General features: G+C 38.0%; 2 protein-coding genes, 1 long non-coding RNA gene and 1 other non-coding gene across 8 annotated transcripts; 2 read left to right on the top strand and 2 right to left on the bottom strand.

Moving 5' to 3' along the window:
* Nucleotides 1-19970: 19970 nt before the first annotated feature.
* Nucleotides 19971-24927, bottom strand: LOC110779094 (uncharacterized). 4 transcript variants are annotated; one of them, XR_002531025.2, is made up of 7 exons: nucleotides 24538-24927; nucleotides 24131-24336; nucleotides 23770-24034; nucleotides 21791-22125; nucleotides 21082-21369; nucleotides 20589-20693; nucleotides 19971-20410 (listed from the first exon to the last, which is right to left on the bottom strand). It is a non-coding gene; the product is annotated as an uncharacterized lncRNA (long non-coding RNA). The 4 variants fall into 4 exon arrangements; XR_008920655.1 differs by having other exon boundaries at nucleotides 23770-24039; nucleotides 24131-24927; XR_008920654.1 differs by having other exon boundaries at nucleotides 20620-20693; nucleotides 24131-24927.
* Nucleotides 24928-25148: 221 nt separating this feature from the next.
* On the top strand, nucleotides 25149-26147 carry LOC110779093 (uncharacterized). The gene has a single exon (XM_021983624.2). The coding sequence runs from the start codon at nucleotides 25149-25151 to the stop codon at nucleotides 26145-26147; it is 999 nt and encodes a 332-aa protein (XP_021839316.2).
* Nucleotides 26148-26704: 557 nt separating this feature from the next.
* Nucleotides 26705-26777, bottom strand: TRNAE-CUC (transfer RNA glutamic acid (anticodon CUC)). Its single transcript has one exon. It is a non-coding gene; the product is annotated as a tRNA-Glu (tRNA).
* A 30380-nt stretch (nucleotides 26778-57157) lies between these two features.
* On the top strand, nucleotides 57158-63564 carry LOC110775266 (serine/threonine-protein kinase Nek5). Of its 2 annotated transcripts, XM_021979873.2 has the most exons (15): nucleotides 57158-57743; nucleotides 57838-57904; nucleotides 57993-58058; nucleotides 58139-58185; nucleotides 58296-58341; nucleotides 58444-58524; nucleotides 58627-58669; nucleotides 58783-58832; nucleotides 59163-59244; nucleotides 59322-59371; nucleotides 59484-59557; nucleotides 60064-60115; nucleotides 60210-60830; nucleotides 61308-61745; nucleotides 61836-63564. In XM_021979873.2, exons 1-15 carry the CDS (start codon nucleotides 57646-57648, stop codon nucleotides 63249-63251), a joined length of 3231 nt encoding a protein of 1076 aa, XP_021835565.2. In that variant the 5' UTR covers nucleotides 57158-57645; the 3' UTR covers nucleotides 63252-63564. The 2 variants fall into 2 exon arrangements, with proteins under 2 accessions (XP_021835565.2, XP_021835564.2); XM_021979872.2 differs by having other exon boundaries at nucleotides 57160-57743; nucleotides 61308-63564.
* Nucleotides 63565-72089: the final 8525 nt, after the last annotated feature.

Genomic DNA, 72089 nt, shown 5'->3' with positions numbered 1-72089 from the left:
AAAGGGGCTGTGCGCCGTGCGTGGGCCGCGAGGCTTGCGCATGGGCGTGCGGCTCGTGCGTGCGTAAGTGTTAGTGTTCCTGTACTAATCCTAAAGCTATCGGGATTCTACATATTGATTAAATCCTAATCCTAATAAGATTATATTTATTATTTAGAGTTCAAGTTGGATTCTAATTAATAAATCCAAATCCTAGTAGGATTATAATTCCTTTTCCATGCCTCTATAAATAGGAGCCTAGGGTCATAATTTATAGATACAATTGAAGTATTCAAAGGGTAAGTTTTTGAAAGAAAAATTCAGCCATACACTTGCACTAACCTAGCCGAAAATCCTAGCACCTTAAGGGCGATTCTAGTTGGTCAATCTTGAGGCGGATCCGGACGTACTGTGGACTATCTACGGAGGGACGACACTTGGAGTCCTAAAGAATTGTTCTTGTTCGGTTCGGGCGCAGTTAGGGAGGGCACGCAACAAAGTGTATGCATCTAAACTATGCTAAATGATTATGTGTAAATAATATGCTTTCCTGGCTTTATGGTTTTTCCGCATGATTTATGTTTTGTCATATGAATCATAACCTTACACAACCTCCTCCTGAATGTCTTCTATTTCTATTTGCAGAGGGGTCAAAACACTACCATTATGAGGAAGCAAATTCACATCATTATCAGGTTCAGTAATCGTAACATCAACACCATTAACAGTTCCAGTAATCGTATCATCAATAACATCAGCAGCATCATTAAATTGTTGTAGTATAGGAACTGAAATTGCACCAATGTCCAGATTAGAACAAGGATTAGAGCGAGGATTACCTGATCTCAATCTCGTCGCAGTACCATGAATTACCTCCAAGAACTCATTGAATGAGTGTCGCAATTCCGATCGAGCTTGCAAATGCTGCAACCCAGATTTTGGGGTAAACACCTCATTTTCAAGCTCAAAATCAATCGCCTCCACTCCTAAAACTTCATCGATTGATCGCATTTTCAACGCTTGAGAATCAGAGGAAGGCCCTCTTGCTTTTCCATTGCCATTACCTTGCGTTTTACCTTGAGTTTTCGAGCCATTTTTCCTTGCCATGGCTACGACGCAGGTTAAGCTAACTTGCACCGAGAGAAAACTTGGAGAGAAAGTCTCAAGGTATCCGAGAGAGATTGTGGCTTGATTATGTTGCATAATTAAGGATTTTATTTCACTTAAAATCTAACCAACATATTAAGAGCCTTAAGTTCCAAACTTAAAAATTGAGGTAAAAGGTGCCATGCCAAAATAAACACTTGCTTGGATATCCTTTACATCAATCTAGTAATAGTTTTCGCTCAGCGAGGTGTTACTTATTGGTCCTAAAGGGGCAAGGTACACAAATAATTGTGAGTACATGTTAGTTTTGGTGAAACTCAATGATATAAGTAAGGAGTCCTTTTATGTCGTGGCAAAATCGATAGGTTTACCTAATAAGTTCTTAGACGTACCTATCAACCAAGAGTAGTTTCTAGACTATTAGCAAAAGGCTTTTGCTTACCTAAAAGATTTTAGAATCGAGTCTAAATACATAATGTTCTTAATTCTTCAATGGATTTTAGGGTCTTGGAATCATTTTATTCACACCTGCCGGAACACATAACTTGAATAAAATGCTTAATAAACATTGAATTATGCATGTATGCTAGAATTTAAGTTTATTAAGAGAAACTGTGAATGGTTATTTATTTGTTTATTCTTTTCAATTGTAGTTTTAACTATGGAAAAGAAAAATCAAAATATCATCATTGGTTCTGAGCTTATGGTCAAGCTGAACCTAACAAATTTTCTTGAATGGGAAGCTAAGCTAGTTGAAATAGTTAGACTCAATGGACTTTAGTATGTACTGTTACATCCCATGCCAAGCTACTATGCCAGAGACATGACCCCTGAAAGATTTTTCGCCTGGGATGCGGATCTCAAAAAGGTTATGAGTCTCATGCTGAACAATATCCCTGATGAATGGGCTAGAAGGTTTGTAGCTTATGAACCTTTTACGCTCATCAAGAATCTGAGGGATATCTGAGCTATGAATTTGATGACCATCTGAAAGAATGTGGAATTCTATCAGAATTGACTCCTCCTGGAACACCACAATGGAACGATGTGTCGGAACGGAGGAACAGAACCTTGCTAGACATGGTTAGGTCAATGATGGGTCAGGCCGAACTTCCAATAGAATTTTGGGGACATGCACTAAATACAGCTGCACTCGCTATAAATAGAGCTCCGTCTAAAGATGTTGAAAAGACTCCATATGAGTTATGGTTTGGAAAGCCTCCAAATGTGTCTTTTCTTAAGATTTGGGGATGTGAAGTATACGTTAAACGATTAATTTCAGAAAAACTTCATCCAAAATCTGACAAATGTATCCTTGTGGGCTATCCAAAGGAAACAAAGGGGTATTACTTCTACAATACATCTGAGAACAAGGTGTTTGTTGCTCGAGATGGTATCTTTTTGGAAAAGAATCACATTTCCAAAATGACAAGTGGGAGAAAAGTAGACCTCGAAGAAATTCGAGTCGAACAACAAACTCTAGAGAATGCTCAAGATGACATTCAAGATGAAACTCAGAGATCTTTAGAAGTATCTGGTGAGGATCATGGTCAATCTAGAGATGTAACCCCGCGTAGATCGCAGAAATATAGATCTCAACAGGAAAGGTACTTAGGTATTTTGACGAACGAGAGCTATGACGTTTTATTACTTGAAAGTGATGAACCTGCGACTTACAAACAAGCTATGACGAGCCGTAGCTCCAAGCAATGGCAAGAAGCCATGCAATCTGAATTAGACTCCATGTTAGAAAACCAAGTATGGGATTTGGTCGATTTGCCAGATGGCTACCAAGCCATTGGAAGCAAATGGGTTTTCAAACTGAAAAAGGACAAGGATGGGAAACTTGAAGTTTTCAAAGTTAGATTGGTTGCAAAAGGTTACAGGCAAGTCCATGGTGTGGATTACGATGAAACCTTTTCACCAGTTGCAATGCTAAAGTCTATTCGGATAATGTTAGCAATCGCTGCATATTACGATTACGAAATATGGCAGATGGATGTCAAAACCGCTTTCTTAAACGGCGTTTTAACAGAAACTGTGTTTATGACACAGCTTGAAGGTTTTGAGGATCCAAAGAATGCTAAAAAGGTATGCAAGCTAAAGAAATCAATCTACGGATTAAAGCAGGCATCAAGGAGCTGGAATATACGTTTTGATGAAGCAGTCAGTGACTTTGGTTTCATCAAGAACGCAGACGAATCTTGTGTATACAAGAAGGTCAGTGGGAGAAAAATTTCTTTCCTAGTATTATATGTCGATGACATATTACTTATCGGAAATGACATCCCTATGTTGAACTCTGTCAAGATTTGGCTTGGGAAATGTTTTTCGATGAAGGATCTAGGAGAAGCACAGTACATATTGGGCATCAAGATTTACAGAGATAGATCTAAAAAGATGATTGGACTTAGTCAAAGCACTTATATCAATAAGGTGCTTGATAGGTTCAAGATGGCAGACTCCAAGCGAGGCTACCTACCCATGTCTCATGGAATGACTCTAAGCAAGACTCAGTGCCCAAAAACACTTGATGAGCGTAGACGAATGAATGGGATTTCATATGCATCATTGATTGGTTCAATTATGTATGCTATGATATGGACACGCCCGGATGTTGCGTAAGCACTCAGCGCTACGAGCAGATTCCAGTCAGACCCAGGAGAGGCACATTGGACTGCTGCCAAGAATATTTCTGAAGTACCTGAAAAGGCACAAAGATGACTTCCTGGTCTATGGTGGAGATGATGAATTAATTGTTAAAGGCTATATGGACGCAAGTTTCCAAACTGACAAAGATGATTTCAGATCACAGTCTGGGTTTGTCTTCTGCCTCAACGGAGGTGCAGTAAGCTGGAAAAGTGCTAAGCAAAGCACCATTGCGGATTCTACAACTGAAGCGGAGTACATTGCTGCACATGAAGCAGCAAAGGAAGCTATATGGCTAAGGAAGTTCATAGGAGAACTTGGTGTAGTCCCCTCCATTAAAGGACCAATAGCCCTGTATTGTGATAATAACGGAGCTATTGCACAGGCAAAGGAGCCTAGACACCACCAAAGAGTCAAGCATGTACTTCGTAGATTTCACCTTCTACGAGAGTTCGTTGAAAGAAAAGAAGTCGAGATAAGCAAGATTGGAACTTATGACAACATATCAGATCCATTGACTAAACCTCTGCCGCAGGCAAAGCACAACTCGGACATTGCAGCTATGGGAATCAAGCATATTGGAGAATGACTTTGATGTCCTTGTTTAATGTTTTAAAGTTTTAGAGTTTAATTCTTTGTAAAACATTATTGGTTAATCATTCACAATAAATGAATAGAATTCATTTTTCCATTTAATTTGTGGTTTATTAAATGATGAGTCCCTTCAATTTGACGATATATTCAAGATAGACTGTCAGGACCAGTCCTGTGACTAAGAAATGTCTATCAAGTGAACTTGAATGTCAAAGGTTGAAAATGGTCCCTGGTCGGAGTTTTCTGTAAAATTGGACGCATAGAAAACATTAGACGACTAGAATGCAAGATGACTAGTAGTTCTATTTCTTGAACTATGTGGACATGGCAATGTCATAATCATTTGCATAGATACTTACTTTGGTAAGACTAGTATCAGACAGACCTATGAAACTTTACTGTAAGAGATGAAAATATGTCATAAGTAAATTTCATTAAAATTATTAGACACTAAATCCTCAATACCTGAGTGATTTGAGATTACTTGTTTGAGATCTGGTTGCTTTGACGTTGACCAACCGTCGCACCGTAAAAGGAGGCTATAAAGGCAACGCTCAGGTAATCACCTGTCAAACGAAGTCTAATCTCAAGATCACAAGATTAGGATTGTCCTCCCATAAATCGGGATGAGATGCTTAAAAGTTGTAAAAGGCCACTCGGAGAGCTAGAAACTGTGAAATGCATGGCCGTGCTCGGATGAATCATAGGCTATGATTATCTTTTTATTAGATCAGTTGAAATCTGAAACCGAGAAACACCTCTGGACATAATAAGGATGACAACTCTTACCTTATGTTCAAGAGCAAGCATCAAGCGACAAAGGAATTAGGTAATGCACACTTGTCCCTAAGGACAAGTGGGAGACTGAAGGAAATAATGCCCTTGGTCCAAGTATGCATATAATATTAAGTCTAATAAATGCGGTTCAGTATTAATTAACAAGTTAATAATTCAGTGAGATCAAGTGAGCTGAATGCCTAGCTAGAGGCCGCTTCAGTTCAAGTGGAATTAATGATATTAATCCACAACTTACTCTTGACTGAACCCGTAGGGTCACACAAATAGTACGTAAACGGATCAAGTATTTAATGGCATTAAATACTCCATCTATGGATATTCGGAATCGACGGATCTTGGTTTCAGTGGGAGCTGAGGTCGTCAAAAGCAAGAAATGAATACTCCGGAAACGATGATATTGCCGGAAACGGAAATATGGATCGTATCGGAAATATAAATATTATCCAAGACGTAGATATTGCCGGAAACGGAAACATGGTACGTATCGGAAAATATTGATGGAAATGAAAATATTGTCGGAATCGGAAATATTGCCGGAAACGGAAATATTGTCTGAATCGGAAATATTATCGGAATCGGAAAATAATTCCGGAAACGGAAATATTAAATATTTGTTCGAAACAGAAATTAATTCCGGAATCGGAAATATTAAATATTGTTCGTATCGGAAATGAATTCCGGAATCGGGAAATTAATCGGAAGCGTATCGTACGAATTAGCATCGGACGAGGCCTGCCAGACGAAGGCCCAGCACGAAGTCGGGCCATCGCCCAGCAAACCAGCGCGCCACAACGCACCAGCCAAGGCTGCACCAGGCCCACCGCAAGGCAGGCCCAGCGCGCGCCAAGGCTGCGGCAGCGTGTGGGCCCCGTGGCAATGGGCTGCGAGCTCGTGGGCTGCTGTGCGTGCGTGTGTGTGTTTGTGTGCTATACGAATCCTAAAGCTATCAGGTTTCGATATATGATTAAATTCCTAATCCTAAAAGGATAAATTAATTAAATAAGAGTTCTATTAGGATTCTAGTTTAATTAATTGTTTGACGGAGCGGCTGGATCTGGGTTAGCCACCGCCACCAGCGAAGGGACGTGGGTCACCGACGCTGGTGGCTCGCGATTCTTTGAATGGTGGGTTAGGCACGATGGTGACACGACCTTGGGATCCGCGGCTGGGCTCGGTCGGTTGGTCGGGTCGAGTCCGGTCGCTGGGCCGAGTGCGACTTGGCCGGTGGTCATGGCCTGCTGGGTCCGGCCGCCGGTGGTTGTGGTGTTGGTTTCAATTTGGGGATTTTTCATTGTTAGGGTTTGTATTTGGGGTTTTTTGATTTTTAGGGTTTGTGGTGTTTGAATTTGTGAGATGTGAATTTGTGGTGGCCTTGAGAGATCCATAGATGTGATCCATTAGCTTTTAATTTTGGAAAAATAAAATTTAATGGAATAAAATAAATTGGATATATTTATAAAGGATAAATGGTTTTTTACCACCTAAAAAAATCGAAAAATTGTTTTTTACCACCTAAAAAACTAAAACTTGTATTTTACCACCTAAAAAAAATTTAAAAATTGTTTTTTACCACCTGAAAAATGGAAAAATAGATTAAAATGTTATGTAGGGGGTCACAATAACGGTAATACTTCTAATATGTTCTATTCTTCCACGATTTCATGTATTTAACTCTATTTTCTTCCCCCGTTTTCTTATTTTCCATTAATTTACATAATTTTTCACCACCATTAATTCACAAAATTAACAAAATTTAATGGAAGTAAAAAGTGAAGGGTGAAAGAGTTAAAGAAAATCACACAAGGAATGTATAAATTTGGAAGGAAATTGAATTAAGTAGCCATACATAAATGTTTCATCTATTTTTTCGTTTTTTAGGTGGTAAAAAACAAATTTTAATTATTTTTTAGGTGGTAAAATACAAGTTTTATTTTTTTAGGTGGTAAAAAACAATTTTACAATTTTTGTAGGTGGTAAAAAACAATTTGTCCATTTATAAAAGAAAATAAAAATAATTTGTGGAAAAATAAAATAAATAAAAGAGAAAAAAAATTGTAAAAGAAAAAATATATATCCATGATCCTCATATTTTAGTGGAACTGTTTGAATCACGTATCTCATATTACTGACTAATTAAATACATATTTTAATTCTAAATTTTTGGTTGTTCCTTAACAATGGTAAACTTCAGTTATGCTTTACGCACATGTATTTATAATGGTATATAATAGTTATGCATAAATCTATAAAAGTGATACCTCGTGAGGAACTGTCCTGCACTCATCTCAGCTTGATCATCCTGAGTACCAATCTCATTTTCTTGTGCTTCTCTCTGCTTATTTACTTTGCAAATTCCTTGCACAAACTTTCATTAGTTGTACCAAACAGTATATTATCAATGTAAATGTGTACAACTAGTAAGTCAGATCCTTTTGATTTCAAAAATAGAGTTTTATCAATTCTTCCTCGTTTAAAATCATTTTGTAAAAGAAACTTGGATAATCTCTCGTACCACGGTCTAGGAGCCTGCTTTAACCCATAAAGAGCTTTGTCAAGCTTATAGATGTGGTTCGGAGATTCGGGATTCTCAAAACCAGGGGGTTGTTCCACATAGAAGTTTTCTTCAAGAAAACCATTTAAGAAAGCACATTTGACGTCCATCTGATACAACTTAAATCCCATAAAGGCTGCAAAAGCGATTAGAATTCGAATAGCTTCTAATCTAGCAACAGGTGCAAAAGTTTCTTCAAAATCAATACCTTCCTGTTGATTGTAGCATTTGACTACTAACCTTGCCTCAGGATCAACAGTTTCTGGTTCCTCAGGATCAACAGTTTCTGGTTCCTCAGGATCAACAGTTTCTGGTTCCTCAGGAACTCTTGGATTTCTTTTTACAGGAACTTCTTGGTTAGTGGTAGTTTCTCGTGTTTGTGGATCTGCTATTTCATTTTGCTGTCTTCCAGGAAATATTTCCTCATCATTATCTGTAAAACGAATTAAACCAATTTCGAAATCTTCCTGTTCCTGAACTTCATCAAGATTGCCAGCTTCATCAAACATAATATATACAATTTTAACTCTTTCAAAAGAGTCTTTAAGAGAGGTGTTCCTGTCAGGCAACTGAAAGAACCTACCATGTATATCAGATTTAACATTATTGAGGTAGGCTATGTGTTCTTTGCTAAGTTCCATTGCCTTGTCACTTTGAGCCTTTATTACGCTAAGCTTTTTAAAATTGTCTAGAGTTTCTATCAATAATTCCACTAATTTATTTACAGACAAATATTGAAGAGTTGAGGAACTTACTTCACTTGATGGATCTTGGGTTGATTCATCAATCTTTGCCATAAGACTAAGGTTTGCTGTTTCTTCTGGTTGATCCTCATCTTCTTCCGAGTCAGTGGCTTCTTCCCAAGCTTCGATCATTGCCTTCTTGAAGTTGGGCTTGGCAAAGGTGGATTTTTTGAATCTTTCCTTGTATTGATCCTTTCCCTTGCCTTTCCCTTTTTCATTTTTCCACTGAGGGCAGTCTTTGATTTGATGGTCAGAATCACCGTACTTGAAACATCCTTGGTCAGACTTGGAACCGCTTGGTTTTCTCATTGAGTTCCTTCCTCTTAGATTTCCAGGTTTAGAGTTCCTGTAAAATCTTTTCATTCTTCTGACCAACGTAGCAACCTCTTCTTCACCGGGTTCTAAGTCCTCCTGTTCCTCAGCCTTGAGAGCAAGGCTTCGGTTCTCAGGAACAGCTGCTCCTAGATGTAATTCGTGAGTCATCAAGGATCCCGCCAATTGTTCAATGTTGAATTTCGTGAAGTCCTTTGTTTCAAATAACGCAGTGACCTTGGTTCTCCATCTATCATCCTGAGGCATGCTCCTTAGGATCTTCCTAACTTGTTCATCAGAGGGAATAATTCTTCCAAGAGAAACTAGCTCATTAGTAATGTTAGTGAAATGAGTAAACATTTCCTGTATTGTTTCTCTTGGTTGCATTTCGAAACGTTCATACTTAGACATTAATAAATCAATTTTTGAACGTTTGACCTCATTAGTTCCTTCATGAGTTATTTGAAGGAGATCCCAAATTTGCTTTGCGCTCTTGCACCCCATAACTATGTTATGTTCGTGAGGTCCAAGGCCGCAATGTAAGATTTTCACAGCCATTGCATTGATTTCAAATTTCTCAAAATCTTCCTTAGCAAATTCAGACATAGGTTTAGGAACTACCTCATTTTGAGCATTGGTCGTTGTTACCTCGAAATCGCCAGCTTCTATGACTCGCCAAACTTGATAATTCTCTGCCTTAATATAGATCTCCATCCTGTTCTTCTAGTAGGTGTAGAATTTTCCATTGAACATTGGAGGTGTTTGAGTGGAATAACCTTCCTCGAGTTTCTCGTAAGCGTTCATACTTTCTAGGAACTTTTTCTCAACAAGGTTTCCTGTATTTTTGTGAGATCCTGCTCTGATACCAACTGTTAGTTCAGTAGGAACACTTGACAAGAGGGGGGGGTGAATTGTTTCTTGGGAACTTGGGTAAGTTTCTTGCGGAATTTAAACAATAAAGAGATTGAGAACAATGAGCGAAGAAAGATATAAAACGGAGGAACCTTCTTGACCCTAATCAAGAAGAACCTCACTACTCTTTTGTATTAATGCAATAACTCTATTACAAATACACTCTTTAACTCGAGTTCCTCTCGAACACGAGTTCCCCACACCAATCCCCTTCGATTACTGTGCTACTCTTTCTCTCTCTGACTTAACTCTAAGTCGCTCCTTTTCTCTTTGACTTAACTCTAAGTCACTCTTTCTCTCTTTGACTTAACTCTAAGTCACTCAAGGATCACTCAATCCTTATACCCAAAATACAATATGATAGATAGATTCTAGTACGTAATAAAGCTTATAGTAATAAGGAACTCAAGGAACACTCTATTTTGTCAACTGATTCTTTTAAAACGTTTAAGCTCTTTAAGATAGATTTTGTAGAAATCAGTTGTGTTTGAAAAGCCAAAACTCTTCTCCTTTTATAGGAGAGTTTTACCTAAGGTTGGGTACCCATGTTCTCCTCAACTACCCACTAGCTGTTACTGCTCAGTAACATGGGCATAGTTGGAGAGAAACAAGGAGACCAAATCAAAACACTACTTGCACGTTTAAACAGAAATACGTGGGAGAGTTTTAAGGATCATGGAAAATCTTTTGCTTGAGAAACAAGGAGAATGAAAACAGAATCCTATGTTTACATTTATTAATTAAATTCATTTTATTTATTTACAAAGATTTTCCAACTTAAAACTCTTTTATAATTACAGTTAATATATTTCAATTTAAAACGTACCAAAATACTTAGGTTCCTTTCGTTCCAAATTACGTATAAACAATATTAAATACTTACATAAATCCTAAAAATAAACTCATATGTTGTAGTCTTCATGTTGCACCTTTAGAAGCTTCACTCAAAGTCTTCCCAATTTGTTCCTTCTCTGGAACATCGAGCATCCACATAATATATGAGGATCTCGCCTTAGGAACTCGCCTAAGGATCTCGCCTTTGTAAACTTGCTTAATGATTATTTCTTCAATGTAGTGTCTGACATGGATCAATTACTTGCTTATATTCCACGTTGCTTAGTTTATCCAACTCAGGATCTCCTTAACTTAGCATTATCCCTCTAAGGATCTCGGAACCTATTATGCAACATAACTTAACCAATTGTCAGGAGTTTGCTTTATTATCATCAAAACTTTAGGGTCAACAATATTCCCCCTTTTTGGTGATTACAACAAAAGCAAACTTTCACTAAATGTAACAATAATCAATTAGCATAAATATAAAGCAATAAATTAAATAAAGTATTTTTATAAAAATTAATCTAAACTTCCTAAATGAAATTAAGGAAAATTGAAATTAATTTTATTAAACGAAAATAAAATTAAAAACGAGAAATAAAATTTTATAAACTTACATCGAGAAAAGAGTAGTGAGACGGACTCAAGTGATCAATTTAAGTTAAGTTTGCATTCATTTCCCCCTGTTGGCATTAACAAAAAGTAGAAAAATACAGTACTAATATATACCGATTATAGCACCCTCCGATCAACGGTTGGCAAACTAAGTTAGCCTCAAAGTTAAGTTCCAACGTACTAAATTCGAATATAAAACATAATAATTAACAAGCCAAGTTTTTAGAGATACGATCTTTTAGGAGTTTCACAGAAATAAAAGAATAAAAATCGTTATGTTTCCCAACAGAGGGTTACATACCAAAAAGAATATAAAAAATAAGATAAAAAGTTCCAAAAAAAATCAAAAGCGTAATGTAACACAAATGGATAGGATCAGGAAAGATGGCTTGGGTATGTAGCAAGTTTAGGTTGTTCCATTTTCAACTGCATATAGATCCATATCCTTTCTCAATTTCTATTGCGTCCTTTCATTCTTCCACTTTCTCATCATCATTCTCATTATCATAAGTTATATCAACAAACTACAGAGAACTGTTCACCTTAGGAACCACCAAACCCTTTCATACTACTTTTTTTTTTTCTTCTTTTTTTTTTTTTTAATGAAATAAAACAACGTCTTCCCCTTAATATATACATCATAAGCCATTCTTGATGTTCTAGTATTTCAACGAATTCCTCAATATTTTTCACACCAAGTCTATAAACTGCAAACCCCTTCACCAAATTTGCATCCTCAACCGAAGGAACACGAGATGAGGTAAGTTCCCCCCTGAGAAAAAGCATTGCCCCTTTTTCTCGGGTTTTTGGGAACTTGGGGTCAACAATATTCCCCCTTTTTGGTGATGACAACAAAAGCAAACTTTCGGTTATCATCAAAACTTTAGGGTCAACACTTACCATCAGTGGCGAATCTAGAAATTTGAGAATGGGGGTACGAAATTAGACTAGAAAAAAAAACTCTACATTATGACGCAAATTCATTTCACTATCTTAATTTTAATCTTATATTCCGTAGTGTATACTCATTTTCTAACAACGATGTACATAATAAACTAAATCATAATAATAAGACTATTAATAATTTAATTGACGATTACGCCTTTTATAAACATTTAACTAATCCATACTTTTTTATTTAAGTTAAAACTATATATAGGAAGTATATGCTAAACATGCATACACTTATCAATCGAATTACTACTTTTATCGCATTCTACTTATGTTCATGCATCTAAATAAACTGATGTGTATAGTTCTTTTCTATAGAAAGATAATGGAAATGGACAAATCAAGAAAGAGGTCAATGGACCTTCGACCAATTTACAACACCACATATGGATACATGGTATGGCATATGGGGATACAAGGATACGAATTCTACAACTGATGTTCAAGCGCACTATTACTAGAATATTGTGGAAGTACGTTATTCTGATTTATAGATGTTATTGTCGTCTCTTGAGTTGATACTTATCAAGTGATCTAGATGAATAAGTCCAATACAAATAAATCATTTTAACCTAAAAAGACTCTAGAGAGAGATAAAAGTTAGAGAGATAAAATTCTCTGAAATTGTTCTTCAAGTTCATCCAGTTCATAGTTATTAGTTTTGTTTGTACCCTTATAACCTAAAATTAAAATACCCTCTGCGTAGAATAATCTCAACCAAAAACAAAAGAGTAACCATCAAAATTAATCACAAACACAGTCCCTATCCTCCTCTTCCTCCTTCCGCTTCCTATACAAAGTTACTTATCTTCCTTTTCTTTTCTTGCTATCTCAGTTCTGTCATGGCTACTAACAACAACACCACAACCTTCACCTACCCTCACCGCATAGGTATACTAGCTGTTGTTCCTCCACCAATTTCTGTTCCTGACCCGATTGATTGGGAGTATTGTGTGATTGGGCGGGTTTGGGATATGAGGGTTTATGAGATTGAATTAGTCCAACAGTTGGTAGATAGGTTCTGGCATCTTAGGCAACCTGTTCGGGTTCGTCCTTTTAATGATGACTTCCTATTCCAATGTTTCAATGAGCAGGATGCTTCTGATTTGGATATTAAAGGGTGGGTGCACTTTAAGGGAAGCTTGGTGGTGCTGCAACGCGTTCGAGGTTACTTCGTTGTGAAGGAATTGAACCTTAACCTTGCTGAATTATGGGTGGCAGTAGAGGGCCTTCCACTCCAACACTCGAATTCAGAGGTTGCAGCTGCTATTTTGGGCCACGTTGGTGACGTCACCGGGGTGGATGAATCTCCAACCCCAGGCTACCCGGTTACTTGTCCGCGGGTTAAGGTTCTTGTTAACCTGTTATTGCCTTTGATTCCAGGCTGTTATTTTCCCACGCACGATAATCATATCACGTGGATTCAATTTAAGTACGAGGGAATTTTCAGATTTTGCAAAAAGTGTGGTTTTGTCGGGCATGGCCCAACCACGTGCCGTATGCCTCCTTTGGCGGGGAGTGCATTATTGGAGCGTCGTTTTCGTAAATTTGAGGAACGTGGTCTTCGTGTTCTTTATGGCCCCACAGATGTCCCTCTTTATTCAAATGCGCTTCGGGGAATTTTTCCGACACCAGCGATTTGGACCACTTCTGTGTGGTATAATAATCATCCTGATGAAAATAATGGTGGTGGGGATATAGATGATGATTTCCCAGATGCAGGCAACCCACCGCCGCCTCAGCCACCACCTGGCCACTCGTTTCCAGGTCTGTTTCCGGCAGCCAATGCGGCTGGTTTCCGGGGACGGGCCAATGAAGTCACTCGCAGCGGTTTAGGACCGATGATACATGTGAGGGAGGAGCTTGAGATACGGGAACCTCACCAACACCAAAAAATGGGCCAGAATGACGTCACAGCATCTCATGCCACCTCTCACTCTGAGCAGGTGCATGTCATTCATGGGGTTCTTGGTCAACCTTTCCATGCTGAAGGTATGTCTCTTGCTGATAACACGTTGCATGATACTCCCCATATCCCTACAATTGCCTCTTCGATTGTTAGCAGAAAAAGGCCACGTGTCTCCTCCACTGAAGGCCACATCAACCCATCCCACGAGTATGTTGAAGACTTTGGGTCAGTAGGTGACGCTCTTTCTTCTTCGGTTATTTTGTCCCATTCTCCTCCTGCTTTGGATTACAATACTTCTCATTTGGGCCAGCCCATCACTTTTGAGCCCAATTCTTCTCCTGAACCTAGTGTTTATGTATCCTCAGCTGGTGTCCTTACTTATGGGCCTTATTTTCATAATCCTTTTGGGGCAGGCCCAAGTAATTGGCATGGGTGGAATTTCTCACCCACTCCTCCTAACTCTTCGGATCAAAGAGTACCGATTTTTGTTCCATCTTATTCTCCTGGCCCAGCAGTGGTTTTGGGCCTGCCTTTACTAGATCCTGGTCCAAGGTTTGTTGGGGATCCGTATATACAACCCGGTTTTCTGTCGACCGGGTCGGGTATTCTATCTCACGGGCCGTTTTTCCCATCTCCTTCCGGGTCTGGGCTAGATCCCGTGCTGAACAGGGGTGAGGAGCTTCTGACGCCGCCCAACTCGCCGGATCGCATTCCCCAGTTCATCCATTCACCATCGCCGTCACTTGCTTCCTCTTTTCCGACGGTGGCGGACAACAATTCTGGGTATGCGGCTGATTCTTCGTCGGCGGGGTTCAAATTTTATCATTCCATCAATGTCAACCACTCTCCTTCGGATGAATCAGAGGTTCTGCAGGAGGTTAATGTTGGTGGTGTCGCCAACAACATTCAGGGCAGCCACGCCTCCTCGGATTCGGAAATTCTCCCCATTGTCGACGATGGCGTTGCTCCGATGGATTACTCGCCTGTGTCTTCTCAGGAGGAATTGTCTGACTCCGTTGTTGATTCCACCTGTTCGTATGAATCTCCACCAATTTCGACTAAAGGGAAATCTCCTTTGAAGCTGTCTCTATCAAGGAAAGGGGATCGTGTGTGGAAATGGGTGAGGAACATTTGCCTTCAAAGCGTAAAGTTTCTGGTAATTCAAAGGGGTGTAGTGGTGCTGAGGTTCCTTCTTCTTGTTGCCCTTTCATGCTGCCTTTAAAGAAAAGAAGATGCTCAGGAGGTTCGGTTGTGTCGAAGGGAAGCCCTTCTGTGGGGCCGTGTCCTGGTGATGTGGTCCCTCAAAATGGGCCACCGTCAATTAAGTGAGGATCTGTTCCTGGAACTGTAGGGGTTTGGGTGGGACGGACTCCCCTAAAGTTCCGTATTTGGCTTCCTTAGTCCGTTCTTTTGGGTTAGATGTTGTGTTTGTTATGGAAACTATGATCTCTGTAGATAGTGCTCGTCAAAAGTTGGGTTCCCTGCCTTTTGTTGGTTTTGTGGGGTTGATGCGGAAGGTTTAAGCGGGGGTTTAGTGCTTTTGTGGTCTTCTGATGTACATATGGATCCTGTTTTAGTATGTAGCAACTTTGTGCTTTGTAAAATTTCCAATGTTAATAATGAAATAAGCTACATGTTGTTTGTGTACGGAGCGCCTCATTTAGTTGATCGAGCGTTAGTTTGGGATAAAATTTCTGATATTTTATCTCAGTACTCTAACATTGTCCTTATTGTTAGGTTATCATACATATGACAATTCATAAATCATGCGGAAAAACCATAAAGCCAGGAAAGCATATTATTTACACATAATCATTTAGCATAGTTTAGATGCATACACTTTGTTGCGTGCCTTCCCTAGCTGCGCCCGAATCGAACAAGAACAAGTCTTTAGGACTCCAAGTGTCGTCCCTCCGTAGATAGTCCACAGCACGTCCGGATCCTCCTTAAGCTTGACCAACTAGGATCGCCCTTAAGGTACTTAGAATTTTCGGCTAGTATAGGCAATTGTATGACTGAATTTTTGCTCTCAAAATCACTTTGAATACTTGAAAACTCTATACAAAATAATGACCCTAGGCCTTTATTTATAGAGGTATGGAAAGGGAATCGTAATCCTATTAGGATACGAATTAATTAAACTAGAATCCTAATAGAATTCTTATTTAATTAATTCATCCTTTTAGGTTTAGGAATTTAATCATTAGTCGAAACCTGATAGCTTTAGGATTCGTATAGCACACCAACACACACGCACGCACAGCAGCCCACGAGGGGCGCCATGCGCGCGCGCGCAGCCCGCGAGCTCGCAGCCCTATTGCCACGAGGCCCACACGATGCCGCAGCGTTGGCGCGCGCTGGGCCTGCCTTGCGGTGGGCCTGGCGCAGCCTTGGCTGGTGCGTTGTGGCGCGCTGGCTTGCTGGGCGATGGCCCGGCTTCGTGCTGGGCCTTCTTCTGGCAGGCCTCGTCCGATGCTAATTCGTACTATACGCTTCCGATTAATTTCCCGATTCCGGAATTCATTTCCGATACGAACAATATTTAATATTTCCGATTCCGGAATTAATTTCCGTTTCGAACAAATATTTAATATTTCCGTTTCCGGAATTATTTTCCGATTCCGATAATATTTCCGATTCTGACAATATTTCCGTTTCTGGCAATATTTCCGATTCCGGCAATATTTCTATTTCCGATAATATTTTCCGATACGTACCATGTTTCCGTTTCCGGCAACATCTACGACTTGGATAATATTTATATTTCCGATACGATCCATATTTCCGTTTCCGGCAATATCATCGTTTCCGGAGCATTCATTTCTTGCCTGTGACGATCTCAGCTCCCACTGAAACCAAGATCCGTCGATTCCGAATATCCATAGATGGAGTATTTAATGCCATTAAATACTTGATCCGTTTACGTACTATTTGTGTGACCCTACGGGTTCAGTCAAGAGTAAGTTGTGGATTAATATCATTAATTCCACTTGAACTGAAGCGGCCTCTAGCTAGGCATTTAGCTCACTTGATCTCACTGAATTATTAACTTGTTAATTAATACTGAACCGCACTTATTAGACTTAATATTATATGCATACTTGGACCAAGGGCACTATTTCCTTCACTTATTGGGGATTTCAATCAAGTTGAGTTCTTAGATGATAAACTTGGAGGGTCTTTTAATGTTCCTGGTCGTCATTCCTTTATGCAGTGGCGTCTTGATAATGGCCTGTTGGATATTCCATTTTCGGGTTGCCAGTATACCTGGACTAATAACCACCGTGACCATACTCTCTCGTTCCAGAGATTGGATAAGGCCTACGCTTCGGGGGAGTGGCTTGCAGATCATCCTGAAGCTTCCTTGCTTCATCAACCGATTTTTCTTTCTGATCATGCAGCTATTATTCTCCGTCAAGATTCAGCTTGATTGGTGTGTTCGTAATAGGAGGAGTTGGGGTATTAATTGGCGTGATCTTTCTTCCGTTTTGGTAGCAGCGGCTAATTCTATTACACCTGGTCCTGCAGCGTCCCTTTTCATTACAACCAAAGAGGAGTGTGTGGCCAGGGCTCAGGCTACGTTCCTTTACTGGCGTCAGCGTTCCAAGGTCAAATGGGATTCCCTTGGAGATTGTCATTCAAAGCTTCTGTTCGCTTCAGTTCAGGCTCGTAAACGTAAGAACAACATCTCCAGTCTTCAGAATGTGTCAGGTGAATGGATCACTTCTCCACCGGTTGTTCGTACCCTCATCTCAGATTTCTATTCAAACTTGTATGAGGTACACAGACCAGTTTCGGATTCGCTAGTTTATGACTGGGATCGTCTCCAGCTACCGTGCTTGTCTCAGGTTAATAAGGAATTTTTGATGGTTCCTTTCTCCCCGGTAGAGATTCGCTCAGCCATGTTCAACATTTCTGACAACAAGTCCCCAGGTCCGGATGGGTTTTCAGCGGCATTCTTTAAAACTCATTGGGATAAGGTGGGGTCTCTTGTTATTACTGCAGTTCACTTCTTCTTTGCTCATGGGTTTATGCTCAAGGATTGGAATCGCACTTTCTTGGTTCTTATCCCGAAAATCCAAAGTCCATCGCAGGTCTCCCATTTTCGTCCTATTGGGTTATGTAATGTCATTTACAAGTGCATTACAAAGTGTCTGACCCATCGCCTGCGTTCTGTGTTACCTTCTCTGATTTCTGTTACTCAGAATGCATTTGTGCCAGACCGCTTGATGTCAGATGAATTCCTGATTACTCACGAGTTATTATCTTTAGTGAATAGGACTTCAGCTAGGAAGAAGTTCTTTGCAGTTATTAAGCTTGATATGAATAAGGCTTATGACAGGGTTCGTTGGGAATTCTTGTTTCAATCGTTAAAGGCTTTTGGGTTCCCTCCTTACTGGGTCCATATCATACGTCAGTGTGTCACAACTGTCTTATCAAGTTCTGGTTAATGGGGAGCCTTCTCGGGCGTTCATCCTGAAATGTGGTTTGCGACAGGGGGACCCCCTCTCCCCGTACTTATTCGTGTTATGCATGGAAGTTTTCTCTGCTCTTCTGCGTCGTTCTGAGAGGTTGCATCTTATTGAGGGGATTTCAATTTCCCGTGGAGCTCCGTCGATCTCTCATCTATTTTTTGCAGATGACTCACTTCTCTTCTTCCGGGTGACGCCTAAGGCCTGTGACCAGGTCCTTTCTGTGATCTCAGAATTCAGTTCCATTTCGGGCCAGGTTATTAATTATCAGAAGTCTTTTGTTAAGTTCAGTCTTAATACTCCGCAGGACTATCGAGATTTCCTGGCCAGGACTCTACGTCTGGGCCAGCGTACTTCTCTGGGTCCTTATTTGGGGGTTCCGGTTGATTTGGGTCGTGCTAAGTGTTCTTCGTTTTATGGGCTTGTGGATTGTATTGCTCGGAGAATTGCAAATTTCTCGGCTTTACATCTCTCGGCAGCGGAAAAACTTGTGGTCATAAACTCTGTTCTTGTTGCTTCGATCACTCATGTCCTCTCTGTCTTTAAAATTCCGCAGACAATTTGCGACAGGATAGACCACTTGTGTCTTCGCTTTTGGTGGCGGTCTTCGCCTCATTCGCGGGGAATGTCGTTGATTCCATCTTCCATTTTGTATCTTCCAAAGGGTATGGGAGGTCTTGGTATCCGTCGGATTAGTACTTTCAATCAAGCCCTTTTGGCTAAGAATGCCTGGCGAATTGTTCATCACCCTCAACTGCTTGTTTCTCGCCTGTTTCAATCCCGTTATCCTTCTTTGTCTTTGGCTGGGGCCAGATCTCCGGGTTCTCGGCCATCTTGGGGTTTTCGGAGTCTGGTTCACGGGTTTCAGGTTTTAGATCAGGGGATTGCTTGGAAACCAGGGTTAGGTGATAATATTCGGATTCTGCAAGATACTTGGGTGTCAGGCTCTTTGGTCCATTTTAGGCCGTCTATTGGTGAGTCGGTTGTGCCGACTCATGTTTCCTCGTTGATTGATCCGCGTTCTTACGCGTGGAATGTTGAGCTGGTGCATCGTCTTTTTGATGACACCACAGCCAGTAAGATTCTGGCTTTGGAACGACCTTCGTCCCCGAAGGCCGACTATTTCTTCTGGAACTGTTCCCCGAATGGGAAGTTCTCGGTTCGTTCTGCTTATGCTTTCACTAGTAGAAAAAATGTCATTTGCAGCGCGCGTAAAAGGGGCTTTTTGCAGCGTTTTTGAGCGCTGCAATTGTGATGGCTGCAAATAGTGGACTTTTATTCGCAGCGAACAAAAGCGCTGCAAAAACCAATTAATTGCAGCGCATGGTGTTTCACGCGCGTTGTAATTAGCGTCTATTTGCAACTTTGGTCTACCAGCACGCGCTGTAATTAGCGTCTATTTACAACTTTGGTCTACCAGCACGCGTTGTAATAAGCGTCTATTTGCAACTTTGGTCTACCAGCACGCGCTGCAAATAGTGCGTTTATTTTACAAAAAAAATAAATTCCTGCAGTAATACATTGGTACTACTACTCGGTACTAGCCTCCATAATTATGGTCTAACATCCATAAATAAAATCCATAAATAATATCCATAAATACATAAATAAGTAATACAGATGTACCTTCTCAAACCCTGCAAATAAAAGGAATCTACATCTATACCAAGAGATGGCGATTGTATCAAAATGTCATTTGTTTTCTCGGACAACATTTGACCCACCGCCATTCAGGTCAATCAACCTAACTAAGAGACTAGAGAGGCATGTTTCTCAACTTCTAATCCAGAATATTGCATGCGAGGATGGTCTATACAAGTCCAAACAGCTAGCATGTTAATCTGCCACCACTAAACACCCCTAAAAGATGATTAAACTTTGTATCGATTAATCTCAGCAAGAATTCAGCAGTAGCAATATTCCCGTCGATTCGCCAGGTTGATTAATAAGATCTCCAGTCACACAGATGGGTCTTGGATGCCTAGAGAATTGTGGTAAAGTGAGAAAAAGTTCCATTCGTACACTTAAACTTCTTTTAGAAGTACAAGCTCCCAAATTGCCTATGATTATGAAACCTAATAATAATAGTCATCCTTTGATAATCTAAATGATACAGACAAGCAGCTAGCGAATATACAAATAAGGAGAGAGGAACTAACTGTCAGTGGGCTCAGTAGACAGCAAATTTACCACATGCGTTACTGTAGCATCCAGTCCCTCCTGATCATCTGGAGCATCTTCAGATAGCTCTTGTACATCAAAGCCTGATTTAATTCGCATTGCAAATAATTATGTCAGCATTGCAGAACTGCAAAATTTAAGCTCTGGTCCATAACAGCTAATTAGCAGTTTTATTAATTGACATATAGACAGAATTACATAAAGTGAGAGCATGCACATAAGCCTCCATTGTGCACAACTATACAAGGTAAAGACCTTGTTCAACCCACTTCACAAGGTGATATCCAAACAAAATAGCTCCCAAACAAGCAACACCAACATACGGTTCGACTACCAAAACTCCAGAATTCAATCTTTCTGAATGATTCAGGTTAGCACAAAACAGAAAAATAGTGCTTGACTGGAGTACAAGCAACAACACATACAGACAGAGAAAAGATGCAGTCTAGATACTTTTACTGAATTCCGTACCTTGTATATTAGTAGAGAAATTGATTTCATCAGATCCCCAACAACAATGAAATCACCACGAGTCTGGACATACAACTGGCAAGAATGTGCCCATGGTGTCCACATTCAAACTGTAACTCGTGAGTTCCATCATCCCGAAGCATCCACTTATAAAGCTGAATTTTCTGATTGATGGCAGCAAGCAGCTTGCCGTTGAAGGCATTAAGTGAGTAACACTGCACCTTTAGTTTCTTTCTCAGCAATGAGTTGCAGCTTTCCGTCTTCAACAACAAAAACCAGAATTCTTCCCTACAACATTTACATGATAATATGATAGATTAGATATCCTTAACAGAGAAAAGTGACAAAAAAAAACTCTGGATTGCAAAATGTTTATAATCATTTAAGTAATTCAATTTTCACAAGGAAACTCCATAATTCTGTGCATAGATGGAAGGGGTTCGACATTTTATGAATTCCGATTCGAAACCCTTCATTCCTTTCAAGCCATTATACTGAGTAGAAAATTGGAACAGCGTAAATAACTCTAATGGAGCAGCTTTAAATAAGTTGTATTCGCCACCAGAAAAGCCTTTCTTCCACTACAACATGCCAAGATAGTTCCACTACCATACCACTGAATGTTTATATACTGTTTCCCTTTTTTTGACAGATATCATCAGAAGACAGATGCATGAAATATGAACTCCATGAAAATCTAAAACTCTACCTTGGTTGGCTCATTTTCCTCAGGTAAAACATATGTTGTTCCAACACAGTAGTAAACTTTGATGTCATCTGAGAATGAGCAACTCAGTATGGAGCAACCACATTCATAAGTATCAAGTGCATAAGTAGATATGATCTCAAAGGTTTGGTCATCCAACAAGCGTACAAAATGCATTTCAGATTCCTCTGCACTAGCTTGGTTGTACTTCAAACTACAAATGGCAAAAGTGCGAGTTTGTTCCTGGTGGCAGATACGCCGAGCATGTTCTCCCAGAGGAATAGATCGAATATGAAGCTTCTGAATATCATCAATGGTTCCTATTGTGAGTTCACCTTCTTTTGCGATCGCAAGGTTGTTGACAGAGAAAACAGAGGATTATTAGCACAAAAGCACCAAAGTTTATATTACAGAACTTTAGATGGTTAGCTCCATTAACATGCACAAGAATAAAAGAGAGCAATAATGCATTAAATGTCTACAGCTTCAAGGAAAACATCATGTTTCACATTTGGAAACTAGCATATTGCAAAAAAGAGTGGCATACATGAATATAGAAGCAACAAGGAATGCAATGAGCATCAACAACGAAAACTACCACCAACACCTCATTCGTCAGTGTCATGAAGTTTTTCTAAATGTACAAAGAACTAACAATGCTTAAAAAGAAAATCAATTGTATACTATGTTAAGTATCTTTCTGTTTCAATTGATTTAACTGCAGGAACAAAAAAATCTGTTATTTTACGAAGCATGGTTTGTTCTCCTGGTGAAGAAGAGAAGAAAGAAGGCACGCAAAGTTTAAAAAAGAAAGACCATGTAAGTTAATAAACAAAAGAATTAAACAAACGAAATAAAAGACAAGAGAAGTTCAATTTTCATTGACTAGATAAAAACACTAAGCATTTGAAGGAGCTGGCTAGCTTTCTTTTCATAGAGTCAATAACTAAGATAATGCACTTGGTGTTCACATCTATGTAGTTGACACTAAAGACAGCTGTTGACTGAAAAGGGTAAGCACAGCTCATGATTCATAGCTATATACTGACAAATAACTCTTAAACATCCACCATCAATAGTAAACTAGATAGGTGATCTAAAACCATTGTTTTTAATTCTGAGACAAGAACAGAGAAGATAAAAAATAGCTGACTCGCTTCTCTGAAATGCAGGACATGAATTATTGATAAGTAAAAAGCGGTTAGATTCAGATCATCAATTTATACGTGACTTACAAGAGCATGTCATACCCGTACTGACAACAAAAAGAGTACAGGTGCACAAAATACAGCGTGATTCTTGGACAACAGAAAATGAAGGATAACACAGCATCAAATAAACCAATTCAATGACAACTGCATAGTAAGCTTCGAAGATTTTTTCAGAATGCATTACCATATTGAGTATTTTTGCTAAAGATTCAGAAAATCTACTTAGAATGTGGGCATAGTGAATCCTTAATATTCCACATTAAGCACGACAATAACTTAAATAATTTCTATTGAAATACCCTTAAACATGAAGACAAAGACTGAAACAACTTGAAAAATGCAGGAAATTAAATATATATATATATACAGTTAGAGAATGTAGTTTTAAAAGCTTCCATGGGCACGTAATCAAAGACAAGAAACCTCATTTTCCCTACAGAACAAAAATTCACAAGAGCTTAAAGTTGGATAGTAAGAGTAGTTTTGACATCGACCTACCATTATTGCAATTAGATTGAAGACAACAATTAATTTAGATAATCCAATGCCCCTAACTTCTATAAAGCAACCTTATTATGTTATGTCCACCCTTTTAATCAATTGTATACAATCCTCAATTACAACTGACTGAAAAAATAAAATTAAAAACAAATGATTACAAGTACTCTGTGATTCTTTATTCAGATAATGAAACAACCCAATTCTATAATTAAGGCAAAAATTACTTCTCAGCTGCACGGGATTCAAAATTTAAGACGGGCAGAATCATACCTTGAGCCAGAAGGAGAAGGAACAACTTCACCTAATCCGTCTTCCTCCAATGCTAAGATGATAAAATACCGGCCCTTTCTTCCAATTTATCCCGGCCAGTTCCCAAACCAGTGCCCCCTTTGAATAACTGAAGAGTTCTGGTACTGTATTTGGTGATCTTTTGGTTCCCTAGACTTAACTGGTACGACACTGTCATCTCCAAAGTTCTTCTCAGGGACACTGAATTCCTGCTGCTGATTATACGACGGCTCACAGAACTGATTACCTGCACTTGAATTATATTCAAATAGGTCCAGGTACTCATGAACCTCTCCTCCTCCCGTTAAAAACCCATTTGTATTTAGGTTGTTTCTGTTCTTACCTGGGTTAAAGTAGCAACCATGAAGCAGCTTCATTCTCATCCGCTTCATGATCAGTGGTCTGATCATCTCCCTTAGGCAGGTCCAGGAATCCGAGTAAATTCCAAAAACTCAAACCAATTTGGCCAGAAAAATTCCAAAAACAAATGAAATCGAGTAAATTCCAAAAACTCAAACCAATTTGGCCAGAAAAATTAACAAAATCGACCTAAATAACATGAAAAAAACAAAAACAAAAAACAAAATTAACCAAAAAATGACCCGAATCGGTCTTCCAGTCAATAAAACCACCCAAAATTACATCAAATCAAACGAAGAATAATCAACCCTAAAATCAATCAAATCACCCAAACATCATAAACCAAACAAACTTCCAAGAACAAATAGAGATTAAGGCTCGAATCCATACCGCAAAGCCAACAACGAAGGTTGAACATCGAGCCGCAGAAGGTCGAATTCTTTCTCTCTCTTCCGCCCTCTTTTCATCTCTCTGTAGACAGCTATTGAAATCTTGATGTAAAATCGAAAGATTACGAGATCTTTGGAGGAAGATTGAAAGGGAGATTCACAATGAGATTTACAAAGAGAGATGAATGTTGGTTAGGGTTCAGAGATTGGATTTGCAATGGAGTAGATCAAAGATAAAGAGGAAATAATAATCGCCGGTGAGATTTGCGAAGGAGAACTGTAAATGAGTTTTGGAGATTTGATAATTAGGGCTGAGATCTGAGAATGGATCAACTCAGAAGGAAAATGTCGGTTGAAGTTATATTGCAGCGAACACTAAAGGGCAGAACTGCAATTAATTGCACTAATTGCATCTTATATTACCCCATACGCGCTGCGATTATTTTTTTTAAAAAAAAATATATTTTTCTTAGCGCGTTGTTCATATAATCGCTGCGAGTAATTCATTTATACCTTGACCCGCGTTGACCAAATCCTTATCGCAGCGAGTGTAACTTGTATGAGTTGTAATTGGTGAGTTGCAAATGACGATTTCTCTACTAGTGTTTGCTTATGAGCTCCCTCCATAATGTGGCTTCCGACGCTTCGTTTCCTTCAGCGTCCTGGTGGAAACACTTCTGGGGTTTGAATATTCTTCCTAAGCTCAAAGTTTTCTTCTGGAAGCTGCTCCGCCATGGTCTCCCTTTGGCTTCCGTTCTCCAGAAACGAGGGCTGCCAGTTGATCCGACTTGCTCGTTCTGTCATCTTTTTCCAGAGGACGCTGAGCACCTGTTTAGGGATTGTCCTTTGATCCACCAGTTCTGGGCTTCTTCCCCCGTGCATCTGTTCTTGCCCTCTGCGTCAGGTTCCCCGGAGAGTTGGTGTCTGGCTTTTATGTCCAACTGCTCTTCTGCTTCGTCTCGTTATGAGCTGTTCGACCATTTCATTGTGATCTTATGGTCTACTTGGATTCTACGCAATAATGTAAGGTTTAGGGATGCTTCCTGGGATCCAGGCGCGCTAATGGTTTTATCGACTTCCTGGAAGTTGCGGTGTTTTCAGGCTCGTGTTGCTACTCGGTTTTCCTCTTCCCGTGCTCGTTGTTCTCTTCCTGATCCTGTGATCTTGCCTGCTCAGTTGGAACCTGGGGATTGTGCTGTTTGTTGTCTCATTTCAGATGGGGCTTGGGACTCTTCTACTAATGCGGCTGGGTTAGGCTGGATTCTTAAGGACATAGTCTCTCTTGGCTGCTCCGGGGGTGGGGCTCAGGCTTGTGTCCTTGGTTCTGCCTTCCAGGCAGAGTTATCAGCTTGCCTCTGGGGTCTGAGGATAGCCATTCGACGTGGTTTTACTGGTGTTCTTTTGCTTACAGATTCGGCTGTTCTGGTTAATTTGTTGTCGACTTCTCAAGACGGTCCTACTGCGGTTACTTGGGCGCTTCAGGAGCTACGGGGTCTGATTTCTTCCTTAGCTTGGTTCTCCGCCCAGAAAGTGTCACGCCAGACTGTGTCCCCGGCTCATTTGTTGGCTTCTTCGGCTCGCCGTCGTCATCTTATTAGGCATAGGTTTTAGTTTTGCTCTTTGTTTGCTTTCTCTTCCTTTGTTAGTTCTCTTGTTAAAAAAAAATCATTTAGCCTTTTAGTTTAGGCCAAGTTAGATATATCTACGCTGATCTCTACGCTCTAGCTTAATTGGCAGCAATAATAATAATGATTACCAAACTCTTTGTAAAGGATTGACCAGAATGAAAACTACTCTTATAAATCCTATTATTGTAATTACATCTTAATGATATTATGTGATATGAAGTATAATATTTTGTAATAACAAGTTAACAGTAGAATATGTAGCCTTTAATAAAGTACTTATATTCTGCTACGTATAATTTTAGCAAACGTCAAACAACTGTATTACATAAGAACTTAATCTAACTAATACTTTTATTATTGACTTTCAAAACTACAAGTGAGATACTTTAGCTAAAATAATTAAGCTATTAATTTAACTATTTTTTTTTTTTTTTTATCGTGCACGGGCCACCAACTGGTATCACTAAAAAAAAAAAGAAAAAAAAAAACTTATTATATATTCCGAATTTCCTCATAGAGTGTATTGAATACAAAACAAAATTCCGTTGCCGGGACTTGAACCCGGGTCTCTCGGGTGAGAGCCGAGTATCCTGACCAACTAGACTACAACGGATTGCTGATACTGATGCAAACCAACGTTTATATATAAACGCCTTATTTCGATAGACTAAGCACCAATTTGAACAGTAGGTATGGATAATTGGAGAATTATTAGGATAACCTCAGGCATAACTCATACGATGTCAACAGCTGATCTAATCGTCTCAAGTTAATTACTAGGCAAATTTGTCAGAAACCACCTTTTAAATTAGAGATTTTGCAAGAAATCACCTTTTAAAAATTAAATTGCGAGAAGAAACCCGATTTATAATTTTTTTTTGCCAGAGACCACCTTTAGCTAGATTCCGGTGATTGACTCTTTTTCCCGACATTGACTTGCACACAAGTCAACAACTACTTGCAGTAATTCATTCAAAAATGCATATAAATACTCAAAATCTCAACACACCATCAACCAAAATACAATCAATCAAATTAGAAGGAGTTGAATGTCCCTAATTTCAACTTTTGACTTTGATATTTTTTTTAGTTTATTGAGTGATATGTAAAATGAGTAAGAGGGTTTATGGAAGATATACCCAGATATTCAACAAAATTTGAGGAAGAAACCCAAAAATTCAGATGAGCGGTGTTTAAGGGAAAATTAAAGAGAAAAATATGAAAAAAAATATTTAATATTTGTTTTAAAAAGTCATGTGCAAGTCACATGTAAATTCAACGCCGAAAAAAAGAGTCAACTACCGGAATCAGGTTAAAGTGGTCTCTCGCAAAAATATTTATAAATAAGATTTCTTCTCGCAATTTATTTTTTAAAAGGTGATTTCTCGCAAATTCTATATTTTAAAAGGTGGTTTCTGACAAATTTGCCTAATTACTAACAACCTGATTGATAATCAAATGTAAACAGCTTAACAAGAATTAAGAAGGTAACATTAATTAGCAAAATAGCAACCCCAGTTTGGTTCTCGATCAAAAGTGATATGGGTAATAATTAATGGCTGCATAGCTATGCATCTATCTCTAGATGCATATGAGCCAAGACACACTACATTATACATACCCATTTTTCTCTCTCCTCTAACCTTTTCCCATTTTCTCTCTCATCAAACCCCATTTTATTTTTCTCTCACCATTTTCTCTTTCATCAAAACCTCCACATTCTCTCTCATCAAACTACATATTTATCTCTCTTTACACCTCCAATTTGACTCCGATGGATTCCACAGTGACGGTTACTCATGCGATTCCGGCGAATTTCTAGTCGGATTCGTCGAATCTATGGTCAGATCTATCGAATTTTTGGTCGGATATGCCAAATTTTGGTCAGATCTGTCAATTTTCTGGTCGAATATGTCGAATTTCTGATCGATTTCGGCGAATTTTTTATCAGATCCGTCGCATATCTCTCTCCTCTCTTTACGCCAATCCATATTTGTGTGAAATTCGTGAGTTTTCTTTGTAAATTGATCTTTAATTTGCATTTATTCAAGGTTTTTGCTGCGAATTCGTGTTTAATAATTTGGTAGTTTCGCCACCAAATTTGATTGTGATTTTAATTTACATATTGTCGTTAATTGATTTCGTGGTTGGAGATGTTCAAATTAATATATGGAGATGTTCAAAATAATATATGTAGGTGTTCATTTTTTTTAAACAACAATTTTATGCTGCGATTTTAGATCTATCACCGTTCATGTTTGATTTATAAAGTTCGATGTTCGGAATTGTAGAATGAACTACATTTGGTAACTTCATATTGTGTTGTTGTTGTTGTTGTTGGGATTGTTGTTCGTGGTGCTTGTGGTAGTTATTGCTGAATATTAATTCTGAATTTGTTATGTTCAGTTTATAATTTATCATGTTCAACTTATAAAAGATGATGTTCACAAATAATAACACTTTTGTGTGATGTTCAGTTTTTCAACTCTCGTGTTAAACTTATAAAGAATCATGTTCAACTAAATTCAACTTATAAAACTGATATGTTCAACACTTTGGTGTGATGTTGTTCAACGAAATTTAACTTATAAAACTAATATATGTTCAATACTTTGTGTGATGTTCACTTTCTCAAATCTCATGTTCAACTTATTAAGAATTATATACAACTAAATTTAACCTATAAAACTATGACATCTTCAACACTTTGTGTGATGTCCAGTTTCTCTAGTCTTAGGTTCAACTTATACAGAATCATGTTCAACTAAAAGGCAAGCATCGACATTAATAAAATAAAAAATAAAAAAATCAGTATACCTTCAAACAACGAGCCAAAAGCATTCTTTAAAACTAATGTTCATTATTCTTTACTAAAAGATCATGTTCAGATTTTATAAGTAGGTGTTCATTATTCTTTACTAAAATATCAAAATTGGCACCTTCTAAATATTGTCATGTTCAGTTTATAACTCATTATGTTCAACTTATAAAAGATGATGTTTAATTTATAAAAGATGATGTTCACAAATAAGAACACTTTTGGGTGATGTTCAATTTTTCAAATCTTATGTTCAACTTATACAAAATCATGTTCAACTACATTCAACTTATAAAACTAATATATGTTCAATATTTTTGTGTGATGTTCAATTTCTCAGTCTCATGTTCAACTTATAAAGAATTATGTACAGAATCATGTTCAACTAAAAAGGCAAGTAGCAACAGTAATAAGCAGTTGTTCATTATTCTTTACTAAAATATCAAAATTGGCACTTTCTAAATATTGTCATGTTCATTTTATAACTCATCATGTTCAACTTATAAAAGATGATGTTCAATTTATAAAAGATGAAAATAAGAACAATTTTGTGTGATGTTCAGTTTCTCAAGTCTCGTGTTCAACTTATAACGAATCATATTCAACTAAATTCAACTTATAAACTATCATATGTTCATGAATAAGAACACTTTGTGGGATGTTCAGTTTCTCAAGTCTTATGTTCAATTTATACAGAACAATGTTCAACTAACAACATTATGATTTTCATGCAGGAAGGAAAAGGTTAATATGAATGCGCCAACAAAACAAAAAAAAGAAACCGATTCAGAAATGAAAGATGTGGTATTAAGAGAGGCTGCAAAAATTGAACGCAAAAACAACAAGAAAAGAATCTGCAAATAAGGAAGCAGATTGAAAGAGAAAAACGACCGGTCTAACGAAAAAGTGGAAGCCGAAAGGAAAGAAGTAGAAAATTTAGAACTAAAATAGAAGAAGCATATAAAAAAATAGATGATATGTTCATTTTTTGAACATGAATGTTCATTAAGTTACTTTAAATATCCATTTGTTTGTTCCTTATTGTGCTTGCAGCTTACTCAAATAATGAGATTTTTTTGGGGGGAAAAAGCGTTATACAATCTTTAGAAGAAAAAAAATTAAAATTAAAAATTTGAAAAAAAGAAGAAGAAAAGGAAACAGAATAATACACTAAAAAAGGAAGGTTGAAACTGCTAAAACGAAGCAGTTGAAGCTCATATGCATGCAATTTTGCATGCATAGCTATGCAGCAAAAAATTTGGGGTGATATGGGTGAGCTATGAGTTGAAACTGAATAGTCCAATTCAGGTGCTTAATTACGTTAAGCCCATAAAAAAACCGGTTATTAAAAACTTGGGCCAACTGGCCCATCAGCTGTTTATGGTAATGCTATAGAATTTAGATGGCTTGTAGGCGCGCGTAGTAGCTAGTGATGTACTCCGTAAATAATTAAACCTGGCAATTGACATATCGTAAGTTCGTAGTGTCGGCAAATGAGCAAAGATATAATTATAAAAAGTGGTGAGGCTAATAATTGATGCTAATTATGAGCAACTTAGCGCTGTTACGAAACAGCATATTAAAGAAAAAGTATTAACTGCCTTTTTGTTCATTAGTGTTGGTTAAATTATTTGCATCTTATAGAGTATTGGAGTAGTAAGTAGTAACGTGCAATTGTTATTTACTTGAATCCAAATCATTTTTGGGATATGTTTCAATTCCTACCTGTGCAAATCCCGGAAAATGATATCTTATCTTTGGCTAAGATTTTTAAGTTTGCTCAAGTATTTTTAAATCATAATCTTTTGAAAAATCAGTTTAAGTCTTTAACCATTTGGAGAGAATGAAGTGATCCCTCGTAGGCCGGCCTTGTTTTTAATTTATTAGCCTTATTTTCACTTATTTCTTTCTAAGTAAGTCCAAATAATAAAATTTAAGGACATAAGTTTATACAAGTAATACAAATATTGTACTCCGTAATTGACAAGCTTAATTTGGGGGTACATTAGAGGTGGACCACAGGGCAAATTAATATTGGTTGTCATCGCGGCGGATGTTGAGACAAAATATATAAGTGCAACTACCTTAGCTTGGCGCATTGCTAGCCATTCAACTAACCCAAATGTATCTGATAGAGTATAAAATTAATCTTGGGACTTCAACCATCAGCTTAAGCGTTTGGTTGAGTTGGTCCTTTGACATGGTATCGGAGCCAGCGTGACGCAAAGATCACGGGTTTAAATCTCATCCACCCCTCCTTTTAAAGTGGAGTAGTACGTTACGGAGTTTTGAAATGAGTTTTGTATTATGGAATGAGTACGTTTATTGGACCACCAAATCATTAAAGCTCTACGGAGTATTTGCTTTTGACGAGAGCGAGGTGTACACTGTACACTGTACTGCTACTCAGTACTCCGTATAATGTCTGCTGCGTATATGCGGAGTATATATCAAATGTACACGCACGGAATACTCCGTATAATGGAGTATACTCCGTATATACCATGCGGTATTATATGAAGTACTCCCTAGTACATATTCATGCATACATCATAGATGGAGTACCTCGTTTATTTAGTGCGGAGACAGAGACTGAAACTGTCACAATCACAACTCACAAACGAGGAAAAAGGTAGAGAAATCGAAATATATTTTTGTTGAGGTAATAATTAATTACATATGGATTATAAACATGCATCAAATTAAATAAAGAGACAATCATGCATTACTTTAGGGCAAATTAAGACAATTATTATGGTAGTCAGTAACTAATTAAGATCCAAAAATCTTAGTTATTATACTTTTATTTGACAATGAACCGTCACTAAAGTTGCTTGATGTGTTAGAAATAGTTTTCATTTGAAGTAGTATGTGGGAGTATTCTCTACATAGAAGAAATATGATATGTTGCGAAGTATATCCTTAAGTATGCTTTTGTGTTTCAAATAATGAATTGAGTTGGGCCTAAATTGTTGGGCTAAGTGTGGCACTGAGCTTAATTAGTATGCTTGTAATTTGGTTGATAATGTGGTTATATATTATTAATCAAGACTAACACACGGTTCTTATACTTCTCAAAATAATTTCCAAAATACATGTTTATGAGAATGGATTAACTTTGAATCCTTCAGCAATATAATAGGGATCGGATAATATTATCATAAAGACAAAGATTGACTCGTACTAATCTAGTTTCTGTAATTTTCATTATTATACTTGATTTGGATTATTATTTTCCCTTGGTGAAAACTTAATTGAGTTATAAGTTGATTCTTGAAGCCAGGGATAAAATCCAACATCAGGGTCATACATAAAGTACCAAGTGGCGACTAAACAGACAAAACATAAGTTTATAGAAGAGTAACAAAGCTTGGACTATACTTTGCTAGCTTATAGGCCTAGCTAGGACTAATTAAGGAACAAACGAATGCCCGTAATCCGTATGAATTAATGAAATACTAACATAGTAACATGTGATAATATAAGAAGTGAGTGGACTGGAAAATGCCAAATGACCTGTAAAATTTGCTTGCATAATAATACTCCGTCAAAAAAAAAATGTTGCATAATACTAAATTAACCTAAAGCTACGCATTGCATGTGCAGGTCACATGGGCAACTAGACAACACGTTCACTCTTTATAGTGACGAGAGGTCGTACAAATTTGTTAATTTGTTAATGTCTTGATTAGCTTTGCAAAGATACCTAATTTCACCAACTTCAATATCATCACTATTCACTAAACTATACACTAGTGTATTAGTGAAGTGTATCGCTTATCTTCATCTAATATCACAACTCTTCCTTACTCTTTTGACTTTTTCACTCTCCTATTTGTAGGTATGTTAATTATAATGTGTCATCCGGCTCATTTTATATTATCGTACGTGCTGCTACATGTTGATGTTACATCTCCTTTATAACACCAACATGGCGCCTTATCATCATGTCATATACATGTTGTTTGGGCTCCCAATTGATATTCAATTGGGCCACTAAGTCCAAAGTCCAATGGCTCTAAACAACAGCATCAAACCTTACCACTATGGCTATTCAGCCATCCATTAAGGCCCAATGCCCAATAGCAATAAATGACCTATGGGCATTTATTATGCAAACACTATAAATAGGCCACCAAGGCTCACACCTCAAGGTACGTCCAATTTATCGCCTTAAGACTACTCTTCTAGAGAACTTCTCTCTAGAATCCGAGCATCGTTCTTACTTAGGCATCGGAGGGGCTTTCCTCGGAAACACCCCCGAGGCTAGTGACTTTGCTCTTGTGCAGGTGAATTCGGACTCGACTCATTCAAGCAAGCAAGATCTTCAACACATACGAAAGGGCCTTCATTCGAAGCCCATTGTTTCCATCTTTACAACACCGGAACAATTTGGCGCCGTCTGTGGGGAAGAACACTTCAAAGCCTTTGAAAGACATTAACCACCTCTTTCTGCAAAATGGTTAATGATGTTATAAAAAACAATGATGACGATATGATAGTGCGGTCAGATTCAGAATCTGACGAAGAGGAGCACCTCAATCGGTGGCGAGGTCACAGCCAAGCAGAGCTACGACCGCCACAAACGCAGGACCTCCGATTCCAACTAGGGAAGAGCTCACTGCGGCCATGACCATCATGCAAAACTTCCTCTTCAATGAGAAGCAGCAAGGATTGGCAAAAGACCGCAGAGAAGAGAGGAGGACCAGGCGAAGGCTGAACGAGCAGCCCAGTGTAGAAGTGTCCAGACCCGAACGAGAGCTTCTTCCCTTGACAGGAACACACCTGACGTCGAGATGGATGGAAAGCACGTGGGACACCCAAAAAAGGGCACAACAACAACCAGATTGGTTTGCAAAACCATCGCCTACTCCAACAGCTCTCCAAAGCGAATCGACTACTCATAATGCTCGGATCCGAAGCTCGGTGCTCAGCAGGTTGAGGCCCTCGGTCCACTCAAGGTTAAGACCCTCGATCCATACGAGACTCGGGGTAGGCGAATCAAGCAGATCTGGCGAACGACCCGAGGTCAGTAGCCGAGAAAGAAGAAGAGACAGGAGGCATGATCGAACCCCTAGCCCCCATCGTACGCCCGAACGTTCTAATCACATAACCTCGGCGAACGAAGGCATCAGGGCTAGACTCGGGAAAAGAATCATGACTCCCACGTCATCCCCTTTCTCGGACGAGCTGATCAGGGAAGAGATACCAAAGGTAAGACTGCCAGCACACCTGACATATAGCGGAATCACGGGTCCGAGGGATCATGTCATCTCCTACGAGCAGCAAATGTTCTTGAGTCCCTACTCCGAAGCATGTTGGTGTAAATATTTCCCAACCACGCTAACCGGAGTGGCGGGAGAGTGGTTTAGATCGCTGCCGAAGGGATCGATCAAAAGCTGGAAGAAGCTGAAAAAGAGATTCTGCACACAGTTCGTGAGCAACAATCGCCCCGAGCGAACCACGGCAGAACTGACCTCAATCCAACAAGAAAGAGACGAAAGTCTAAGAGAGTTCATGGCCAGATTCATGAAGGAATCAACAAACATACCAAACTTGCAGCCAGATGTGGCCATCTTCGCCTTGAAGCACGCGCTCCAGGAAGGGAAATTCCGTGATAAGCTCTCGATGAAAAACCCCTCCAAAATAGCCGACGTGCTCCAAATGGCTGATGCGTTCATCAGAACCGAAGAGTTCAACAAAGCCGCTGCAAGGTTGAAAGGATCGTCGGATCCGAGAGACACAAAAAATGCCCAGAGCAAGCCCGAGGGCGGCTCAAGGAAAGGGAAGGAGAAAGTAGGAGTTAGAGAGATGAGCCCGAAGAAAGACGGGAGAAGGGGTGAACTTCAACCCAGATACACTAACTATACTCCACTAACTCTGCCCAGAAAAGAAATCTTTAGCCCCAACAGAAATGATGAAAAGTGGAAACTACCTGGGAAGCTCAAGTCCAACCCAGCTCGGAGAAACAAGAACAAATGGTGCGAGTTTCATGATGACTTCGGTCACCACACCGAAGAATGCAACTCGCTGAAAGACAACATTGAGGACCTCGTTCGCCGAGGCTACCTGAAACAATACTTGTTAGACCGAAGGGAGGAAAAAGAAAAGGCCGCAAGTGGCAAACAACACGAGCAACCCCAGAAAAGGGTCTACGAAGCAACAGGGCACAAGAAGAATGACATCCTAGTGGTGTTCGGGGGACAGAAGTCTGGCCAGGCCAGCAAGAAACACCTAAGAGCTCTCACCAATCGAGTCAACTTCAGCGCAGTGGGAGACAACCAACCACACCCCCCGAACATGACCTTCACTGCCGATGATTGCTTCGGAGTCCAGTACAAACATGACGATCCTCTAGTCATTTCCATGGACCTCAATAACCACAACGTACACCGAGTGTTGGTCGACGGAGGAAGTGCCGTCAACATCATCTTCAGAAACTGCTTCGAGCAACTGATCCTCGAAGAGTCAGAGGAAGCATTGACGAAAGTCAGTTACCCCCTGATCGGATTCAACGGATCCGCAGCTATCCCTCGAGGAAAGATCACCTTGCCAGTCACAGTGGGCGAAGGCCAAGCAGCAAAAACCCTTCGGGACGAATTTCTGGTGATGGACTGCGACTCCGTATACAACGTAATCATGGGAAGAACCATGATTCACAAGATGCAGGCAGTTCCCTCCACATACCATCAGCTGATGATATACGTCTCGGACGCAGGATTCGCCGAACGAATTAGAGGTGATCAAGAGGTTGCAAGAAGAACCTGCCACACCGCCGTCCGAAAGCCCAAATTAGGAGACGGTTCGGAGGCGGAGAAAGATGCTCCAGGAGAGGAGAGTGAGGCAAAAAGGAGAAAAGCAGGCACGAGCAGCTTATCTCCCGCAGAGGTCGATGCCCGCCCCGAAACCCTGTCTCCTGAACCAGATCAGGAAATGGAGGATATCTTCCTCGAAGAAGGTTCAGACAGGAGCGTCCGAATAGGCAAGGGCCTAAGCTCGGGGCTCCGAATCGATTTGATCCAACTGCTCAGGGATCACAAAGACATTTTTGCATGGTCAGCAGCAGATATGCCAGGGATAAATCCGAAGCTGATTTGTCACAAGCTGGACGTCAACGCTGAAGCTCGGCCAATCAAACAAAAGAAGAGGAATTACTCCTCGGAGAAAAACAGAGCCATCGCCGAAGAGGTGAAAAAGTTGCAGGAGGCCGGATTCATCGAGCCATGCATGTACCCAAAATGGTTGGCCAGCGTGGTGATGGTCAAGAAAGCGAACGGCTCTTGGCGAATTTGCGTGGATTTCACAGATCTGAACCGAGCCTGCCCCAAGGACTGCTATCCCTTGCCGAGGATAGATCAATTGGTTGACTCCACCAGCGGCCATGCACTGCTCAGCTTCATGGATGCCTTTTCAGGCTACCATCAAGTGTTCATGCACCCCGACGACAGAGCAAAGACATCATTCATCACGAGCGCAGGAGTGTTCAACTACAAAATGATGCCCTTCGTCTTGAAAAATGCTGGCGCTACATACCAGAGGCTAGTTGATCACGTCTTCGCCGACCAGAAAGGGAGGAACGTCGAGGTCTATGTGGATGACTCCATCGTAAAAAGCATTAAGGAGGAAGACCATGTCAAAGACTTGGCAGAGACCTTCAGAAATCTGAGGAAATACAGCATGAAGCTGAACCCAAAAAAATGTGTCTTCGGGGTGAAGTCAGGGAAGTTCCTCGGATTCATGGTGAGCGAAAGAGGAATCGATGCGAACCCGGACAAAGTCCAAGCAGCGTTGGATTTACCCGAGCCGAGGACCAAGAGAGACGTGCAGAGGCTAACCGGCAGGTTAGCCGCACTAACAAGATTCATATCAAAAGCCTCGGACAAGGGAGCCCCTTTCTTCAAAGCACTAAAACCAAAGAGCCTCCCCGGGGGAGAAGCAGAACCAGTCAAGAAAAAGGGGGTCCCGAGGAAAGTGGATCCCGAACTGATATGGGAGCAGGAGCAAAAAGAGGCTTTTCAGCAACTCAGAGCCCACCTAGCTCAACTGCCGACACTGGCCAGACCAAAGGAGGGGGAAACCCTGTACCTATATGTCGCAGTCAGCCTTGGAACCGTCAGCGCAGTGCTTCTTCGGGAAGAAGAGAAGAAGCAACAGCCAATCTACTTCAGCAGCCGAACACTCACAGGGGCCGAAACTCGGTACCCGCTCATCGAGAAAGTTGCATATGCAGTGGTGGTAGCTGCACGAAAACTGAGGCCATACTTCGACTCCCACCAGATCACAGTACTAACTGACCAACCGCTCGAGAAAGTACTCGACAAAATAGAGAGGTCAGGAAGATTGGCTGCCTGGGCCTTCGAACTATCAGAGTTCGGCATCAAATATCAGCCGAGGACCGCCATCAAAGCACAGGCGTTGGCAGACTTCTTGGCCGAGTGCTCATACCAGGAAATGCTGGATGATACGAAAAGCACTTGGGAGGTCTTCACTGACGGATCTTCCACAGTAAACGGCTCAGGAGCAGGAGTTGTACTAATCCCCCCAACGGGGAAAAGCATAGAGTATGCATTGAAGTTCGGATTCAAAGCAACTAACAACGAGGCCGAATATGAGGCCGCAATCGCAGGGATAGAGCTTTGCTTATCCCTGGAGGCCGAGCATGTTTGCCTCAAAACTGATTCCCAGCTTGTAGCCAACCAGATCCGAGGGGAGTATGAGGCCAAGTGGCCCAGCATGACATCTTACTTAGCAAAAATTAAATCCTTAACGTCAAAGTTAAGATCCTTTGAAGTCATTCTCATCCCCCAAGGACAAAACACGCAAGCAGACGCACTGTCAAAACTCGCAAGCTCAACACTCATCGACTTAAACAGGTCGGTCCACGTGGAAGTTCACCAAGAGAGAAGCATTGACTTGCTACCCACCACAGTATGCAGTTTACGTACCGAACCCAGCTGGATGGACGCAGTAATTGCATACAAAGAAAGGGGAGAACTTCCCGAAGATAAGCTACAGGCGAGAAAGCTGAAAAGATTCAACAAGTGGTTCATCATCAGCGCCGAGGGAGAGCTCATGAGGAAATCATTCTCCGCTCCACTGCTAAAATGTGTGGGTCCAACAGACGCTGACTATATCCTAAGAGAAATCCATCTCGGGATATGCGGAAACCACATCGGAGGCAGAACATTGGCACACAAAGCCCTTCGGGCCGGATACTGGTGGCCCACTATGGTTTCCGAGGCAAAGCAGATGGCAAGGAAATGCGAGAAATGCCAAAAGTTCGCACCAGCTATCCATCAACCAGCTCAAACCTTACAATCAACACTGTATCCCTTACCATTCACACAGTGGGGGTTAGACATCATTGGTCCCTTCCCCTCAGCTACGAACCAGAAGAAGTGGTTGATTGTAGGAGTCGACTATTTTAGCAAATGGATCGAAGCTGAAGCTGTCTCCTCCATCACCGAACCTCAGGTCCGCAAGTTCATATGGCAGAACATCATCACAAGGTTCGGCATACCAAGACTGATGGTCTTCGACCACGGGAAACAGTTCGACAACACCCCACTAAAAAAGTGGTGCAAACAGTTCGGCATACACCTAGCTTACTCGGCAGTTTGCCACCCACAAAGCAACGGGCAAGCCGAAGCTGCTAACAAACTCATCCTCAACGCACTCAAGAAAAGAGTCGAGGATAACAAAAACAAGTGGTTAGATGAGCTACCCGGAACGCTATGGTCCCTTCGGACCACCGAGAAAGAAGCTACTGGGCAAACACCGTTCCACCTTGTATACGGATCCGAAGCTGTCATCCCTGTGGAAATCGGAACAGAAAGCTTGAGGATCCAGGCATACAACAGGTATGATGGACTCCAAGGAGAAAGCAACAACCAACTTCTGTCCGAAGCTCTCGACCTACTAGACGAAGCTCGGGACAATGCGAGGACACTCAACGCATCTTATTTGCAGAGGGTCAACAAGCATTACAATCGAAGAGTCAACGCCAGACCCCTAAAAGTCGGTGATCTAGTACTCAGAAACGCCGCCTCGGTTCAGAAAGGACGGATCAATGGCAAACTCTCAGCCACCTGGGAAGGACCATACATCATCCATTCCGAAAAAAGGCCAAGCACGTTTATGCTGAAACAGTTGGATGGAACAATCTTGAAGAACCATTGGAATACCGATGTTCTCAAGAAATATTTTGTATGATCTCTGTCTGTAAACCAAGTAAGTTGTTTAATGAGAAGAGGAAAGCCGTTTGGCACCATGTGTTTCATTAAACCTATCTCTATATTTCATTGTCCCTTTATATATATACATGCAGCCTCGGATCTGATCAATCCGAGACTAAAAGCAGGTTGACTTTGCCCATTCCTTGATAAAATGCAAGAAATGACCAAATCATACACTTCGGGGAATCGTCCAGAATCCTCGGATTCGCGATACCCAGATAAGCCTTGTTCGCAACAAACAGTCGCTCGAATCAAGTTATAAAACTTCGGCTCAGATCCACGGATCGCCAAAGTCATAACTAAGAGGCAGACTAGCGATCTCTTGCCCAGGTTTCCGAACCACAAGAGATCGGAAGAACAATCCAGACCTCTGAGCAGATCGACGGATTTGAAGAGTCTGGAAATTAAAGAGTCTCTTAGCAGATCTACGGATTTGAAGAACTCGCAAAATTAAAGAGTCTCTTAGCAGATCTACGGATTTGAAGAACTCGCAAAATTAAAGAGTCTCTTAGCAGATCTACGGATTTGAAGAACTCGCAAAATTAAAGAGTCTCTTAGCAGATCTACGGATTTGAAGAACTCGCAAAATTAAAGAGTCTCTTAGCAGATCTACGGATTTGAAGAACTCGCAAAATCAAAGAGTCTCTTAACAGATCTACGGATTTGAAGAGCTCGAAAATCTACGGATTCAAAGACTTAAAACTTCGAAAGTGCAAAAAATTGAAAAGAGGCAGCCAAGTAACAAACATTCATTTTTCATTCAATATTTGGGGGAAGTACAAATACATCAAACAGCTCGGTACATACCCGAGGACCCTCAAAAATTGAAAACAAAATGAAACAGTTAAAATCGGCAGCCATCAACAGACAATACCGGCCTACCGAAGTACTAAGAAAGCAAAAAGAAACAAGTACAACGCAGCGTCGAGGCAAAAGGGGGAAAGGCAAGCACACATTCGGAAGTCCTCAACTGGAACCGACCGACTCTGAAGAAGACGACTGCCCGAATCCCTAACTCTTGGGAGTCTCAGGAGCAGCCCCTAGGGGAGCATCCTTCGAAGAACCCCCAGCAGTAGTGTCACCTTCGGAATTCGCCTTCTGGGCCCGAGCCTCTGCAAGAGCAGCTTGGCGTTCAGCTTCAGCTTCGTCTCGATCAGCTTGGCACTCCACCAAGTGATCCTGGGCCCGCATCCAGAGAGGAACTTTCTCATTCCAAGGGAAATGAGGCATATGTTTCGCAAACATGCGCCGAGCACCCAGGATGCCATTCCAATACTGCTCTCTACACTGATCAGCAGTGTAGAGGTCAACTCGCTCTTGCTCCAACTTCCGAATGGCCGCATCCTTCTCTCGGATCTTCAGTTGGAGAACAGGCACCTTGTCGGCTTGGTTCTGAATAATCTCCCGATGCTTGACAAACTGCTGAAGCCTCGCCTCCGCATCCTGGCTCTGCTTAACGGCCGCCTCAAATTTAGACGTCATCTCCTTGAGAAGTCTGTCTTTTTCTTCAAGTTCGCTCGCAAACTTGGCGGCCATATCTTTCCTCTCCTTGTCGAAGGAAGCTATTTTTTCAGCATCCTCTTCGACTCGGAAGGTGAGCTTTCCAACTTCGGCCCCGATCTGCTCAGCAGAAGCTCTAGCCTCACGATTGTACTGAAGGTACAGCTGCTTGACCTCCACAAGCTCGGAGAAGAGCTGCCCAGCCTTCTGGTCCAAGATAGGAATATCACGAGCATAAGCCTCCTGATATCTCCTCAGTTGTCTCTCCTCGACCGAGCTGCACTCGGAAGCGAACGAGGACCAGAAAACAGCCTGGGAGCGAAGGAAAGATGAGCAGAAGTAGGAAAAACATAAAACAAAAACACAACTCAAAGAGAAAATCCAACACTTACCTCATTCAGGTAGTACTGGGCCATCATAGCCGGGTTCCTCTCTTCAGCTCCAGGAACCCTCCACTGCGGGTTGGCCCGAAGAAGATTCTCCCGAGCAGCTTCGGGACCCACCAAAGATCCCACGTGAGCCATGGGATTCTCTCCCAAAACCGGAGCCCTAGCATATCGAGCCATCGCCTCCCTTACTTCCTCGGGGATCCGCTTCAGCGGAACATCCGAGCAAGGGTCAGCATGGATCAATCTATCCAGGGCCGAGGTCGAAGTAGAACCCAAAGTCGAGTGGCGCCTCTTCCTCGTCAAACCCTGTTCGGGCTGCTCCTCCTCAGCAGAGGGAACATCCTTCTCAGCCTCGGGAACCTCAACATCGGGGCCTGTGAGATCCACCATCTCCTTATCTGGACTTCTCTCTCTTTCGAGAGAAACGTCAGCAGATTCCTTCTTCTCCTCGGCCACGATAGGGGCATCCGAGCCAGGAACAAAGTCGGCTTCAATCGCCTCCATCACCTTGGTGATATCCTGGATCTCGATCCCTAAAGCAGTAGACGGCTTCAGCGGAGAGGGGATGGTATCTTCCTCGGCCAACGGTTGATCCACGGGCGGCGGTTCCGCAACCACCACACTCTTTAACTTCTACCCTGGCAAGGGCATGAAGTGAAGGAGATTCTTGGGAGGAGGCATGTCTTCCGAAACCGTTTCCTACAAAACAAGCGTTCAAAGATCAGCTTCGAAAAAGGGAAAGACGGACTACAAGAAAACCTCCAAGTCAGAGCAAATACCTTCTCCGAGGACTGAGAAGCCTTCACCTTCTTCGGATGTGCGGAAGACCTCAGAAGAGTGCTACCCTTCCTTTTCCTTTGATCCTAAAAAGGGAGACCAAGGGTCAATAAATTTAGAGGAAGACAAAGGAGGAAATAAAGAAAAAAGGTGCAGTACCCGGTTCCTAGATAAAGAGATATCTATCCGAGCCGGAGATGAAACCGAAGGAACGGCACGCGGCACAACGTCAGTCCCAGGACCCTAGAAAGATGGTCCAGGACCAAGACGTTAGCCGACGGCCAACCAAAGAAAAAGAAAAGACAAACAAAAACCGAGCCTATAGAAACACTCACCGGATCTGAAGTTGTCCTCAAATCAGGAAGCACGACCTTCACTGGAACAGCTTCGGGAGAGGAGGCAGAATCCCACGGATCAGCTCGAACTTCGGATATCCGGGCAACACCCGAAGGAGACAACACGTAATCCTTCAAACGAGGATTACGAGGATTCTCTTTCCCGAACTTGTAATCAGGAGCCGAGTCGTGAATAGTCTTCAGATCCAAAGAGATGCCCAAAATCGCAGGATCAAGACAGCTAAAGCCGTACTCAGTAAAAACAAAGCACAAAAACGAGTCAGTAAAACGAGGGAAGAAAGAGGAGGACAAACTCACTGAAACACGGTCCCAGCCGAAAGACACCTACCCCTGTCAAAAATCCTGCTGAGACCGGCGACAGCAAGTATGTCCTCCCGCAAGATGTAGTTGAGGTTCGGGAGCCAGCTAGACGGCAGTTTATAGTTATCCTCCCGAGCCAAAAACCACTGGAGGAGATCCACGTAGTGGTGATGGTTCCGATCCGGAGCAGCCACGCCTCCCATATCAGGATCAGGAGTCACAAACCACTTCGGAGGGCGATAAAAATTGGGATGCTTCGGATCCGTCGGCACGCGAACAAGCAACCACTCCGTCTTCCAATTATGGTCGGAACTGAGGTAAGGGTATGCCGTAATATAGTTCGGCTCCCCTCTCCTTCGGGACTTTTTGTTGATGATGGTCCACCAACCATACCCATCACCCTTGGAAGCATGATTGAAAGACAGATCGTGGAGATCCCGAAAAACGGCGACAGAGCAGGGGAAGTTAACAAAGTCGCACACCCATCTAAATCCGATGATGTGCCTCAGAGATTTGGGTGTAAGTTGGGCCAAACTGATGTTGTACGACACCAGGAGCTCGGAAATGAATGGATCCAAGGGAAAACGGAGACCGTTCTCCAAGTGATGAGTGTACACAGAGATGAACCCCCTCGGTGGATGAGTCACCCGAGGACGCTCCTGATCGGGAAGCTCACACTAGTACCCCAAGGCGTGCTGGATTCCGTATAGCTCCTCGGCCCTCCGATGGTAGTTCCCCAGCTTCGCCTCCACCAACCAGTCACCACTGACCGATTTCTCCAACGGACCATCGATCTTGGTGGTCTCATGCAAGATCGGGGCATACTTGCCCTTCGGATCAGCTTCAGTCCAATGAACTGGAAACTCAGGGTAAGAACGGCGTACACCCGAAGAACCAGCTTTCTTACCAGAAGTAGCACGTTCAGACACACCAGACCCGCCAACAGCACCATCTTTGGAAGCATCCCAACCAGTCGAACGTTTCTCCACCGGCCTCTCCGAGGGTCCACCCCTTGAATTATTCTGTACCCTTCCCGAGGGCACATCCTCCCTCTCACTAGAGGAACCAACGACGAACTTACTTTTTCCTTTATTCTTTGCCATGATCGCGAATTCTCGGTCTAGGGTTTAGATTGAGGAGTAGAGGAAAGAGCGAAAAAGCAAGGAAAATTCAGAAGCAAGTTACCTTTTTCCGAAGCGGAATTCGCCGACAAAGCGAACGACACAAGTTCCCGAAGTCCAGAACTGACCGAATTCCGTAGATCTGAAGAAACTCGAAAACTGCGATCGCCAGAAAAAGAGAGGAAATGTGTTTGAAAGAGAGAGAAAGTAAAGTTTGAAGAGAGCTAAGCGCCCAGTATTTATAGAAAAAAAGGAGGCGCATCAACTTCTTTTCAAACCCACGATCTCCACGACACAATACAAGTCCCAACACTTGTCATCAATGCAAATCATCCCTTTTCAAAAAAAGAGAGGGAACTTTTGGACTTCTGACAACTGGAAAACCCACCCATTTAATTCTAAATGGACCGGGTCTGGGGGGCATGTTGTTTGGGCTCCCAATTGATATTCAATTGGGCCACTAAGTCCAAAGCCCAATGGCTCTAAACAACAGCATCAAACCTTACCACTATGGCTATTCAGCCATCCATTAAGGCCCAAGTCCCAATAGCAATAAATGACCTATGGGCATTTATTATGCAAACACTATAAATAGGCCACCAAGGCTCACACCTCAAGGTACGTCCAATTTATCGCCTTAAGACTACTCTTCTAGAGAACTTCTCTCTAGAATCCGAGCATCGTTCTTACTTAGGCATCGGAGGGGCTTTCCTCGGAAACACCCCCGATGCTAGTGACTTTGCTCTTGTGCAGGTGAATTCGGACTCGACTCATTCAAGCAAGCAAGATCTTCAACACATACGAAAGGGCCTTCATTCGAAGCCCATTGTTTCCATCTTTACAACACCGGAACACATGTGACATGGAGGGGTGTATCTATGTTGTAATGTGGATAGACTCTTTAAAAACAACTAGCTTTTGAGCCCGTTCAATGAACGGACAATTATATAATGGTTGTTAAGCCGTCTTTTAAAGTGCTAATTTTATCGAGGGTTTGCGTTTTTAGTGGGAATTGATGATTCATATACAGGTGAAAGTTGAAAAAAAAATTAGATGCATGGTGAATTAATTTGAGTGTTACAGAGGGAGATGGAGTGACCGAGAAGAAGTGATTGAATGAATATATGAATTAAATTGTGAATTGATGTTTAATGAGGAAGATAAAGGGAAATATGTGTTGAAGCTGTAATATTTCGTATTACAAACAACAAAATGAAAAATTGAAAAAAACAAATTTATGGATGAAAGATATATGAGGGTGACATGTGTCAACTAATCATATATGGTAAGGTGACACATGTCAACTAATCATATATGGTAGGGTGACACGTGTCAACTAATCATATATGGTTATCCTTTTTAAATACTAGGTATTGATTGATTGATTTGCTACATATAATAACAAGGTCAAAGGCTTAACTTAGTTGGTATTCTCCCTCAAGCAAGGTATTCAAGCATCCCGAGTTTGAAACCTTGCAACGCCTGCTAATTCGTCAATGCATATACTTCTTCAGTGTTTCATTATTTAACCTTTATGGATTACGGAGTATTATCATGTTTTAAGATTAAAATTTTACCTCAAAAATGTGTTCTTATATGGACAATTTCTTATATCATATACACAAATATTTTAAAATGAATAAAGAGGTTACCTTAATGGGTTTTACATATTCAATAAAGAAAGTTAGAACAACTTGAATTATACGAAATATTTTTTTAATTTGTATTCCAAAGTTTTAAAGGCAGGTCGTGGGTACGATGACTAATAATTCGTATAAGGCAAATACTTTTTTTCCAATGTAATTATTAATTAGTGTGATGAGATATTATATGCTTATATAGACACCGAGTTTTGAATAGTACTTTTAAAAAAGAACTAGTTTAATTTATTTTACGTCATACTTTGTAGTAAGTAGTTATTAGAAAATATCTACCCTATTTCAAAATCCTGGATACCACTGGTGACATATGTCATCTCAAATGTTCCTCAACATATGAAAATGGGTTAGTCAAGATTCGAGCCCACAATTTCTCATTCGAAAAGTAATTGAATTACCAACAAATATGCATTTTTGTTTTCAAGTTTATCAGTATGGGTGTGCAAAAACCGGTCCAGACCGGAACAATGGACTGGACCGGACTTTGATCTGACCGAATCGAGACATTCTGTGCGGTAGTCAAGAAATATAAATTTATGGTCTTCAGTCCGGTCCAAACCCCTTTAAAATCGGGTTTTAGATCAGACCGGTTTTTCCTTTAAAAATACTTCAATATAAACTATTTATAAAGTTAATTTTCTCTTTTATTGTGTACGTTACAAATATTACTATATTGTGAGATATTTTATTTTAGCTTCCAAAAAATGGCCACAAACAATAGTGAGATTTGGTAGAAAAATAATAAAAATATATATAAATAAGCTTACAACCGGTCCAAACCGGTTTGGTTCGGTCTAGATCCGGTCCAAGCATAATCAATCCGGTCTTCAAATCTTGAATTACAAAATTTTGATCTTCGATTCAGTTCGAACTAGTATAATACCCGTGTGATGCACGATTTAGATTAATTTTGAATGAAAATTAAATTATAGTTATTGACAACTGTCATCAATAGTGTTTATAGATGTTCTTCTAACTAAAATTATTATTTGATAGATATGTTATGGCTTCATTCAGTCTCTTATTTTATTTAAGAAAAAAAAACACAAAGGGTACGTATATAAAATTATTTTCACCATGTTCATCACCCGGGTCAAAAATTAAAGTCATTTGCATACATCATTTACTTCAATAATCATATCCACTTAATACTTAACAAACCATGTATCTTTATACCCGATCACTTAACACCCACCTACACAATCTAGTTTATTTAGCAACAGATGACTTTAACACGGGGCGAGTGCGGAAGATTGGTCTCTCCATAACTGTACTTGCTTATCCTGTTCCTATCCTCGCCACCCACGATAAATATGATACTCATCCTCATCTCAAACACAATCTCGATCCCACCCTCGCGGGGCACAAAATAAAACTCATCTCGCTCCTTCACCCACCTTGAAATCTACACCCGCCTCAAGCTCACCCTTGGTCCGACAAATTTTTTTTTTTTTGGTATGAGAGTTTTGAATTTTAAAACTCTGTTCTAGAGTGTTGGGCAACTTAGTTATTTGATTAGGTGATTGAGTAAATGTGCAAAAGTTATAATATGTGGGTTAGTATTAAAAAAAATATTGATATACTTATAATCAATTAGGTAAAGGATAATTGAAGTTGTCAGGCCCTACGTACCCACGGCGGATAACCTCATCACCCGCATCGGATAAACTTCATTCCCATAACCCACAAATCTTATCTCCATCCCTAGCCACCTAGTATCGATGATGGGGTCAATCACGTTGAGGGTCAAAAACTTTCCTTCATTCCCGCGTTAGATAACTAAGTTACATATATATGAAATAGTTCATTATTGCAAGATAGTATATCACTTGCATGATTCACGATAAAATTTTAATATCAATTTATGCACTAATTTAAAATCAATCTACTTATTGAGTAATAGTGAAGATGTTTACATTTTAATTAATAAACTACACCCCTTGTTGGAAACAATAGCGTAGCAAATGCAAAGCGGTAGCAATAGAACAATAGGAGATGTCAAGTCGAAGTAACTCACAAGTAGTTGCCCCACACAATGTTTTCTTCAATTTCTTCGTTTTTAGGTGGTAAATTTTTTTTTTTTTTTTTTGAGGTGGTAAAATAAGTTTTTTTTAGGTGGTAAAAAACAAATTTTCGATTTTTTAGGTGCTAAAAAAAATTGTCCTAATAAATATGGATTATGAAATTCTATTTAGCACTCCTATTTTTTTATTTTTTTAATGTTCAACAATAAAGCAATACAATTAGATAGTGACACTTGTTAGCTCCACACTGATGCATCTTTATTTACAAATTAAAATTAATTTATTTTAATGAGTAATAATGGACATCTATATATTAATAGATTAATGAAATTGCAAATATGTATATGGATTTTGAAATTCTCTTTAATACTCCTATTTACTTGTTTTTTGAATGTACAACAACAAAGCAATACAATTTTTCCCTTACTCTATTTTGAATTAATTGAATTACTTTTCATAACAGGGGATTTAAATGTTCTTTAAGATATGAATAAGTCATATCCTAACCCGTTCTATGTCCTTTTTTTTAATATGTCACTTGTTGTATACAACAAAAAATTGTAAATCCAATTGGTAATTTCATATATTTAATTTTTTAACTTGCAACATAGTTTCGCGATACACAACTTACAGAGGAGGTAAAGAGAAAAATATCAATATAAACATAGCTATATTTTGAATCACATACTGTGCTATCCTTACATATGTTTAGGTTTCAATTAAATTGTTCGTTTGCATATTTTCTTATTCCTTTTAAACTTGGGCTTTGTTTGGTTGATAGATAAAGAGTAGTATATTCTTCATCTATTCTATTTCTATGTTGTGTAATAAAAACATATTTCTCTATCAATACAATAATAGTGGCTATAATATTTCAGTATTAATATACGTCATAGTACACATATTGCATGTTCAATTTTTTTTGATATAAGATCATATACAAGTTTTCCATAATATTGTATAAGATAATTGTTTTTTGGACAAAACAATATTTATGTCAAAGGTTGTTGAAATTTATTTTCTGGAAGTTTGTTGCATTTCATATAGATACTCGTTAGTATGTACTTATCAGTAATATTTCAATTTTTATGCAAGTCTATAAAATATGTCTTTTTAAAATAAAAATTCTTATATTATATTCGTACAATATACTCCGTATTGATTCTATCTTCATCTTTCTTTTAATATAAAATATGTTCTTACGATATATTTGATTCTCTCTTCATCTTTCTTTTAATAATTTTAATTTATATTTTTAGAACCAAAAAGATACTATAGTACACACTTAAATCAAGGCGATACTATGTAGCATGTTCTAAGTGTGAAATAATTACAACAAAACTACGAAATATGTTACAAGTGTGAAATAATTAGATCAAGGAGATTAAGAATGTCAATTTATTGATTTAAGTAAATATTAAACATCCCTTATGTTAATAAACACTTTATTAAACGATTGTAGTTTAATTAAATTATATCGTAAGAGTATTAAACTCTATTCTCTAATCGTAAGAGTGCTTAACATAAGCATGGTTAAATTGCCTATACATTAAATTGATATTTATCAGACAATCGCTCTCTTTTTCTCTCCCCTCTCTGTTTACATTAGCACGTTATAGAATCTAAATATTAGTATTGAATATTGACAATTTGTATGTCAAAAAAAATTTACAATTTAATATATAGGCATAACCTGCAATATATAGGCAACTTAACATAAACAATCTTATTACGATATAATTTAATTAGATTATAAGCTCTATTTACATGTCGTTTACATAAGCACGGGAATAGAATATTGACTTATCTATGGTTTTTCTATTTTTCTTTAGTATTTTTATGATGTTTATTATCAACAGAATCTTTAAGATTTTTATTGGAAAACAATAATATTTTATTTAGTGCATATTTTTCCTTAAATAAGACAACTTAAATTTAGATTATTGATTTTATTTACATTTTTTTTAAATTTAGAGAAGAGGCGAATCATGTAGTGACATTTGTCATCACCACATTAATTTCCTCTCTTTTAGTATAGTATATAGATTTGGACCGATGAACACCCTAAGTCCCTAACTACCCGTATTAAATATCATGTATGTACAAAAGAATATTATTCAATTGGTGACGTATACACATCAAAAGTTAATTTGCATTTGTAACCTAACATTATTCAGAAGTTTATTACTACCTCCGTTTCGCAATAGATGCATCATTTCTTTTTTTCACGTATCCCAACATGTTTCTTTGAACATTAATATATCTAATTGCGTGTAAGTAAAAATTATAAAAAATTGATATTTGGAATCCTCACATTGATACGAATTTAACAAGATCTCACTTGACTATGTTTGTTTTTACATGATGTGAAAGAATAATTGTCAAAGTTAGTTAATGAATAGTGTCCAAAAGAGAAACGATGCATCTATTGCGGAACGGAGGAAGTAGTTACAATCAAACCATTATGATTTACTACCTCCGTTTTAAAAAGATCTTTACGCTTTGAAAAATGTGTCCAAAAATTAAAAAGTTGACCATAAATTTTCACTATTATATTTATCAAAAATTACCATGAGATATCTTGTTAGATTCATCTCGAAATGTATTTTATAAATATTAACTTTTTATAATTTTTGCCATATGAAATTGGATATATTAACGGTCAAACATTACACCGGAGACCGTGCAAATAATAAGTGTAAAGATTTTTTTGAAACGGAGGTAGTGTGTCCACAAGATAACGGTTGTGTAAAGTAATAGATATACAACAATCTCATTATACATGTAATGAACATCATATCGTTCATGCCAATAACTAGTTTGAAAAATAAAAGGAAAATTTGTAATTATTAATCCAACCTTTGTCCGATTTTCTTTAATAAGCCTACCTATGCGATATTTCTAAATAATCCAACCTTTATGACCCAACTACTATTATTAAGCCTAACAAGTTACTAACCTGCTATAGGCGGTATTCACCCTTACGTGGCATATAACAATTATAATTTTTTTTAAATATTTTTTCCCCTTATTTTCTTTAATTGCTATTTTAATTTTCGCTCCTCTCCCCTCTGCGATTTTCTGCTTCATCTCTGCACTCCTCTCCATTATTTCTCTTCTACCTCTTCTCCACCATTGTCGATCCCTCATACGGTCATACCTCTCCATTCGAAGTTCATCAAAAATAATCAGCAATTGTTATGGCTGGGCCGGGGTAAAGCAATTGTCTGTTGGATCTGGATATTCTTCAAATTCAAGGTTTTTTTTTTCTTTCTAAATTTTCAACAAGACCACAATAACCAACATCCCACAACATAAAAAAAAACTATATTATTGCAACAACTTGGGTTTTTACGAACTGACCATCAAGGAAGCCCAAATTTCAAAATTTACCAAAAAAGGAACAAAAACGCTAAGGTTCGTAAGTTCACCTTCAATTGTACGATTTTGGAGACGAAATTTGAATGCGCGTGGATGAAGTCACCTATTTCCACAAGAAAATCACTGATGATGTCATGAACCAATACAATTGTGGTTGAAGCAGCAGTAATGGAGGAGAGTGGAATTGAAATACGGTACATAGAAGAGAAGGGTTAAGGGTTTTTTGAAAAAATAAATGAAATCCTTGTTTAGGTGGCAAGTGATGATGACGTGTCCAATATTTTAGGAGGGAAACCAACTTTAGGTTGTCAACGTTTTTAACGTTGACTTTGTAGCAGGTAACCGGTCATCTAGGATTAATAATAGTAGTTGGGTCATAAAGGTTGGATTATTTAGAAATATCGCATAGGTAGGCTTAATTAAAGAAAATCGGGCAAAGGTTGGATTAATAATTACAAATTTTCCTTGACTTTGTAGCAGGTAACCGGTCATCCAGACTTAATAATAGTAGTTGGGTCATAAATGTTGGATTATTTAGAAATATCGCATAGATAGGATTAATTAAAGAAACCGGGCAAATGTTGAATTAATAATTACAAATTTTCCAAAATAAAAAGGGGATAAACAACATACTCCATATAGTTAAATACTTAATATTTCTAAAATTAAGGGTCGTTAATTAAAACCTAAAATGAAATAAATAATGATTATTAAGACAATAAAAAGAAAGATAAAGTCGAATATCTAACACGCATATATAAAGTCTATAAACAACAAGTTATGATATTCTTTATTCACATTAGCAACTCATTTAGAGAGGATTTTAAGTCACTCGCTTCTTCTTCTTCTTTTTTGTTTTTTGGACATAGGACACTCACTTCATAGTAGTATAATTGTATAATTAAGTACTGTAACTCGTACTGAAATGAAGGGTTTAGTTATTTAAAGTGCACCAAACTACGAAGTATAGTTAGTTCAACAAAAAAAAAAAAAACAAAAAAAAAACTACGAAGTATAGTATTTGTACAGATAAGCTATGTAAATAAAGATTGATAGATAATCCGCGACATGGGCAGTTATTACTTGTTAAATTAGTAGCAGCAGGTGCAGAATGTAATTAAAAAGCCATTGATAACAAAGGTAGGTCAGTCGACGAGTAGGACCACCCAGGTCCCAGGTCACTCACTCTATTAATTACTCGATCCCGGCGTTAATTAGTTTGATTAATCATACACTTATCTAAATCTTTCATGTATAGTCATAATCTTGCTAACTAGCTGGACCTGTCGGCGACCAACTAAGCCACACATATATACTCTCACTTGTTTCACCCTTTCCCAGCGAGTACTACTAATTAATTGGATTTATTAACTTGGAATCCTACTAACAAGTCTTCTTTTGTACCAATTGTTTGTTGGTTGAGTGGTGATTGAGGCTGAACTTGGAAGGGAGAACCCGTGTTTGATCCCCCGCAATAACAATTGGGAGGGGATTGAAACCTATCCACCCAAAACTCGCACCGAATCCGGATTATCCCTAACAATAAACCGGGTGCTATCAAACAAAAAGAAAAAAGCAAGCCTTCTTTTGTCCTCAACTCTATAAATTTTAATCATATATAGTTACTACGGAGTAGAACTTAGTTTTAGCCTTTAATCACCAAACTTGTTTAGGTACACGTTTGCCGTTCGCGTGTTAGGATAAATGAATTCAATTAAATTCGTATAAGATAAGTTCAGAAAAATAAGTGAAAATCAGGTGAATAAAACGCACCCTAATAAGATGTATACTTGGTTGTGATTAGGTATTTGATTGTGACTTTCCTTTTATATTTTATATTTTTTGTCGGTTGTGGTTAATTAAATTTGATTGATTGGTTTCCCTTCATGTCTTTTTATTTTATTTCACAATCAATGTTAATATAAGTAGTACTCCCTCTGTCTCATTTTGTTCTTTACGTTTGGTATTTTTCACGCGTTTTAACGATTAATTAATTTGCATCGAGATTCCTCAATTTTTTTTATTTAAACAAGATAAATTACGTTTATTTATAATGTTTTCACTTTTTATCAAAACTCTGATATTGGGAAATGAGAAAATTTTAATGTCCCAATAAAAAAGTGTGAGAGATTAAATGACCCAATGAATTTAATTGGTTAAAATAATAATTGGACACAAATTTTGATAGAATACTAAGTCATTTATGTGATACTAACTCTGTTTCAAAAACATCTTTACAGTTACTATTTGCACGAACTCCAATGCAATATTTAACTACTACTAATATATTCAATTTCGTATGTGAAAAATTATAAAAATTTGATATTTTGAAAATACATACCGAGATCAATCTAACAAGATCTTACCTGTAACATTTTGATGTATATAATAGTGAGAATTTACGGTCAAAGTTTTTATACTTTAGACACATTTTCCAAAGCGTAAAGAACTTTCACAAACGGAGGTAATAATATAAAAGGAAATGTAAAGAACATTTTGAAATACCCAAAAAGAAAAACGTAAAGAACAAAAAGATACGGGTGGAGTAGTTTGTAAGAAGTACGGGTATTTAGACTATTCTATAAGAGGCCGTCAAAAAGTCATTTATGATAATGACATCAGGAGTTCCAAATATAGAATACAAATGTATTGATGTGGATATTTATGTAGGAAAATATTCATAGAAGGAGAAATTAAGCACACTTTAATGCTCCATTTCTTAAATTGCTCTAATATACCTAGCCCATGTTCTATTCACCTTAATAATTTCAACTAATTTCAGAAAAAATAAGTTCAAATAAGATAAAATAAGGGTTACTTACAATCTAATATAAATAAATATTAAATAGAAGATGAACTTTTGGAGAGCATAAAAATGCCACATAGAAAAATAAATATATATTTTAAACTCTGTGCAATGTGATAAAAAAAGATATTAATTAATTTAGAAACATGATGCTATTGCAATTTGTATTTAATACAAAGTATTGTTTATCAGATAATAATATTAAAATCTTAATACTATACGATTCTTTTACTTCCCTATATAAACTCATGTATCATACTCACCAAACACAAAAGTCAAAACAATGAGATTTCGTTTAGCACTTGAAGTACAAAATATATTTTTTCTCTAACCAACATAGTAAATATTAATATTTATCCAATAAATATTAGAATAAATTGTGTTTTATCACCTAAAAAAATCAAAAAATTATTTTTTACCACATAAAAAAACTAAAATTTGTATTTTATCACCTAAAAATATTTTAAACTTGTTTTTTACCACCTAAAAAATGGAAAAATAGTGAAAATGTTATGTGCGGGGCCACAATAACGATTATATTTCTGATATGTTATCTTTTTTCACGATTTCATGTATTTAACTCTCTTTTCTTCCACCGCTTTCTTATCTTCCATGAATTCAAATAATTTTTCACCACCATTAATTCATAATATTGACAAAATTTAATGGAATTAAAGAGAGAAGGATGAAAAAATTATAGAAAATCACAAAAGAAGTGTAAAAATTTGGAGGGAAATTGAATTAGGTAGCCAAACATAAAGGTTTCATATATTTTTTTCGTTTTTAGGTGGTAAAAAACAAGTTTTAGTTTATTAGGTGGTAAAAAACAGTTTTTCGATTTTTATAGGTGATAATAAGCAATTTGTTCTAAATATTATATCGTGGAAAATAGAGAAAAGATAATTTATTTTCAAAAATAAAAATTAAAAAACGTAGAGATTTGCCTAAGAAAAACATTTTATTAAATGTACTACGTACATAACTACTTAACAAAACACTATATGACTATAATAAGTTCTCCCTCCTCTCCCTCTCTCAAACCCTAGCCTCCATTAGTGATTTTTGAAGGGGCTTCCACCGATTTTATCGGTGGAAAGCCCCGTTCTTTTTATTTTGTTGTTCTTTTCTAATTTTGTTTGAATTTTAGGGTTTTAATAATACTTCCTCCTTGTGCGAGGAATTGTTCTCCCTCGAAAGACAGGGTTTTTCTTCTCCTTTTAAGGAGAATTTTTCTAAGGTTAGAGGATCCTAAATTTCTGGTGTACGGCGGAGAATATTATTTAATTTCGTAGGAGAAATTGATTCATCGATGAAGATTTGTGTGGTGTCGCAGCAGATGTCTGTTCTACATCTACAATCAATTGAATCTGATTTAATTCAATATCAAAATTACAACAGATCAAAAACCCCCTCGTTGAAGGTTGTATCAAACAACGATGTATTAGAGGGTATACAAGATGTTTGATGCGCGATGATCGTAGTTTTGCAGAAAACGAGTTTTATTTGATTCGATTTATTATGTATTTGATAGATTCAGATTTCTTTTGTAGATGTCGTATGACTTTTTATTAATGAATTAATTTTAATTCAAAAAAAAATATGACTAGAATAAGTTATACTCCCTCTGGCCCAATTAGTTAATTTTACACTTTTCATTTGCATCCGTCCCAAATTAGTTTTTTTTTTTCCGTTTTTTTGGAAAATTCCCCTACAATTATTTTAATACATATATTTTCAACTACCAAAAAGCCAGGGTCTCACATTATTTCATATCTATACCTAATCTATAAAAAAGGAAGATCATAGATTATTAGATGACATGTGTCATCCCCATCTTTCATCCATTAATTTATTCCTTTTTACTTTTTTACCTTTTGTTATGTGTTATACGGAGTACTTTACAGTTGCAACACCTCTTCTACTTCATCTTCCTCAACAATTCACTATTTAATTCATGTTTTTTTTCAACTTTTAAATTTCAGCTCTATATAAATCATATATTCCCATTAAAATCACAAGCCCTCAAAAGATTAGCACTTTAAAATATTTTTTATCAACCACTTTATATGAACGGGCTTAGAAGCTAGTTGCATTAAAATAAAAACTCCACTATTTACTTTTCAATAAAATAATACCCCACTATCTACTTTCCCATCTACTTTTCTAATAAAATAATATTTGATAACCAAATAACAACTTATCTCCTAAAAATATGTGTCAAAATAAGTGTAAAAACTATATTGGGAGGGAGGGAGTAATAAGTTCAAATAGGTACAAGTAAGTTCAGATAATATAATTTCAGGAAAATGAGTGAAAATCAAACTCTTCATCACAATTGTGATATTTTTTTTGACGAGATACACTTGTAATGTTAAAAATTTAAATCCATTTTTATCAATTAGAGTTGTAAAGCATATTCTTTCATTTTTTTTTTGTTAAGTCCCTAAGGGACAACAAAATGTTTTGCACGCACTAGTTGTATAATAAATTTAGTGCACATCGGGGTAATTTATACCCAGATTTTGGAAACCTTTAACACATTTTGATTAACATTTTTTTATTGATAAACATTTTAAAAGGTTAAATAGTTACATTTGTACAGTATTAATGATTTTGAAGGAATAATTCTTATCAAAGAGAAAATTTTTATCACTAAAAATACTACCTCAGTTCCTGAAAGTTATTTACTCTTTCCGTTTTAGTCCGTTCCTAATTTTTTTTACACTATACTTTATTCCATTTTTGGCATTTATGTTTTACATTTATACCCTCATCTGACCCACCACAATATACAACTTCCAAATATTTTTTTATCATGAGAGTACATCCACTATAACTTGCCCACTCAAAATACTTTAATATTACTTTTCATCAGTTCACATTGTTGGACAATTTATAGCCATTTTTCTTTCACTTTTTACCCCCAACATCACATGTTCACCAAAGTGCTTTAATTAACGTGCAAATAGTAAGCGTAGAGAACACTTAGGAATGAAGGTAGTAAATAATTTTTATATTATACCAGAGTAATTTTTTAAAACATTTTCACTTAATTTTTAACCGGATACAAGTATAATACTTCATCCGTCCCAAAATGTTCTTTACGTATTCCATTATGAGTGTCCCAAAATGTTCTTTACATTTCCTTTTATATTATCACATAAATGTTTTAATATTCTATCAAAATTTGTGTCAAACATTATTTTAACCAATTAAATTTATTGGGGTATTTAATCTTTCACACTTTTCCATTGAGACATTAAATGTTTTCCATTTTCTAATGTCAGATTTTTGATAAAAGTGTAAACATTATAAACAAACGTAATTTACTTTGTTTAAATTAAAAAAATAAAGAAATCTCAATACACATTAATTAGTCGTTAAATTGCGTACAAAATAACAAACGTAAAAAATATTTTGGGACGGAAAGAATATTTACTATGTACCACCTTTAAATAAGAATCAGGGTAAATGCTCCTAACCTTTATCAGCATGGGCTTAGATGTTTATGGGGTAAGAAGACTAGAAGAGTGAGCAGGACTTAACAGTAATCCACCTTGGTTAAAGTGTTAACCCGGATTAATTATATAGGGTGCAGTTGAGCTTTAATAAATAAATACACTGGTCTTAAAGTCAGTGAAATAAATAGGAGAGTGAGTTAAAATTCCTGCTTTTTTAATTTGGTTATTATTGGGGATTTTTAATAAGTGAGCTTGAATTGAAGAAAGATAGTCTGTGCTAGGAGAGGACTGAGGAGAGAGAGAAGATCAAAAGAGCAATGAAATGCAAGCACATCCAAGCGCCGAGTCGCAAGATTAATATTGCTAGGGTTGTCTCAACTTCCAATTCAATCTGGAATTTGATAATCGGTTCAGTTATCCATATTAATGTCTGGCATTTGCTATAGCATCCGTTACTGATATCAATTCGATTATTCAACTATTCATACGTTTTCACCTCTTATTCAATCGTTGATCTACAACTTCTTGAATCCTGCTATGGAGTGTGAAATTGCAGTTCTGAAATACAGCAAGAGAAGCTTCAATTGAGTTCATAATTAATGGAGATTTGATTTGATAGAAATCCATTTATATTGATCTTTGGGGATTATTAGTTATGGAATCCAGAATGGATCAATACGAGATCATGGAGCAGATTGGTCGCGGTGCTTTCGGAGCCGCTATTCTTGTCAATCACAAATTAGAGAAGAAGAAGTTTGACTCTTTTCTCTCTCTCTCTTTTTTCCTATTTTCTCTCTTTGGATTTATTTGTTCAATTGCTTAACTTTGACTTTTTGAGTTGATGCAGATATGTGTTGAAGAAGATTAGGCTTGCTCGACAAACGGAGAGATGTCGTCGATCCGCTCATCAAGAAGTTAGTTGCTTGAGTTTATTATGTTTAATTTAATTTCCATGGATTCAATTTTATTCTCTTCTAAATGGTGAGTGGTTGCACTCTATAGATGTCACTCATTGCGCGTATCCAACATCCCTACATTGTTGAATTCAAAGAAGCTTGGGTCGAAAAGGTTGGTCAAGATTAATAGGGTTTTATCATTTTTGTTCTAGGTTTCAAAATTGTTAATTAAGTCTGATTTGGTAAATGCAGGGTTGCTATGTTTGTATTGTCACGGGTTACTGTGAAGGTGGAGATATGTGAGTTTATATGACTGTAATTAGAACTCCTTTTAATCCCATTTTAAGCTTTCGACTTTTACTTAAATTGGGCATGTGTGGTTCTTTCCTGTTGTTTGAATATCTTTCAGGGCTGAGTTTATGAAAAAGGCAAATGGTACTTATTTTCCCGAAGAGGTACAATCGTGATCAAATCCATTAATTTAGATTTGAAATTAGCAGCTCTTAATTCTCAATAATAAAGTTTCTTAATCTTATTTTTTTCTTTCCTTTGTTAAGAAACTCTGCAAGTGGTTCACACAGTTACTGTTGGCCGTTGAATATCTACATTCAAATTATGTCCTCCATCGAGACCTTAAAGTATGTAAATGTACTGCATCACTCAATTTTTTTTTATCTCATTAACCTTGCAGTTGATTGACATGGAATTTCTGCTTATTATACTTACAACCATATTTGCAGTGTTCAAATATATTTCTGACAAAAGACCAGGAGGTCCGCCTTGGTGGGTGCTTTTTAATTGTTACTGACTCAAAATCACTTATTCTGCTTGGTTTTGAGCTTGTATCGTGTACTGTATTTGATTTTTGACGAAAACCATCTCGTCCATGAATGCAGGTGATTTTGGACTGGCTAAAACTCTCAAGGCAGATGATTTAGCTTCTTCTGTAAGTAGCAGAGTAGCACTGGACCTTCAAATTACGATCTTGAAATTCTGTTCAACTACCATTGGTCAGCGATTGTTGCCATGATGTTTATTGCTTTCCCTGCTGTGATGCAAAGTCTGCAAATTTTGTCATTGAGTGCTGGAAATGATGAACTTGCGGGCCAAAGAGAAAATAGCAGTTTCACTTTTATTAATTTCCAATTTCATAGGGGAGATAGAAAATGGGAGTTTTTTCTTGGCCTCACTCTTCAGCATGCATTTTTTGAGCTCTTTTGTTATCACCAGATTACTCGAATGTGAAGCTAATATTCATCATTTTTTTCATTATTAGGTAGTTGGAACTCCAAATTACATGTGTCCTGAACTTCTAGCAGACATACCTTATGGCTTCAAATCTGATATTTGGTCCTTAGGTAAGTGTTATTTTTTTGGACCATACTTGGTTTTCTAGCTATGTATAGTGCGTATTGATTAATATTATTTTGATTAGGTTGCTGTATGTATGAGATGTCAGCTCATCGACCAGCATTTAAAGCTTTTGTGAGTTTCTTTTTCGCTTCTTTGTTTCATATGTTCTTCTGCTAGAATGATTCATCTCAGCTATCCTTTTCTGTTTCATACGTGTAACATAACAATAAACCACTTAATCCAGGATATGGCAGGATTAATTAGCAAGATAAATCGATCGTCTATGGGTCCCCTGCCTTCTTGTTACTCTCCTTCATTGTAAGTCAAGACAAATATTTTTATCTTTTCTAGCTATCGGTCTTGTATGACAATAGGGTTATGTTGATTTTTTATAGTTGTTTGTTGCCGCAAACTCGCCTTTGTTAAGAATAATGCTGGTACAACGTTGTTTTGTCCTCCTCATAAACCATATCATCCCTCATCCCTGCAGGAACTATTTAGAACCACCAAGTTGCAAGACAATCCACTAGTTTTACTTTTTCTTTTGGTCATAGGAATTTGGAGCGTCACAGATTTAAATGTATCTTTTCTGCACGCTCAAAATTTGTGTGCATTTGTAGCCATTGTCAAGTGGAAACTGATGCTTACCCACCTAGCAGCATTCTAACACGGTTGTATGGGAATTTCATTGTTGGTGTTCAGACTTGGGTAGAAATGGTGTCCTATTCTTCTATTCAAAAGCAATTTTATTGTTCTATTCAAAAGCATTGCTGTTCTTCTATTCTACAGCTTTATTTCTTATCTGTGAATCGTTGTATTTGCAGGAAGACTCTAATCAAGGGAATGCTACGCAAAAATCCTGAGCATCGCCCAAGTGTATGGAGCTTTTTTTGTTTTGTATTTTTGGGATAAAATATTATACTTCGTGTTTAACACTGGGAGCTGATTAAAGTTCATTATATTTGAGCAGGCATCCGAGGTTCTTAAACATCCTTACTTACAGCCTTATGTCAGCCAATGCCGGTCCTCCAGTTATCCATCTCTTGGGAAGCCAATGTCTGCAGTTCGTCAAACACGAAAACCCATGATTGAAAGCCAAAATAGTAGCAGTTCTTGCAGTGATAAAGATAGTTCTGTTTCAACAGAGAAGAACATTCCAGTAATGGTTTACTGTGAGAATAAGGCTACTGAGACAGATATTACATCTGAAGATGACGTAGATTACGAGAATCCAGCTCAAAATGATGAAGATCGCTGTGCTGCTGAATGTGTGGTCAGTATGCATGAACAGGCCATGAAACCTGCTAATAGTGAGCCAAAATCCAACAGTGAGGTAAAGCAACCAAAGATCATAAAAAGTATACTAATGACCCTCAAGGAAGGTAAAACTAGAGAGAACAGTTCTCCTATGAGAAGCAACAGAGGAAGAGCTGTGCAAAGAACTAACATTGAAGCATCTCCTAAAATCTCAAGGCCCACCATTGTTCCTCCTACTGTCAAGCCTGGTGCTGATTTCCATGCAGTTGTGTCGGCAAGGACCAGTCCTGATTCTGCAAAAAGAGTTCATGCATCATCTTCTCTAAAACATCAGGTCTAATTTAATTGTTTTGTATAGGGGAAAGTAAGCAAAATAATCTGAACTGTTGACTAAATGAAATTACTAACCTGAACCATACATTATCTGGAAATAACCTAAACTTTCAATGATCATACTAAAATAGCCTACACTCACCTGAAATGGTAATTTCCATAAAATAAGTACTTTCATCTCACCTGGAAAATGAGGAGAAAAAGAAAAGAAAAAACAAATGAGAGAACTAAGACCTGGAAACAGCATATTTTTTTTATGGTGTGTCCATTATCAAATAACACGTGAGTTGCTTTTATTCAATAATTGAAAGTTTAAGGTATTTCGTATATTTATGTAATTTAATTAACACTATTGCTTATTCATTTCTTTTGGCCAGAAGTTTAGTTATTTTAAGCAGTTTTTCCTTCTTTTACAGGATTTATATTACTTGTGTAACTGTATTAATTTGCTAATATTCAGTGGCTGTTGTTTTGGCAGTTGCCGATTGTTGAATCCTCGCCTAAGACTAAGCCCAGACATGAAGTTGTTCCTTCACCTGGACCCACCAAACAATTACCTGAAGAAGGAATTGTTTCTAGGCCAAGGCAAAGAACTCCTCCTTCCAATGTCATACGACGGTCTTCCTTTTCAGGGAAAATAAAGCAAGCAAGTCCTGATGTTACAAACGGTGAGATGGGTCAGGAGTCTGAGAGCATTGGTTTAGTAAGCAAAAACTCCCCAACTCATATTCCACAGGAGGTGAAGCATGAATCAGGGAAGGCACCTCGAAGAGTAACACGAGCTGATAGCAGCAATTCCATATCTTCCTCCGTGTCCATGCAAGCATTTGAACTCTCTGATGATGCAACAACTCCTTTTGAGAGCTTATTGCAGCAGGCTACCCATGATTGTGAGGTAGTGAGCCACACTGAACAGGTTGGTTCTCATCGGCCAAGCAGTGCTTCTGCTTCCATTTCATATTTTGATAAGCCCGAAAATAATACCAGCAATGCAACTTATAATCAGCCTGCAGTGACTGACACTGAACGCTTCGAATTGCAACGCCCCAGCAGTGCTTCTGCATCCATTCTGAACCACCACAAAATGCCTGAAAATAGCTTTAGCAAGGCTACTCATTATCACGACGCAGTGACCCATGCCCAACGGTATGATGTGCCAAGCAGTGCTTCTGCTTCCTGCTTATTCCCTGAGATTCCTGACAACAGCTCAGGTAAGGCTGATTGTGATCATGGGATAGGACACCGTGTTGAGACAGAATCACAGCGCCCAAGCAATGCATCTTCGTCACATATGTATCCTGTGATGCCTGAAAATGTTTCTGGAATATTTCATCGACATGATGACGAAGCTGAATTATGCTTTGTCGAGACATTTTCCTTTTCTTCTGGCTCTCCATCTGGGATAGACAAGAATTTACCAAGAGATAATTATGCACTTAGTAAACCTTCATCATATATAGATGCCCCAGGCTCAGATGGCAACCCCAAATATCAGAATGTTGGTCCTGGTAATGTATGTTCTGAAGCTCAAACATCGTCAAATCGCGCATGTAGGAGTTCTCAGGAAATCTCAGATATGGGTTTTGGGTCTTCTGCTAATATGGGTGGTGAAGCTAATGCAATGATGAAGCACCCATACAGAAGTCCTGAAGAAATGTCGGTATGTAAAGAATACTATTCTCCGAACAGGTCTTGTGGTAGATCTGATCCTATGCAATGCTCAAATCATGTATCTCCATCAAGAGGTGATGACAAGTTCACAGTAAAGGAATTCTTATCCACAGAGGGAGGAGAAAATGCAGTTTCAAATGTATCCAAAAAGAATCTGCAGAAAGATAATGAGAACATCTTGAATAATACATCACCCAAAAATGCTCCTGGTTCGAGTTTGCCTTCAGTTTTTGAAGATGTCGTAAATGTCAATCGGCGTAGTAATTTCCGGGATGGAAATGAGCAGCCATTTAATGAAACTGTTGAGAGACAGATTGATGTTGGCACTCTCGTCAATGTAATGAGGGACGAGAGAGATGAGAGCAACATGAGTTGTTCACATTCTGTGAAACCCTCAAATAGTTCACGGACCGTGACTCCAAGATCAGATTCTCCAATGAGACTAGGTCTTTCAGAACCAACTGTGGCAAACTCAGATATTTTACAGCAAGTAAAGCCTCAGAGTGGTACAAAGGAAGGGGATTCTCCTTTTAAGGAAGTTATGGATGTTAAGTCTTTTAGACAGAGGGCGGAGGCCCTTGAAGGACTACTTGAATTGTCCGCTGAGTTATTGGAGCAAAGTAGACTAGATGAGCTCGCGGTTGTATTAAAGCCCTTTGGCAAAGATAAGGTTTCCCCAAGGGAGACGGCCATTTGGTTGGCTCGGAGTCTTAAAGGCATGATGATTGAGGACTCTTCTCGTACTCCATAACTTTAGTTCCACATTCCTGCTGGTATAGTAATCATTATTCTTGGTCTTTTGTTGTGTTTTTTAGAAGAAAAACAAATTACTTGGAACTTTTGTAGAGATCCTACAAGTTTTCTCTGCCTTTTTTCACCATTCTTTGGATGCAGCATGTTGTTGTACATAATGATGATACGGATTCAATAAGGTTGTGTTTTGTTTCTTTCAACTGTACCAATATGCTGTAATCATGTACTGTATAGCACATATATGAATACCTGGAATATGAATTTATGGAGATTCAAAACTCTGTTTTTAACCAGTTAACTATTTTTATGTTTATGCAAGACCTGTTCTCTTTAGTTCATTGCAAATCAAGAATCATTGATGCATATTAATGTGAACACCGGTGTATGACAATACTAACTATAACCGTGAGTTTTCTCACCAGATTGATTCTACTCAGAAAATATTATAACTAAGAATCAAAATTGATGACCATAAAGAGTCAGGAATTCCAATTAAATTTAGAAATGAAGCAACTAATTCCTTAGATCACTGTCTATTCGACCTTGCATGGCTTCAGGACACCCATCATATGTTCATAACCCCAGCATGAATGCATGATCTTAATACATTAACAGTACAGCGGTAACAGGACATCGGACATGCACAACCTCGTTGGCCCATATGGTACAAAATTAGCCGTCAACATTTCCAGAAAATATGTGGGTGTTTTATGTGACAAAAAAGAAAGGGAAAATTCACAGTTACACCATACAATAGGTTACTTAGGGCACAAATCTGTTTTTGGTACAAAAAAAAAAAGGGGTGTGAAATTCATGGACATTGATTGATGATGCATAAAGAATAACAATCACAATTGAAATTATAATGACCAAATAATACGACGATCAAGAATTATCAAAACTTGGATTAAAGAAAAAGTGATGGAGAATTAAGCAAATTCCGATTACAATAAAGATCACTGGAAACCACCAAAATTCATACAAACCCAAAACAGCAGCCCGTGAAATGGTAAGAACTCAGTCATCAGTCATCACCAAAAACAAGGTAACTAAAATTAACTAGAGAAAATGAAGGGTTATACACATATGAAGAGTAGCAATGGAAAGCGAAGTAGAGGAAGAGAGTATGAGTAAGAACAGTTTCAAGGCAGAGATTTCCCAGTAGACCTTGCAAGGGGTTGGAGCAGCGAGCATTAGGCCAGTAGGAAGACGAACCGCGATTGGGCTGCAGGTCACCATGAGCTCTGCTGGCGAGTAGCGAATCCACCTATAGTCGGCCGTAACCTTGACAGTAAGGTGATCGAGTTGGCCGTTGTGGAGGTCAGAATCCAAAGAAGTGGAGATGAAGTCGTCGGAAACAGGAACAGAGGAAGCGGCAAGAGAGAGTGGAAGCCAGGTGTTGAAGATGGTAGGATTGCTGATTGCAGTTAGGGTAGTCAGTGCAAAAGGAACGAAGAGAAGAGGAGGAAAGGAGGAAGTCGTGATAATAGACTGAGACATTGGCTTCTTTGTAGATGCTTCCTTCATTGGGATTCCCAATCCAGAAGGTAATGTTGAATGAAACACTTGCAGTAGTAGTATTAGTGGTTGTGTTGCTGAGGATCAGTGGGGTTATTATTTGCATGTTTTCGACTTCAAATTCAGGGGATGATGGAAATGTGGTGAATATGGTGATACTCAGTCATGCTATTGTCAGATTTATGATTGCCAAAACAACCTGGATATCGGATTTCCCCATTGATTTCAAGGATGAGCTATGCAATTAACTGGAGATTTTTAAAAGCTGATTGAGTCTGGGTTTCAGGAGAAGAATTTATTAGATTTTTACATTATTTATACACGGGTGAAGTTGAATGGGGTACAATGTATTGGGCTAGGATTCCAAATTAGTTACAATACACCTTATTACAGAGGATTTTAGCTAAATTAACCCTCTAACAAACTCTCTAACAGATTCTGCTGACTAGGATAGTAGGATAATATGCTACTAAAGTTGTAACTAACTCTTTTCCGGCTTTTGCTTTCTTTTATTGCTTGGGCCTGGACCTAGACCTAGACCCGGACATGGGCCTGAACCTGAACCTTAACTTCATCTATCGGTGTATCAACAAAACAAAATTGAGAACTGAATCATGATGCCTTAATGTGTTTTTTTATTAAAAAAAACTAATGTAGTTAGTTCTCGTGAAAGCACAGATTTATTAAATTTTTAAAAGCTGACAACAAAAAAATGAAAAAAATTATTTGAAGTTAGTTCCGTGAAACTCAACTATTTATGTTTTAGTTTTATTAAAAACATAAAACAAAAAACTGTACCAAAGAGGCTTATAGAATTTTAATTTCCAATGAAAATAAAATCGCATTTAGATTCAATAAAACAATAAAAAGAACATGGTCACTTAATTTACCCACAACAAATATTTATAATCTTCATTATTTCCAAGAAAAATTTATTGTACAACTCAACTTTAAAAAGATTAAAAAAAACATGTGAAGTTTTCGAGGGAAAAAAATAATTATGCTTTAATATAATACTCCGTACTACTCTAGTTAACACCCGTGCAATGCAAGATTCCAATAATTATTTTTAAATGTTTGGTTTGTTTTAAATGCTACACTAATGTTGGCTGCATAGGGTAATTTCAAAGTGGATATTAATAAAGAATTTAGATTTCCAATGTCAGCAATTAAAAAGGGGAGTTTATTTAGAAGCACCAACAACAACAAAAACCAAAATAGAGCCACTTCTTAATTTACTCCACAATAAACATTTAAAGTCTTTATTATTTCCAAGGACAATTAATTACTAGTTGTACTTAAGCTTCTTAAAAAGCATGTGGGTTTTTGGAGAGGAAAAAATCGTGCTTTAGTATAAGATATAGACGGTATAACACTTATTAAGTCATGAATTTTGATTACTATTCCCACAATAGTTAAGTTACTGAAATAACCCTAATCCTTCATGCTTTATATTTTGTCTTTTCCTTAAGAACAGGGGATTTATGTTTTTCATGAAGGAAATACGTCCTTGCTATAAGTTTGCATTTAATGCATTTAATGTGAAATCTAATAAATGCGGTTCAGAATTAATTAACCAAGTTAATTATTCAATGAGATCAAGTGATCTAAATGCCTAGCTGGAGGGCGCTTCAGTTCAAGTGGAATTAACATTATTAATGCCACATCTTACTCTTGACTGAACCCGTAGGTTCACACAAATAGTACGTGAACATATCAAGTATTTAGGTGAATGCAATATTCAGTAAATACTATAATATGGATATTAGGAAATGATGGATGTTGATTTCACTAGGAGCTAAACAAACCATCAGAAGACAAAGACGAGAATATTGTCTTAAACGAAGATATTGCCGGAAACAGAAATATGGTTCGTATCGGAAATATAAATGTTACCGGAAATGAAAATATTGTCAGAAACGGAAATATGGTTCATATCGGAAATATAAATATTACCGGAATCGGAGATATTACCGGAAACGGAAATATGGTTCGAATGGGAAAATATTATTGGAAATAGAAATATTGCCGGAAACGGAAATATTATCGAAATAAAAAATATCGTCGGTATCGGAAATATTACCAGAAACGGAAATATTGTTCGAAACGGAAATATTATTGGAATCGGAAAAGTAATCGAAAATGCGAAGCTCGAGGCAAGCCCATGGGCGTGCCACAAGCCAACGCGCAAAGAGCGACAGGCCAGTGCGCAAGTGCAAGCCCATGGGCGTGCCACAAGCCAACGCGCAAAGAGCGACAGGCCAGTGCGCAAGCGCAAGCCCATCGCCCAGCGCTAGCGCCATCACGCACGCGTCTGGCAGGGGCCAGCGCACATTGAGCTAGGCTGTGCACAAGGCTTGGGCGCCAAGTTCACTTGCACAACAAGTAACTTGGGCTACGGGCCATGTGTTGGCCGGCCGTTTGTAACCTAGGGTTTTAGGGAGTTTTCCCTTAAATTTGCTAAACCTAAATTAAGGTTTTGCATCCTAGGATTTTCCTATTTCCTGTATATACATGTCATATGTATATGAAAATACACGTGAGTTTTCACACATTACCTATCACCTAAAAGTGAGATCCCGATAGTCCTAAAACCTTAACCCGAGTTAGACGAATTTAAGGCCAATCCGAACGTGCTGTGGACTTTCTACGGAGACAAGACATTTGGAATCCTAAAATTGTTCTTGTTTGGTTGAGGAGCATCTAGGGAAGGCACGCATCATTAATTGTATGTATACTCAATTATGATAAGTGATTATGTGAATTTTCTTGGATTCTGACAATTATGGTTTTTCCGCATGTGAATAGATTGTTCATAACCTAACCGTGGTATCACGAGCCTCTTGTATAATTGCACAATCAATTAAAACATGGTTTAATTTTTATAATTTCAAGGAGGTAAAGGGGTGAATTCATTTCGTGGTAATTAATTGCAAATTCTAAGCAATTATTTAATTATATGTTTGCTGGAATTTAGGAAGTTGTGTCAATAATGGTAGGAATCTTATGATTTTATAGTGAATTCCGCATGTAAATGAAGTTTTAAAGTTTTGACAAAATTACTACTTTTTGGCCGAACCCCAAATTCCCGAATTCGAAGTCTAACTATGAATTTCCGGAGGTTTTAGTTTTTCGTACACAAAATTATAATTTTTTAATGATGTTAATTAATATTTGTGAATCTTGTGTGTAATTCTTAATTAAATAATTTACCTACTACATATGATTAACAATTTTAAGAATTAAATTAGTTAATTATGCTACCTAATTCGTAATAATAATTAATATGTTCAATTATCTGATAAATTGGATTTTGATTCGATTTTTCATAAATTAAATAAGTAATTTAATTTGGATCTATGTTTAAAAGACCACCTAAAAATTATACTCCCTCCGTCCCAGATTAGTTGTTACACTTTCCTTTTTCGTGCGTCCCAGATTAGTTGTTACACTTCTAAATTAGGAATGACCCCATAATTATTATATTGTCTCTCTCTTCCCACTAAATCTTTTTTTGTCCCCACACCCTCTCTCATTCAATTAAAAAAATGCCCCACTAACTCCTATCACATCTACTTTTTCAATAAAATAATAATTGATAACCACACTACTACTTATCGCATTAAACTGTGTGCCCATGAAAGTGTAACAACTATTCTGGGACAGAGGGAGTAAAAGGTTAAAATTTTCAATTTTTATGAACCCTAGATTTTGTTTTCCCAAAAAATCACGTAATCAAAAATTAATTTATTAATAAATTTTTGATTTTTCGCCTAATATTCATGAAATTTATACGATTTATTTATTTGTCATGAATTTTGAATATTATAAATTTTTTTGATTATTATAAACGATAAGACGGTCATGAACTTTTACACACGAGCTAGACATAAGGTCGAGCAAGTGAAGCACCTACGAGTGCTGCTGTGTTGGTGCGGTCGTGCATCGACAAGCAAGGGAGCTTGTGCCTCACGCGGGACTGATGCAGTGTGCAAGGAGCGCAGGGTCCCCGCGGCATGCGAGCATTGCTTGTGTGCTGTGCGTGCGGCTGTGTGAATGGGTGGGCGAGACGAGAGTAGCGATGGGAGAGCGTCGTTGTGCGAGCGGCACGACGAGCAAGGGAGCTCGTGTGCAAGCTGTAGAGTGCGCGTCTACCCAACGAGCAACAAACAAGCAAGCAATGGCGAGAGACACGTCGAGCGCGTGTGCTTCCCCTGCTCATCTATTGTGCCATCACTAGCGACGTGATAAGCGCAAGTACACATGCGCGTTGTGCGATGGCCTCGTGTCAGCGCGCATGGCACCTATGTTGTTGCTGCTACTTTGTGTCAAGAGAGGCATGGACGCCACGCCCATGTGCTTGCTAGCACATCGTGCATAAGGCACAATGGCCTGGTGCGGTTTAGTTTTTCTATTGAGCGACGAACTTAATTAATTTTATGTTCGTTCTTATAATTTTTCTCGGAATTTATTTTATTATTTTATTTATTATAATTAACTTTATACTAATTATTTAATAAAATTTTAACCTTGAATAACTTATAATTAATTTGATTTAATCAACTAAAAAATATCAAATCTTAGGATTTAAAATAATTATTATATGACTTTTAAATTTTAATTAAATCATGTGGTTTCCGGTTGGACTTGGAAACACAAATTTTTATGTTTAAAGTTAGTAAATCATATAATTCTTAGTTTGAGTGAGAGCTTTTATTCATGTTTGGTTAAAATACTAATTTTATCCTAGATTAATTAGGTCTTACTTTCTTAGGATTAACAACTCGACTAGAACTAATAAGGTCAAATAATTGGGAGATTTTTGAGCCTTAATTAGTTGATGCAAATATTATGTGATGCGTTTTTCTGCTAACTTGCTAAGTGGACCATTCATTGATAAATGAATGGGTGAATGAGATATATTGTATATATATATTGTTTTGCAGGTTGTGGAAAGTGACTAGTATGTCCCAAATAAGATAGAAAATATGGTTTGCGAACCACTAATTTGAATGTAAAATATTGTCTACATCACCATACGTTTTATTTAAATACGGTTTGCGCACCGTTAGCATGTTGTAATAATTAGGATAGTTATTTCAATTTTGCAATTCCTATTTGTTGAAAATGGCGCCTCCCATGTTGAATTTTAGTAAGAAGGTTCAATTTTATTTTCAAGACGGAGTTTAAAGTTGAAGTTTCAAGATAAAGTAGGGCTATACTAGATCACATTTATTTCTTATGCATGATTTAAGATACTTATTGCTTTTAAATATATCTTGAATGATGCATGAGAATGGTTTCAATATGTTGCATGATTAAGGAATTCAGTTCACTTAAAATCTAACCAACGTAATAAACCTTAAGTTCCAAAGCTTAAAATTGAGTTAAAAGGTGTCATTCCAAAATGTTTCGATCAATTAGGGATAGTTTTCCGCCAAAGAGAGGTGTCACTTTATGATCCCAAAGTAGGATGGTACACATTAGTGGTGAGTACATATTTATTTTGGTTGAACTCAACGATATAAGTAAGGAGTCCTATATGTCGTGGCAAATGGGACAAGTTTTCCCATTAAGTTCTTAGACTTACCTATCAACCAAGAGTAGTTTCTAGACTATTAGCAACGGATTTGCTTACCTAAAATGTTTTAGAGTTAAGACAAGCCAAATCATGCGTAACTTTAATAATTTTGAAGGTCTTGGATTCATTTTATTCACACATGCCAGAACTAAATAAAATGCTTAATGACTTGTTTAAATTGCATGTTTTCTTTTCAAGTTATTACTCATGACAAATGTTTAGACCTTGCATGATTCAATGTATGTTTTAATTATTGTCTATAATAAAATATATTTTTTGAAGGTAGCAATAAATTTCCTCAATTGGTAAGTGAATCCAAGAACGATTCACGGAAATGAGAGAAATTGAGCAATTTAAAATATACGTTTCTTATAGAGACTTTTATTGCTATTTTCGACTAGTGAAGTCGAATGGAAAACCAGTTGGTGCTTATTAGTTCAAAAATACAATTTAGTTTTGGAATCATGAAGCACTGAGTTCAAAGACTCAATTTTACCAATGGTTAACAACCAAATACATTTATCCATCTAATTCTCGAATGAGTCGAGCTACTAGACAATGGAATAGATCGATACTCAGAGAACTTTAGAAGCTTTTGGTGAGATCATCTAGTTGAAGCAAATGTTCAACATGAATGAAATGGTAAGAACTTTGTTGAAATGACATTGGACATGTCTAACAAAGTATAGAAGTCAATAATTGAGAAGTCAAATCTTAAGACTATAAGAAAGGGTGGAAGAAATAGGAAAAAAAAGGAACAAGTGAAAGGAATTTTAAAATTCTGTTTCTACCTAAAAGTTTATGTTTAAAGAGAAGTGACCTAGCAATCAAACTAAATTGGTATCATATACCGCTTGAGGTTCTTAGTTCAGTAATAACTAAAATGATGGAAGCTAGCTACACTAATAACCTACCAGTGGGAAATGAATCATGGAATTGCTATATTAGTTGTAGTGTCATCTAGTTTGTTTTACAGTCCTTTCAAGCTCGGAACTTAATGGATATTTAGTTCCATAATCGGCATACTTGAATTTGTGTTTCAAACACATAAAGCCTCAGATTCAAAGTAAGCATAAACAATTTTTTTTTTATTTGAATGAAATGGTCATTTAAGGGCCGAGTCATGTATGTTTGATTAAAACAAACAACTCTTAAACATAAGAACTTTACTAGGTTCAACTCAGTCTCCTGATTTGAGTTCCACGTACTAATATTTGGCATTGTTTTTTAGACTATATCAACAATTTAACATTCTAAAGCTCCATTTTAATTGAATTTTGAAAGTTGATAGATTTCTAGATCATTCAAGACAAGCTAGTCTTACTTGTTGAAAATAACAAAAGAAATGAACTATTGTTAGAACTCTTAGAAAATAGAGTTCAAAGCTAAAGAAAGATTTTATGAATTTATTATTTCATCTGGGTTTGAGTGAATATTGATTTATTTACTCAATGTGATATAAGTTTGAATCTGTTGGCTAGTTCAAAGATTCATAGAGAATTATAAAACCCACTTGGCAAGAGATCATAAGATCTAGATTATGTCACGTCAATGATTACTTAAACCAAGAATGATCGTCAAATGATTATGTGTTGTAATTTTACGATCGAGTTCCACAAGATATGATATGTCTAAATTGGAATTATCGGAGTCAATTGGTACTTGATTCGATCAATGATGAATCATAAAGATTTTTCCTATAATTTCTAAACAAAGTGACCAACTACCATCACACTA

Source organism: Spinacia oleracea, chromosome 5 (assembly GCF_020520425.1).
Source record: "Spinacia oleracea cultivar Varoflay chromosome 5, BTI_SOV_V1, whole genome shotgun sequence".
Taxonomy (NCBI): Eukaryota; Viridiplantae; Streptophyta; class Magnoliopsida; order Caryophyllales; family Amaranthaceae; genus Spinacia; species Spinacia oleracea.
Note: the sequence above shows the minus strand (reverse complement) of the source record. Positions and strands in the feature narration are given on the sequence as shown.

Bases quoted from the DNA above. Each gene is read 5' to 3' on its own strand.
- LOC110779093 (XM_021983624.2), top strand. From the start codon at position 25,149: ATGAGCTCCCTCCATAATGTGGCTTCCGACGCTTCGTTTCCTTCAGCG.
- LOC110775266 (XM_021979872.2), top strand. From the start codon at position 57,646: ATGGAATCCAGAATGGATCAATACGAGATCATGGAGCAGATTGGTCGC. The intron at 57,905-57,992 runs GTTAGTTGCTTG...TGCACTCTATAG, and splicing joins GTCGATCCGCTCATCAAGAA to ATGTCACTCATTGCGCGTAT. The intron at 59,245-59,321 runs GTAAGTGTTATT...TATTTTGATTAG, and splicing joins ATCTGATATTTGGTCCTTAG to GTTGCTGTATGTATGAGATG.